The sequence below is a fragment of the Pezoporus occidentalis genome, unplaced genomic scaffold (assembly GCF_034315485.1).
Source record: "Pezoporus occidentalis ecotype Australia unplaced genomic scaffold, CSIRO_AGI_Poc_V1 ctg229, whole genome shotgun sequence".
Lineage (NCBI taxonomy): Eukaryota > Metazoa > Chordata > Aves > Psittaciformes > Psittacidae > Pezoporus > Pezoporus occidentalis.
Window position 1 is genome coordinate 1,200,930 of NW_026914169.1, and position 58,276 is coordinate 1,259,205.

Here is a 58,276-nt window from a genome sequence, read left to right on the forward strand (position 1 = left end):
GACAGCGGGGCTCGGAGGAAGTGTCCTCACCCAGAGCGGGGAGCACAAAGCATCTGCTAGGGAGAAGAGGGTGGCTGGCATCTCATCTTGTTTGGGGCTCAAGTGTGCCCCTGCAGTGCTGCAAGATCTCACCCTTCCTTCTCTGTCAGTCCTTGCTGGCTGAATGGTTCACAGGACATGCTGCTGCAAGTCTTCTTTATGAAATGAGCCTACCCTGTTTTATTCTGCAGCTTGTTCTGGGATGGGCCCCTGCAAGACAACAGGGTGCCAGGGGACTGTGGGTGAGTGAGGAGTGCACGTAAACCTGGTTTCTAATGTCTCCCAAGTAGCAGCAGAGAGGCTAGGTGCATGAAGGGCTCCAGCTTAGTGGGTTCTTCCCCATCCTGAATGTGCCAAACCAAAGATGGCCCAAAAATCCAGCCAAGAGGCTGAGAGCTCCCAAGTCCTGTGGTCCTGGGGCTCTCTAGAGATGTTGGATATGTGCATTCACCCAGCAGTAGTAGCAGGAGGAGACCCCTTCCCAGGAGCACACCTCAATTTCCTCACAGTGGAAGGGGAAGCAGTGGATAACAGAGGTACCATTCAAACAGGGCTTTGCTGGGAAAAACAAAATCTTCCCTGTGAGGGCACAGGTTGCCCAGAGAAGCTGTGGCTGCCCCATCCCTGACAGCGTTCAAGGCCAGGCTGGACAGGGCTTGGAGCAACCCGCTCCAGTGGAAGGTGTCCTTGCCTGTGGCAGGCGTTGGAACTGGATGAGCTTTAATGTCCCTTCCAACCCAAACCAGTCTTGGATTCTATGAAGTTACTGCAGGAATGCAAACTACAGAATATTTCTGTATGAAGAGCAAATGATGAACTGGCTGGAGGCAGAGCATGAGGCTCCCTTCATCCCCTTTTAATCTCCATCCCCCTGCAGCTTTCTCTGCTTGCTTTGATGCGTGCATGTCCTGAGCTAAAACAGTCTTGGCAGGAGCCAAGTCCTGCAGCCCAAGTGCCTGCTGTGGGAGGAAGGCAGCGTGTGACTTGAAGAGTGTTAAGGAAACTATAGGAACATTAGGAAATGTGTGATGAGTTTTGATAACTGGAGGAAGCAGGTCATGTCCTGCTTTGAATGAGCACTGCTCGGAGGTATGAAAGCAGCCTTTGCCACGGTCAAGAAGCAGTCGATCTCGTCTGTGCTCTCTGCTCTGGCTGGAGCTCTGGGCTGGCAGGATGAGGCTGGGGACCTTCAGGATCTTACTAGTGCTCGTCCACGTGTCAGCAGCCTGTGAGTTCGGGCCCTTCCCTTACAGTGTCACAGGGATCGTCTGCAGGATGACCAAGCCCGCTGCGTTGCTGCGTAAGTACCTGCTGTACAGGCTGCACTTCCCCACTCCCAACTGCAAGTTAGTGATGGAGCAGTCAAGGAAGTGTGTTTCTTGCTTACCTGGCTCTTGTGGAAACCGTTTATCCCACAAGATGTATTAATACCTGCCTGGGAGCACTGGTTAAAGCATGGGCACCTGAACTCAATAGGCACAACTTCTCAAAGGAGCTAGAAAATAATCCCCAAGCCCTCTCCACAGCCCAAACTTTTACCAATGTTAGTCACTGGGAGATGGTGTGATGGAAGACCTAGAGCAAATGTGTGTTTGATTTCTCACTTCACTTGGGGTGGGAGCACAGAAGGGGAGAAACAAGGGTTCTCTGCTACTGGGGTTTCTGTGCAAGGCTCTGGGGGTTCTGCAGGTGGAAGAAGAATAATCAGAGCTCGTGCAAAGAGTGGGAGCAGCTCTGTCCTATCCCCTCCAACAGTGGGATATATAGGGAAGGATGCTTGGCTGAACTCAGAGAGGGTATTTCTGCAAGGAAAAAGTCCAGTACAGGCTTGTGCCTGATGCCAAGCTGGAATTGGATGGATAACATTACAAAAATGGGTACAGAAACTTGAATCTCAGAAGTTTTCCTCTGGAGACCCAACAGCTGGCTGCAATACAAGCAAACAGCAACAGAGCAGAGCACCAGAGTGAAAAAGTCAACAGTCTGTGCAGTGTAAGTCTGCCCTAAGGTGCAAGTGAGGTGTGTGAAAGCTGGGCTTGATTCCCTGAGAACAGCCTGGCTGGTCACTGTCCAGCCCACATGCGGCTATCGCCAGCTGCCACCAGCTCTTAAAGTCAGGTTTGTTGTTGGTTTTGTGTTTATTATGCTCTGAAACTACTCCTCGTGCTTCCTTAATCTAATGGGAATGCCTTGATTGAAACTCTCCTGTAGAGCTTTAACCCAAGGTGCTGACTCGGCTTTGCAGCCAGGACAGGTTGCAGTTTGATATCTTTGCCCTTTTGTTCCAACAGTGAATCAGGAAACAGCACAGGTCATTCAAGCAGCATTCAGAAATGCCAAGTTCCCAAATATCACTGGGGAAAGGTCCATGCGGCTCCTCGGCAAGGTGGCTTATGGGCTGACCAAGTGAGTGTCTCTGTATCACCATGCCAGCGTAGGTGCGGGCTGATGGAGGGGACCAGAACTGGCCTCGGGGGGATCTTTGATCCAGCAATTCCTGGTGAAAGCAATGGTCTGAACTGGGACAGATCCACTTTCTGATCTGCACCTTGCAGACAATTTGGATGTTGAGGTTTAGGCTGCTGATTTGGGTTAACAAATGCACTGATGCAAGCACAGGATGGATTTCCTGCTGTGTCTCCTGTGAACAGAGAGCAGTGCAATGAAACATGCTGCGAGAGCTGGGCTTGCACAGCCTGGACAGCATCTGCTCCAGGGTGACCTTAGAGCAGCTTCCAGTGCCTAAAGGGTCTACAAGAAACCTGGAGAGGAGCTTTGAACAAGGACCTGTAGGGACAGGACAAGGGGGAATGGCTTTAACCTGACAGAGGGGAGACTGAGATGAGATCTTAGGCAGAAGTTCTTCCCTGTGAGGGTGCTGAGGCCCTGGCACAGGTTGCCCAGAGAAGCTGTGGCTGCCCCATCCCTGGCAGTGTTCAAGGCCAGGTTGGACGGGGCTTGGAGCAACCTGACCTAGTGGAAGGTGTCCCTGTCCGTGATAGGGGGCTGGAACTGGATGAGCTTTATGGTCCCTTTCAACACAAACCAGGACGGGATTCTGTGAAAACAGGGCTGTTTCTGCAGCGCAGTGCTGTTTCCTGTTTAAAGCATTCACCTTGCTTCACCCCCGACTATCGACAGGGAGCAGCAGCGCACCCAGGCTGAGCAAAATCACTGTCGTACCTGTGCGTGGCGCTACCCCTGTTATTTGCAAAAGCTTCCGAGGGTTGCCAGAGGCCCCTTAGGGACCCCTATTCCTCATTAGCAAACCTGGTCACAGAAAGCAGCCTTGGGGATGGTGACAAACCAGGTTTTTGTTGTTTCTAGCATACAGGTAAATGACTTATCCATCGAGCAGAGTGAGGTGGAGCTCAAGGAGAACGATGCCATTCACATTGCCATTAAAAATGTGACAGCCTTCTTCAAAGGGACCCTGAACTACGGCTATGCTGGGGCCTGGTTGTAAGTACCAGGGGGCTGGTTGCTGCCGAGCGCCACACCCCCTCTCATGCTGCTGCCCACAGGCATGCGTCACCGTTGAGGGGCTGCACTCCTCTGGCTCTCTTGGATGGCAATGCTGCTTACTGCCTACATGAGAAAAGGTTTTATACACTAGCAGTGTTGCTCAGCCCTATCACTGCTCTTCTCATTCTGCTTTCTACCTTTCTGTCCTTATCATCACCCCCTGCTTGAGGAGACAAATGACCAAAGCATAAAAGTTCTTCCCTCCCCTTTGCTGCTCTATGTACTTTGAGTGGTGGAAAAAAGAGGCTTAATTCTCCTGGGCAGTGGTTTGCAACGATTTGAAACCAGAGTATCTGAATGTGCTGCTGCATGTTGGGGTTTTACACTAATGTGACTGATGTGAAAAGTGTTACAAACCCCACCCTGCAGCTGTCAGGGGATCAGGGAGAAGATGCATCCCATTTAGCATTCAGGTTGCTAAATGTTCTCTCTTCTGCCATTACAGTTTGCAGCTTTTTCATTCAGTTGATTTTGAAATCGAGTCTTCCATTGACCTCCAGATAAACATTAAGCTGAGTAAGTAACAGCTGGGGATTGCAGGCTGCAAGGGTCTTGGTGTGTGTGCTTCCTCCAGAGTAACAGGAAGGTCTGGGCGTCTGGCTCCGCTCACCTCTGTGGGGAACGGGTCACAGCTGGAGCCTCAAGTGGGTCTCTTGTCATCCTGTGTACACAGGACAGGAGACGACATGGCCCTCAGCTCGTAATTTTAATGGATCAAGCAGAAGCAGCTGGTATAAAAAATTTCTGCAAAGCCTATTTCTTGAGAAAGTCAGTAGACCTAGACTAGAAAGGGACAGAGGCAAACCTCCACAAAGGATGAGAGGAATGTGGGTTATCTCATGGGCCTCAAAATACATTTTCCTGCCTCAAAATACATTTTCCTGGTAAGGTCCAGGGGGAGAGCAGCATGAAGGTCTTGATGACAGTATACTGCAATTTTCAGATGTTTTGCACTACAATGCAAATTCCCTCCCTGCTCTAGTCTGTGGGTTGTACATACTTGCCATGTTCTCTTGGGTTATGTTAGGAAACAACAAAAGAGCTGGTATCCAAATGAAGTGCGAAGAAGGGTGCTTGGTAAACTAGCTCAGCAGTTTACCCTCCATCCAGGTCCAAGGTACCTCATTAGGCCCAGCTTTGCAGGGTCCTGTATCTTTTGGAAACATGGCCTGGGAGGTGTGGGGGACATTGGCTGCCCCTCTGCAGTGATGCCCTGCTCCATGTCTGCAGGGTCTGCAAAGTGCACTTGTCCTCCTTGTCTTGGTAGCAAATCAGCTATTTTTTCTTTTCTTTCGTCCCATGCAGTGTGCCAGAAGGACCAAGTGGCTGCCGATGCCTCGGACTGCTACCTGACTTTCCACAAACTCATGCTTCACCTGCAAGGAGACAAGGAGTGAGTCTGTTCCCCTTCAAAATCAGGCTTCACTTGCCCGGCTGCTGGTCCCCATGTGCTTCAGCCCAAGCAACACTCACCCTGGGGTGAGTGATCCCTGACCATGCTCATGTTATGTGCAGACCCGGCTGGCTGAAGCAGCTCTTCACGGATTTCATCTCTTTCACTTTGAAGTTTGTTCTCAAGAGTGAGGTAAGATCAGACACTGGCTGTGGATGGAGGAAAGGTCAGTTTGCCACACACTCCTCTGCTCACGTATGCACACAACATAATGGGAATAGCATTTTAGTGTTTGCAAAAAATAAGACAAATAAATAGAATCCACAAAACCTGCTGCCACCCCAGCTTGGATGGGGTCAGAGGTTGTAATGATGCTGGAATCTTGGATGTTGCTGGACTGAAAAACAGCCCTCAGGTCTCACCATGAGGCCCAGCTCTGCTCCACAACCTGAAGTCCTAACCCCCTTCTTTTCCTCTTGTAGGTGTGCAATGAAATCAATTTTCTTGCCCAGGTGCTGGCAAATTTTGTACATGATTTAGCAGGTAAACGTCCTTGGGTTTTCTGCTTTCTTTTTCATGAGCCCCCGCAGGGCAATAGCTACATCCATCAAAAAAATCCTTTGAAACTGTATGTGGGATCCCAAGCCCTCAGACAAAGGCAAAATAAACCTTAGCAAAGTTTTGAATTTTTCTGTATCAGGTTGATTTATAAGGGTGATTGCCCTGGTTGAAAGACATGAAATACCTCAGTTCATGAATGAGGTATTTCTCCTTCATCATGTAATGACCAGAGGTGTGGAACAACTGCAGAAGGACTGATGTTAGCTAGCACAGGAACATGCATTGGAGTATTGAGGCTGAGATATTACAGCATCTGTATACGCCTGCTGATGATTTTCCCATGGTTCCCAGTCCCAAATATCAGGGAAAAGGACATGGAATGTGGAAAAAAAAAAAAAAGGAATGTAAAACTGAGAGTAGTTTCCACCATTTCCAAGCGAGTCATTGGGCAGTAGCAGGACCCAGCGCTAACACCCAAATGAATGGGGTCCCTCAGTCCCATCATAGAATCCTAGAATGGAAAAGTTCCAACCCCCTGCCATGGACAGGGACATCTTCCACTAGAGCAGGTTGCTCCAAGCCCTGTCCGACCTGGCCTTACACACTGGCAGGGATGGAGCATTCATAACTTCCTGGGGCATCTTGTTCCAATGTCTCACCACTCCCATAGTAAAAAAATTCTTCAGTATACATAAATCTCCCCTGTTTAAGTTTAAACCCATTGCCCCTTGTCCTGTCACTACAGTCCCTGATGAAGAGACATCTCCATGTCCTTTTGTAACTCCCAATCACCTTCTGCAGCAAGTCCTAGAAGATGACTGCCACATGCTGTGCCCACAGTCACATTGTGGTGTGAGGTTTTGTTGTTTTCTTCCTGCAGAAAATTTTGTCCGGGATGAAGGTATCAGCGTCGATATCTCCCTTGCATCAGTTCCTTTAATAAAAGCAAATTACCTAGAATCCCACCACAAGGTAAAGTAACCCATGCTGCTCAGAGACCAAAGGTTTTCTGGGGATGATGTTTGCAGGAGGGCTGCGAGTGGCTGGTCCCTTGCTGTCATGCAGAGCATGGGCTGTATCTGCATTTGCAGCGTGGCCTGATGCCAGTCTTTTACCCGGGCACACAGCTTGTGCTCTGCTCCAGGTCCAGCCTTCACCTTGCAATGGAAATGCAGGTATTGACACCTTGCCCTGTCTGCCAGCTGCTTGAGGTGACTAACATGCTTGCTCCCCTTTAAAGGGCCTTGTCCTGTACAAGAACTACTCTGATGTCTTCACTGACTCTGTTTTCTCCCCGTCGTTGCTGACTGAGTCCCGGATGCTTTATTTCTGGCTGTCTGAACACATCCTCAACTCTCTGGCTTCGGCAGCTTTCTTAGACAAGCGCTTGGAATTGACCATCAGAGGAGAGGAGTTGCAGGTGATTTCAGGGGTGGTTCCCTCCTTACATCGCATTGTGGTGAGACAGTAAAAAATTCCCTAAATACTGGTTTTTTTTTGGTGAGGGTTAGTTTCTGTAGAAGACAGAAATCTATAGTCAGTCACTACATGTGATCCTGGTCAGAAATTTGTGCCTTCTTAGCAAGAATATGCTACCACACGGTGTTATACCTTAGAGCAGTAACACCATCTGGTAGAAAACATGCCTTCTGAACTGCAAAGTGATGTGGTTCTCTGTGGGAGTATTGAGGTAGCCAAGGAGTGAGCTCAGGGGGAACTTAGCCATGCCTCTGACCTGGCCACAAGTCATTCTGGCCATCCAGCCTGCATTAGGGCTGACCATAACCTCTCTTGTGCCTTTCTGCAACCTGTTTCTGGTTTGTTTCTGAAGGCGCTGTTTGAAATGGAAGATACGGAAGCACGGCAGAATGTGGTGCAGATGGTAATTTTGGTCTTATTCAAAGTGGTTTATGTCAAATGAAGAACTTTTCAAATAGATTCTGTTGCACTGTAACAACAGTGTCCTTCCCTTGACAACTTGAATCTTGGGTGGGCCTCATGGGGAAAACCAGGGACTGATGGAGAAACTGTGCCTTGCAAGGATTTCCTCACCCTCCAAGCTGGCACAGCTTCCCTCCAACCCAGCTGAATTACTGTGAGCTGGAGGAAAAACTGGGGACTACAGAAGGGATGCACTTCTGTGGCAAATTGGCATGAAACCGGGAAAAAGCCTGACTCTTCTGTTGCTCCTCACTTGACCAGATTTTTCAAGGCACCTCCTATAATGACTCTGTGGCCAGGGTATGGAGTCTTGCCCATCCCCAAATCTCTGTTCAGCCTGAAGGAACAGTCGTGAAGTCCTTGGTAGCAGTGGAGGTCAGCACCCTTCTCATGGGAGAAGAGTCCCTGATGGTTCTGTACATGGAGAAGGTCAGTTCTTGCTTCTCCTGACTGTGAAGACCTTGGGAGGGGTGGGTGGCTAAACTCTGGGAGGTGGAGAAAGCATATCGGTTCCTTTTAACGCTCCCATCTCTTCCCTCAACAACTAAAGGTGGGAACGCTGACAGCAATCGTGCTGGCTCAGTGCCTTCCCCTATTAGGCTAGCCCATCACTGGTGTGCAAGGTGGTAAAAGCAGCAGAAAGCTCTGATGAGCCCCCCTTAACCTGTACCAGACACAGTGAAACCCTTTAGCTGAGGTATTTTAGGAGAGAATGAAGGCACCATGGGAATGTATTTATTTTGAAACTTCAGACTTCCTCATTCCCAAATTCTAGCTCTGGCCCTTGCTGAGAGGATGGTTCTCTCTGACATGAAGGTACCACTCTGGAGAATGCGAATCTCAAAATATAACCTTTTCCACTATATATGCCTGTATGAAAGTTCCTGCTTACACTGTGTTTTACACCAAACTCCTTTATACTGAATCTAAGGAGGCAGAAAAAAGAAATGCGAACAGCCTTGCTGTCATGGGTAACATCACAAGAAAGCAGTATGTCTGTCCAGCCTTGTAATTATGGGCTGGTATGGACACTAAACACTGCATAAAACCAAATCCCTGCCTGAGGGTAGACTGGCCTCTTCAATTTAAAGGCTTAAACTGTAATTGAGTACAGTTCTCTCCTGCCTTCTGCAAGCATCCCACACTAGCAGAATATTCCAGGGAAACGTTCATGGCTGGTCTTTCTGCTTCAGGTGATCTCTTGAAACTAATTTCTGGTAGGAAACTACTGAACTAGAGGTGGTGCCCAAAACTGTGCCTCTCAGGATGTGATCTGCTCCTGGCCTGCCAGCCTCCTGGATCACAAAATGCTCCTTTTAAATGAATGTTTGCATACAGGCAGAAGCAAGAAAACGATCCTAAATGGCCAGAATTCAGAGATTGCCTTCTTTTTCAGTGTGGTTATAAATGCAAACACTATAGGAAGGCTACTTGTAGTATCCGTGGCTGTTCTCTGCACATTCTATCTGATGATCTTTGTGTTGAACTGGATGGTCATTGGGAAACATCACCCTATATAACCATTTCCTTCCGGCATAAGCAGAGGATTTGGTTCACAAAATGGCAAAAGCATCAGTCCTGTGAATAAGCCAATATAGAACACCGCAGGCTGAGGCTGTGGGCATCAGGGAGGAGTTCACTGCCAATAGAGAAGGAAAATGAGGACCTGCTCTAGTAATATCTGGAGGTAAAGCCAGAAGGGTGTTGAACTCTGGGTCACAAAAAGTAAACCAAAATGACCAAATGCAACTTGCTGCTGTAAGGCAAGATAAGCTACGTCTCAACCCTGCTGTTCATCTTTGTGCAGGAAATCACGGTCACCATCCAAGCTGCCTATGCAGAAAAGAAACTAATTTTGCACCCTTTGGACTCCAGGTTGGTACTGTGGTCTCTGGCGGGGGCGGGGGGCGTGGTGGGCAGTTCTCTGCCTCTTTTAGCCTGTATCTGAGAGCAGCATAACAGGATCTCTGCAGCCCGCAATGATTTTCCCCCCTCCTTTTTGTCCTTCCCTTCAGGATAGAGTTTAAAGTCTTTAACTGCACAGCTGATCCAAGTGAGGTAAGTCCAAAGAAAGTATTCTCCAGGCCACCTGTGGCAAAATGATGTATTTAAAACCTGTTGTTTATGAATTTTCTGGCTTTTAGAATGACCCATCCATAAGAAACTTCCTGCAGACAATGATCTCGGTTGTTGGGATCCCAGAAGTGATTTCAAGTGAGTTTTCCCTTTGGGGAAGTGCTGGCCTACTCCATTAAAGTGTCTCCTAAACCTAAGCATGAAAAAATACATCAATAACCCTGACAGCTTTGGGGGACCACATTACTAAAGTAAATTTCTGCTGGATTCACTTGGGGAATTGGGAACCTTTTGTAAATGGCTGGGACAAAGGAAAAGTAAGTCTTCTGTCAGGCTGAAGGTTGTGGGGCATTGAGGCACAATTAGTTTTTGGCAAGAGGCAGAAAAGGTAGCAAACCAGGATGGCTGTAGCTGTAACTGCATTGGTTTACTGATTCCATAGGGATCGAACCAGCTTTGACTTCACTGATGAACAGCAAAGGGCTTCATCTATTTGAGATCAGAAATCCTGAGATCATCACAAGAAAGGTAAGCAGAGTTTAGGAATACCTGGATCTCAAAGCCCTTCTTGGGAGTGTGACATAAACTAATATAATACTTTTCTCTTTTATCCTCCCTTTTTAGGGATACATAATTGTACAACTTGACTTTAGCTTCCCAAATCATTTGCTTCTTGATTTTCTTCAGAATACATTCTAAAGCTGATCTCTTCTTAAAGGAGCCCAGGAACTTGTGTACAAACAGGAAGATCATGTGTGAACCAGTTAAAAGATGAGCTGATTTAAATGAGTTTCAGTTTAATTTTCTTTCCTTTTCATAATAAATGCTCCAGTTTTTGTGCAATTGTACTTCCGTGGAACCTTTCCTCTACAACAATCTTGAATTCTGCACTTCTATGCACATTACTTTTCCGGAATCTTTAAGGACTTGAGTGCTTAGGAGTAAGGCTTGGACTGTTGAAGTGCATGGCCTCTGGATTAGCACTCAGGGGAGGCAGCAGAAATGGGCTTTGCTTACCTTCTGGCATCTTTGTTATTACATTTTGGAAATGTAGCATCTTTTGTGTTGATCCTGGGTTTCATTTCTACTATGAGCCAAGAGGCTCCTGATTTTGACAACTCCAGTGACATTACCAAACTCCAAGTAAACTCAGAACCAGTTATACTAAAAGACCTGGGTGTAGCTGAAAAAATATAAATGGATGTGAACTGACAGTGCAGTGCAGTACATTAACGGAGATCTCGCACCCTGGGTGCTTTTTTTACACAGCCTGTACTCTTTGTAGAGCTCCAGGTAAACTGTGATGCCCATGTTGTTGAGACGATGGGAACAAACTTGAGAAAAGCAAATAAAATTATAAGGAAGCCAAAAAGATCAGAAGAGCAGGAGTCCAGTTAGGCAGGAGGTTCCTCTTTCTTCCAACAATTTATTTGAAGTGCCTGTTATTTTCATTTACCAATTCATGCTTCCTTGTTTTATATTTGTCTCTTCACTTAGAAGAGATCTTAGACAGCACACCTAAGGCTGTAGCAGTGATCATGTTAACAAAGGCAGAGGATGATGTTCTCCTTCCACACTGTTGTGGTTTAAACCCAGCCAGACAACTCATTCACTCACCCCCCCCCCCCCTTCTTTGCCCTCCCCCTACTCCCAGAGGGACGGAGAGGAGAATTGAAAAGAATGCAACTCCCACGGGTTGAGATAAGAACAGTTTAGTAACTAAGGTATAACACAAATCACTACTGCTACCACCAATGATAATAATGATAAAGGAAATAACAAGGGAAGAGAATACAACACCTCACCACCAGCCAACCGATAACTCGCCCCACCCCACCAGACCAAGCACCCACGGATACCTCCTCCAACCCTGCAGTCTCTCAGCCCTTCCGGGTAACTCCCAGTTACATCCTGGGCATGACGTGCTGTGGTATGGAATACCTCTTTGGTCAGTTTGGGTCAGGTGTCCTGTCTCTGCTTCCTCCCGGCTTCCCCTCCTCCCTGGCAGAGCATGAGGCTCACAAAGTCCTTGGCCAAACCAAAACATCATTGTTATCAGCTCTGTTCCCAGGCCGAAAGCCAAAACACTGCACTGCACCAGCTACCAAGAAGGAGAAACATGACTGCTACTGCTGAACCCAGGACACACACAAACCTGTATTAAAACTGGGGCTTCTGGAAAGAGTCCTATGAAGCTGGCAACAGGACAGCCTTGGTTTCTTGAGCTCCCGGGGCATGGTGGTTGCTCTCCCCACACTGCCATGGGTGTCCTCCCTGGGGAATGAGCCTCTGACCTCCCCAGCACTTCCTGCTTCCTACAACAGCTGTGTTTAACATCTGTTCAGTGGACTTGGTGCCAAGGCTGGTGGAGGAGTAGACTGTGGCACACGGGGTGGGCTGAAGTTACAGGTTGCTCCATGGCAGCCAAGGAAGCTTTATCTTGCTGAGTCTCAACCAGCCGTGTCCATGACACTGCAGCTTTCACAGTGACACCATAGCAGAGCCAGTGGTAGCCTTGAAGAAGCCCGGGTATAGTGGGCACCTTCTCACCTCTCTTCCCACCCTGTCCCCATGCTGTCTCTGCCGGCTTTTTCAGTACCAGCTAAAGGTTTGTCTGTGCTCCCTCTTGCTCTAAAGCCACCGATACTGAGGTGACATGTCCCCTCTCTGCATGGCAATGCCTGCTTAATTCTATGGGAACTGGTTTCTGTCAAGCCTGTCAAGTCCTCCTGACATTCCAGTGGAGTGACGAGCATTAATAAAAAAGAAATGGCAGGGAAAAAAACACCACCTTTTTTTGCCCTTAGAGGTGCCTTGCCGTGCCAGCCAAAGACGCCTGCTGGGGCGCACTCGGTGACCCACTGGGGCTGCACCAGCCGGCTGCCCTCGCACAGAGGGCAGGGGCTCTGCTGAGGGGGGAAGGAGGGAAGCGTCCAGCAGACCCCAGACGCTACCACCGCGAAACGGCGGCGCAGCGCCGGGCCGGGCAGACACTGAGCCCAGCCGCGCCTCGCCTTCGCCTCCACTACCTTCACGTCCGCCCCTCGCCGCACCCCCCCCGACATGACGGCACAGCCCCATGCCAGGAGCAGAGCCGAGGAAAGCGGCGGTCGCCGAGCCTGGCACGGAGCCGGTGCCGTCAGGCGGCTTCTGTTTTGCAGCGGACCGCGCTGCCGCTGTGACCGATGGACAGCGCGCCGCTGAGTGCCGCGGCTGGAGCAGGAGCGCCCCGTGAGCGCTCAGAGTGCGGGGCGGGCTGGTGTGGCCGCGGTTTTTGCTTTTCCGCGTCCAGGGCTAAGGTTGGATGCGTTCATGGAGATGCCTTTTGCTCCCCGGTGCTGGGATCAAACCAGTGATTCAAAGAAATCAATTCACTGTAAAGCACAGACCTTTGTTGGTGCCGGGAGCATGTGAGGTTCAAACCTCCGTACATGTCTCCAAAGCACAGTACATTTCAGAGAGACTTTACGTTGTCATCCTGATACAATTTTATCTGAAGCATGCACACAGACAATTCAGTAAGTTATATAACTGTAGTTCTCTCATCCTCCTGCACACTTGGGTTAGGGCTACAACAGTCTATTGGTTACCTTTTAGCTTTAGTAGTATTGATCAATTGCTAATACCTGCGAGCTACGTGTTTATTTCTTTGTTCAAATCGTTAACATTAGGGATGTTAACATTAGGCTTTCCCTGCTTAGAAGCAATTTACAGAAGCAGATTCAAGCCGTTTACAGGTCAAATTCTGATGCATTGTTTATCATGCCCACTCAGGGGCAGGTTCCAGCCCTCAGAGGGGTCCCGTGTTGAGTGAGCAGTCACATTTAGGTGCTAAGTCATACTCATACAAAAGAGTAAAGTTATTTCAGCTAAGGCCTAATGAGTTGGTCTCAACAGTATCACAGCTTTTCCTAACTGAAGTGATGTATGGGAGCCTGTCAAGGATGATGTTAGGGATTTTTAGGCACAAAATTGCTAGTTTGGCCATAAAGGGGTAGCATTGGTAGTGCAGTGACAGCTTCTGGTCTGGTGAAAACACCATCCACCCACCGTCCCCTCCTTCCACCCCTGGCCCCCTTCATCCACCCCTCTGGTCCCTTTCATCCATGTCTGGTCCCCTTCCATTCACCCCTGTTCTCCTCCATCCACTCATTGGTCTGCTCCACTCCTTGGTCCCCTCCAACCACCCCAGTTCTGTCCACCCATCGCCCAGTTCTCTCAGAGCTCCCCCATCCTCTGCACCCTACTTAAGGCCCGATAAGCCGAGCAGGTGTTTCTGTCTGGAGTTGTGGGCATTGCTGGACATTGCTTTTTTTTTTGTGGTTGGGAATGGTGGGAATGCTGAGTTGGGGAGGCGAGGAGTGGTTTTCTAGTGTGTTTTAAGGGTGTTTCTACATCTGAAGGATGAGGCCAAGAGTCAAGGCTCAAAAGTTTCCTGGCTCTTCTTGGGAGGTGTTTATGCTTCATTTTGAGCTCAGAGGTGTTTTATTGTAGGTCACTGCCCATCATTTCTGATGGTCTTATTTAGCAGAGCAGTAGTAGCACAAGAGCTGTGAGCAATGCCTGAGCTTTTATCTAACTTCTCAGTGTAGACTTCTTGAATAAGGGTCTTTCATCAGTTCACATGAAATTAATTCATAGTCTTTGTCTGAATGGCTTCCAGTGTTCATTGGCATGATTCAATATTTGTATTCAATATTAAGTAGTAGTGCTTCATCACCAGGGAAATAAAGTCGGGTGTTGCTGTCTACAGGTTTCTGGGTTTTTTTCTTGGCTGGGGAAATGTAAAATGAAAGTCCTTAAAGTTTGACTCATCAGGCTACTGGGAAATGAGGTGGTTTTTTTTTGTTTTTTTTTCTTTTTTTTTTTGCCAGAAGCCATGCTATTTTGCAGTTTGTTAAAATTTGACATGTTTAAATGTTTTCTTTTTAAGTCTTCCATTGCTTCCTTTGTTTTTAATGTATGTGTTACTGTTAGCCTTCTTTATTTGTATAACTGGTAATATAAAATGCATTTCATAATAAAAATTTTGAATGAAAACTTGCAGGGTCCTTTGGAGGACATTCAGAATTGAATTTTTGGATTTATGGGAATAGCCTGAGGAGAAGACTGATCCTGGTTAAGCCCAACTTTTTTAGCATTTCACCAGGAACTTTGATGTTGTTTTTGTTAGAATAGCGAGTGATGGGCATTAGAGGCTTTTTACAAACTGTGGGGGTTTGCCCACATTTTGGTGGATCCCAGAGATGCCTCCCTTTTTACACAACACATCCTGAAAGCTTCATCTGGAATGGGAACCTGGAACAAGCCTTTCTTGCAGTGATACCCTGTTATAGCAGTATGTGGCAATGCTGTGTGGTAACCAGCTTTGACATGGTTCTGACCTGAAGGATCAGAGATTAGTAAAAGAGCATCCAGTGTCACCAGCTTTGCTTTTGTGGGATGTCTGCTTGTCTTTTGGAGTGCAGGAACAGAAAAGACTGATGAGGTCCTTTCCACCCCGTCCTCTGCTGCAGCACTCAGTCAGCTCACATCCTTTTACTGCATTTATCTGGCTTAGTCTCATAAACATACAAGGCTGTTCAAAGAGGCAGTAGAGAGAGGGCAGAGAGTGGTGGGTTATGGTGAAGGAGTATCCTCTTAAACATAAGCAGGACAAACATCTTGAGCAATTTCAGCAAAACCTGGAGTGGGACTTTTTGCAAGGGTTTGTAGTAACCAGATGTCCGTATTTCAGTTGTAAAAGTTATCTTTCTCCTTCCTAGTAGCTGGTGCACTGCTGTGTTTTTTAGTCTGAGAACAGTGTTGGTAACACACCCATGTTTTGGTTGTTGCTCAGCAGCACTTGCCCTGACCAAGGACTTAGCCTCATGCTCTGCCAGTGAAGAGGGGCACAAAAAGCCAGGAGGAAGCAGAGACAGGACACCTGACCCAAACTAGCCAAAGGGGTATTCCATACCACAGCACATCATGACCAGTATATAAACTGGGGGAGTTACCTGGAAGGGCTAGATCACTGCTTGGGTCAGGCTGGGTGTTGCTCAGTGGGTGGTGAGCAATTGTACTGGGCATCACTTGGGTTTCTCGGGTTTTTCCCTTTCCCCTTTTAGTTTTATATTCTCTCCCCTTGTTATTTCCCTTATAATTATTATTATTATTAGTAATATTATTATTATATTATACTTTAGTTATTGGACTGTTCTTATCTCAACCCTTGGGGTATGCATTCTTTCGTTTCTCCTCCCCATCTCGCTCAGAAAGGGGAGGAGAAAAGGGGGGGGGGCGGGCATGAGCGAGCAGCTGCGTGGTTCTGAGTTATCAGCTGGGCTTAAACCAGGACACAAGACAAGGGGGGATGGCTTTAGACTGACATAGGGGAGATTGAGATGAGCTCTTAGGTAGAATTTTTTCCCTGTGAGGGTGCTGAGGCCCTGGCACAGGTTGCCCAGCGAAGCTGTGGTTGCCCCATCCCTGGCAGTGTTCAGGCCAGGTTGGATGGACGGTGACACCAGGAAAGCTGTGATTCCTTTAAACTGCTCCTGTAAAGCATGTCTTCACTTGCGTCTTAGGGCACAAGGCTCAGTCCTGCATTTTTATCACACCAGTAGTGGATGCTCAAATGTCCAGACTGTGGTCACTGCTGGTTTGAGTGAAAGTTGCTACCTAGAGATGAAAAGCTCCAGAGCTGACCCTGGGATCAAAGGCAAAGCTCTAGATCTGTGGTTTGTGTAATTGTCTATGTCCTTTTCTATCTGCATCCTGCTGTGTTACTATCCTTAGGCATCTACATGGAGTGAGACAACCTCATGTGGGCATGCACCATGGGTTGGGGTGTGCTGAAGTGCTGCTGCTAGCAGTTCAGTTCTTCATCAGGGAATGGAGCAGAAGCTATCTTTGCACTTGGCAACTGACAGGAGGCTGACCACACAACAATGCAGGTAGGACACTAATTGCACAGGTTTGCTGTGGGAAGGAAGTGAAAGTGAAGAGAGGCTTTGACACCAAAGCAGAAACGAGTTGTTCATCCCCACAAAAGGAGCAGCAAGAACAGTTGTCTGAGCCCTTTGATGAGGGAAATATCTTGCTCTTAAAGTCTCTCCGCATGCCTCCTGCTGCATGTGAAGCTTGTCATATGTGGCATGTGGCCACTGTAGTGATACAGATGTCAACAGAGCTTCTCTTTGGCTGATTCCAGAGAGACTGACTCCTGTTGCTTGCTCCTGCCCTTCACAGTACTGCTGTGTTAGGCAGTGGGCAGGTAAGGACTGTGGTCCTTGCACTGTATCATGGCTGGGCTGGGACTGTCCACATTACACTGTGAGAGTACGGCAACTAGGATATTCTGAGTTAGACCAGGGCTAGAAAAGCAGATCAAGTCATCAAGGGCTGTGCTGGCTGCTTCACCGCAGGGCTGCGTGTGTGAACATCTCTCACTTCTATGCCCATTGCTACCCTCTAACCACCATTTCAGAGTGATGATCTAGACCTGGATGTAGTCAGTGCCCACTCCCAGCTAGTGGAGTTCCTCAGCCACCATCCTGTATGGCTGCTGATGACCTCCCAGCACTTCCTCCCAGGACTGGCCCTGAATGGCCTGGATGGGATCACCAACCACAAAGAAAAAGTCTCAGTGCTCCTTGGCCTGCTGGAGGAGACTGGTCCTGCCACCTGGGAACAGTTTGTACAGGGCCTCTGCATGGAATGTGACTTCCCCCTGCACCTGGAGACACAGCTCATGAGTTTGGCAGGGGAAGGTAATGGCCAGCTTTCTCTAACTATCTCCAAAAACAGCCAATGCCTTGGCCCCCAGAGCTAACAGACCAGGCTAGGCAGAGAGAACATCCGTGCCTCATTCACATGGTCAGTGCCTCATCAGTGAGAACTGGCAGCCCTCTCTGTGGTGTCCAACAGTTACAAGCCTTTTTAACCAAGCCACTTGGTTTAGTCTTGCCTTTCACCATAATGTGTAGAGTAAGATCAGGACCTCCAAAAATAGTTATTGGAGCAAATAGCAATAGTTCATGTTTTCAGATGTGCTTTTTCACCACTGCTAGGCCTGGCTGCTGTTGGTGGGCACTTTCTTCACCCTTTCAGTAGGAATTGGCCTGACTTGAAGATGGAAGATTCTGTGGACCTTGTGGGACCCTGCATGGTCATATCATCAGGATTCCCAAGTTGGAAGTGTCTACCAGGTCAAAGTCACTTTGCCCGGAGAGAATATAGTGTTCTTGAGAGATTAATTTAGTCTATTTGGGAAAAAGGGGTGCTGTGCTGTAGGGATTCCCTACTGCTTGTTGTGAGAGTGGAGTGCATCGTGATAGCTGTGAGAAGGGAAAACATGGATGCAGTAATAGCTCAGGAATTTCTCAATGATGAGATGAAATGTTTTGATACCTTCATTTGAAGACAAAAAACAAAATACTACATTTTTTTCTCTCTAGATGTTAAATTGCATTTTTTTTTTTTTAATTTTCCTGACCCACAAATGCAGGAATTACAGAAGTTTTAAAATATACCAGAAGAAAACCACTTCCCCATATCGGTCATTAGCAGTTGGAGGCAGTGGCTGTAATGAAAATGTTGTTATCCATAAGAAGTGTGGTGAGTCCACTAGGACATGGAGCCGTTGGAGCAAGTCCAGAGGAGGGCCATGAGGATGATCAGGGGACTGGAGCACCTCCCGTATGAAGACAGGCTGAGGAAGTTGGGGCTGTTCAGCCTGGAGAAGAGAAGGCTGTGCGGAGACCTCATAGCAGCCTTCCAGTATCTGAAGGGGGCCTATAGGGATGCTGGGGAGGGACTCTTTCTTCATAGAGGACTGTGGCGACAGGACGAGGTGTGATGGATTTAAACTTAAACAGGGGAAGTTCATACAGGAGGTGCTCCAGTCCCCTGATCATCCTCGTGGCCTCCTCTGGACTTGTTCCAACAGTTCCATGTCCTTATGTTGAGGACACCAGAACTGCACACAGTATCCAAATGGAGTTTCACGAGAGTACAGTAGAGGGGGAGAGCCATCTCCTTTGACCTGCTGGTCACACTGCTGGTGATGCAGTCCAGGACACAGGCTATTTGAGTGTTGAACGGATTTTGTGTGAGGCTGTGGTGCAGCATGTATGCCCATTTGGAGCCTTGTTCTTTGTTGTTTCATGCTAATACTAGAGCTCGGAATAGCAGGGTACCTGCCTGCACTCCCAGCAGGGAAATGCTGGAAATGGCAGTGAGAGGATTTAACATATGAAGGCTTCCCTTCGCCCTTTGCCCTTTGTGGTGGCATCCATCATCTGAATGTCAGTGAGAAGCCTTTGGTGCAGTGAAGGTATGTGCCACCGCTGTGGGGTGTTTGAGGGCCCTCATGTAACAGCTGCTGGAATAGTTGGAAGCTGCTAAATTCTGAGTTACCTCCTCAGCCGCCAGCCACTCAGTTTCCAGAAAATGAAACACCAGCTCAGGTCCTCACAGCAGAAAGAGAGAGAAGGGCTCTGATACTTGTATCCAGCGTGGGGAGAGGATAGGTGGTGGAGGTAGTGGCCAAAGGAACCCAAAGTGATACAGGAACCTGCCAGGAGATTGCTGTATCCTCCTGAAATGTATGCTGGGGTAAAATGAAGCAGCAAGAAATGAAGCTCAGCAGGTTAGAGAAGACACAGCCAGGGCCCTGGCAGTGCAGAGAGCGAAGTGCATGCCTCATGACCTGGATAGGTGCTTAGTGTTGCTGTCAGGAAGTGGGCTAGTCCTGCTTTCACTGTTGGTGAAAAAAGATGATTTGAAGGAAAAGCTGCTCTTAATTTTTTTCCTTCTGTGTGAATTTGGGGACTGGCTAAAGCTCACACAGCAACAGGAGCTCCTTGCTTCTTGCTGAGGCTTGCCAGTTCCTTCAGTACCTTATAAGTTGTGTGTTTGCATCTGCTGTTTGCATTCTCTGTTCCTGTCTAGACAGAGGCAGGATTCAAGCATTGCACTCCCTGAGCAGTGAGCACTTCCTGCCTTGCCCAGTTCTATTGATGTTACCCATTTTAAGTCATAGATCCCAACTTGCCCTTTGCAGTTCTATCTGTTCCTATGGACAGAGAGACCCTTTAACTGTGCTTTTCACTCCAAGACTGCTTCTCAGTTACAGCACTGCAAATATTGTATCTGGTGTGCCATATGCAGTTTTCAGATGTTGAGAACAAAAGTGCCCTTTCTGTTCTGCAGGCAGACTGCTGCTGGTAGCTGCTGTGCTGCCATACTTTGAAGGTGGTTCATCTCATCAGTTGCTGGTGGAATAGGCATTTGAAAATAGTGCTGAAATTTAATTTACTTGGGCCAGCTAGGAAAGGAAAGACTCGTGCCTCCCTCAGCCCTGCCCATTCTCTCTGTCCCAGCGTGCACCATAAGAAACAGGGAGTTAATTGCCATGAACAGCCCTGGAGAACAGTGAGCTGTGTGTTCCCCAGACATGTCTATTCCCTGCCCTGTTCCCCAGGGTAGTGGAGCAGTTCCTGTGTTAAGAGAATCACAGAATGGTTTGGGTTGGAAAGGACCTTAGGATCATCCAGTTCCAAGCCCTCTCCACAGGCAGGGACACTTTCCACTAGACCAGATTTCTCCAACCCCTGTCCAACCTGGCCTTGAACACTGCCAAGGATGGGGCAGCCACAGCTTCTCTGGGCAACCTGTGCCAGCACCTCAGCACCCTCATAGGGAAGAACTTCTTCCTGATACCCAACCTAATCAACCCTGTTTATGCTTTAACCCATTGCCCCTTGTCCTATCACTACGGTCCCTGATGAAGAGTCCCTTTCTGGCATCCCAGTAGGCCCCCATTCGACACTGGGAGGTGCTGTAAGGTCTCCTGGCCTTCTCTTCTCCAGGCTGAACCAGCCCAGCTCTCAGCCTGTCTCCAGAGCAGAGCTGCTCCAGCCCCCACAGCATCTCTGTGGCCTCCTCTGAATTCACTCCAACAGCTCCACGTTCCTCTTGTGTTGTTGCCCCAGAGCTGGATGCAGGACTGCAGGGGGGTTCTCCCCAGAGTGCAGCAGAGGGGCAGAATCCCCTCCCTTGACCTGCTGCTCATGCTCTGGAGACACTGCTCAGCACACGGTGGGGGTTCTGGGCTCAGGCGCACACTGAAGCTGGGTCATGGGGAGCTTCTCATCAACCGACACCTGCAAGTCCCTCTCCTCAGGTCTCCTTCATCCAGTCTCTGCCCAGCTTGGGGATTTGTGCTGGGGCAGGGGCAGGACCTTGCACTTGGCTTTGTTGGACTCCATGAGGTTCTCATGATCCCACCTCTCCAGCCTATCCAGGTCCCTCTGGATCCCATCACTTCCCTCCACTGTGTCAGCCACACCACACAGCTTCATGTCATTGGCAAACTTGCTGAGGGTGCTTGATCCCACTGTCCATGTCACTGACAAATATGTTGAACAGGATCAGTCCCAATAGTGACACCTGTGGGACACCACACATCACGGGTGTCCATTTGGACATTGAGCCATTGACCACAACTCTCTATGCAGCTGTCCAGCCAGTTCCTTACCAGCCAATTGGATGGTGGTCCATCCATCAAATCCATGTCTCTCCAGGTTAGAGACAAGGGTGTCATGTGTGACAGTGTCGAACTTTGCTCAAGTCTGGGTAGATGACATCAAATGCTCTGCCCCTGTATCTGAAGGCCACCATATTGATCAGGCAGGATTTCCCCTTAGTGAAGGCATGTTGACTGTCACCAACCACCTCATTGTTTTACACATGCCCAAGGCTGACAGCAAGGCAGAGGTATTGCCTAGCCTACAAGGAGTCTCACTGGTGAGATGGTTATGGTCATTCTCAGAAATTGCAGGGCAGCTTTTCACAGCAGTTTATGTACCTCCTTCCCCAGTGCGTGGCCAGCTGAGCCTGTGGAGGCTAACCTGGCAGCTGGCTTCCCTCACAAGGAAACTTCCTGTGGAAATATCTAGTCATTGATATTTTGTGTTCCTGCTTTCTTTCAGGTCCATCACTCCAGCTTACCCTGCTTTGGGTGGATTTGAATCCTGAGGAAGAGTGGAGAACAACTGAAAGAAACTGGGCTGTGGGCTTTTCTGCAGTGTTTGGGTGGGATATGTGGTACTGCTATTCAGTTTCTTTCTGTCTCAGATCTACTCAGAACCACATCCTCCATGATCTGGGTAGCTTTGCAGTGCTTGTGATTGTTGTGGTTTAATCCCAGCTGGAAACCAAGCACCACACACCTCTGTTTGCTCACACCTCCCCTTTCCTTGGTAGGATAGGGAGGAGACCTGAAAAAAGGTTAAACTGATGGGTTGAGGTAAGAACAGTTTAATAATTGAAACAAAGTAAAACAGTAATGAAAAGGAGAAAGAGAGAGTAATAAACCCCACAAAAAATCCCAAGTGATGCACAATACAATTGTTTACCATCCACTGACCAAAGCCTAGGGTCCACAAGCAGCCATTGCTGGCTCCCATTCAACTCTTCCCAGTTGTTATACTGAGCATGATATCCTGGGGTGTAGAATATCCTTAAGCTAGTTCAGGTCTGGTGTCCTGTCTCTTCTTCCTCCCTGCTTCTTGTGCCCCCTCCTCGCTGACAGAGCATGAGAGACTGATCAAGGCAGGCACTAATGAGCAGCAACTAAACCACTGGTGTGTTATCAGCATTATTCTCATCCTGAATTAAAAACACAGCACTGCACCAGCTACTAGGAAGAGAATTAACTCTATCCCAGCCAAAGCCAGAACAGTATCCAACCCTTTTTTTATACCATTTACATCAAGCTCAGCTCCCACATTTTCCAATACATCCCAGTTAACCACCATCAGCATCACAGTCTTCTGATTTGTATACACACAGATATAATTCCCTTAGTCTGTGGACCATCATAAAAGTCCATTGAGTTAGTTTAGTCCATGACTTTGGGTTCTGTCTGTTGTAACAGTCCTTCAGGGCAGGAAAAATGGTATGTGTGGTGTTGGATTTTTGCATGCTGAGGCCAGTTCTGGTTCCTTCACTGCTATGCTTGTCCAGATTCACCAGAGATGATTCTTCATTAATCTATAGAACCCTTGATATGGCATAGAGCCTCCATAGAAGTGATAGATAATATGCAGTGTCATATGACAGTTAACATCGTACAGTTTAATTTACTGGCTATTCTAACCTAAAACCAAATCTTCCTAAGATATATATTGGAATTCCCCATCTTCCCACACTGCCCAGCAAATGCACCCAGGTCATTGACCAAAAGAAATCCCACGAGTGGGTTTGCCTTGGCTTGAGTCAGGAATAACTCTGGCTGTTTTCACTAGCATGTTCCTAATGTGCACCATAGGAACTTTATCCCCCTCTGCAGAATGTAAAAGTTCTGATGGGGCTGGGCCAGCATTGTTGGCGGATTGCCTGTTGTTGACCAATCAGGTGGCTTTTGCTAAATGTGCATCCAAGTGTTTGAAACTCCACCACCCACTGCTATCTTTGGTTAGGTCATTAATGCTCTCTCTATTGCTGTATGCTCCTCTGAACATGTACCTCATTACTTTTGCCTTCCAGCAGCTGTGCTGCCAGCAGAGCTATTTCTGAGGGTACGTTTTGATGAGCTGTTGTGATAGGTCTTTTTTGTAATGTTCTGGCACTACTTGGCACTGTGCTTCTAAGCAAATGAGGGGATTGAGCAAAAGGATGAAAGCATCATTTGCTAAACCTAACACATTTCTTGGAAAATATGCCTTTTAAAATTCATGTTGTTTCCTGCAAAGATTTTCAAAGCCAGGATTCCACCAGAAGCTTGCACCTCCCTGTTTCTGATGTCTCTGCTGCCACTGGCTGAGAAGGGTAAGATTTGGCTATAAGCAGCACATCATGTTCCAGTATTAGATAAATGTTGAATCCTTGTAGCTGATCATGTGTCTCAGGGAAGACAAAGGACTTGCTTGATTTCTCTGCAGAAAGACTCAAGTGGAGAGAATGGGGAGGTAGCAGTTCACACTGAGGCAGGCAAGATTGTTGTTATCCACTAGGAAAAATCCATATAAACAAACTGAAGTGTTGGAATGAATTACCTGGAAAGGTTCAGGGAGCTCCATTACTGAAGGGCCTTTAAACCAACCCAGACCCCTTGGTCATTCCTGAGAGCTGTAGCATATTTGGGGTGAGATTAGAGGATGAATTAGCCTCATGAGGACCAGACCAAGCTGACTTTCTATAGCTAGATGCCCCTCTGCTTTTACTTCAGCATTTGCAAAAGCAGTTCTGTAGACTCAGCCTGAATTTGCAAATAGTTTTGTGTCTCTGATTTCGCCTCTCCAGCTGCCCAAATGCTTTAATAATACGCCATTCAAAATCCTCATTTGACATGTTTCTGACTTTTCAACTTTCAGGTTCTGCTCGATGTCACCATCACAGCAGCTCTATGCATGAGAAGGATGTGAAACAACAACAGCTCGGTAAGTAGAAGTTCTAGCTGCAGGGCAGTGGTGCACTTGTCTCTGAGGAAGGACCTATTTAAACACCCAAAACCTCAACCTCCCAGCTTGAGGGAAACTTTTATTTAGTATGTGCATAAACTCTTAATGCAGCAGGTTATAAAATACACAGACAGTGGAACCTGGTGAATCACAAGAAGCATCCATTTCCTTTGCAGAGGTGTATTAAATCTAGTGGAGAAGAGTGGCACAGGCTACGAACTCTGTTGAAGTGTGATACGCTGGTGAAGCATTCTGTTGTAGGTCATCCCTGTATTTGCTCTTTTTTAAGCCAAATCAGGAGCTATACCGGCAATTGAAAACCCACTAAAGGCTCCACAATTTCTCTAGCACATTTAAAACTTGTATGGTTTCAGCTCACTCTAAAACAGAAAACTGAATAGATGAGTGGTAACAGAGTTGAGCCAGAGTAATTCCAGGAAAGACTGAGTAGCCTGAGCAGACCTGCAGGCTGTCCTGCACCAGAGTCTATGTCCTTTCCTTCATCAGCTGTCCTTCCACCCTTTTCCACCTCTGCTTTTAGCTTTGTGATGCCCATGCTCCAATGTCGCATGTGGGAATGCAGGGAGCATGGCAAAGCTCCCAGCAGCTGCAGCTGGTTTTTGATGGACAGTTTGCATACAGAAAAGGCCTTGAGGTGCTCCCAGGATGCCAGATCTTGTCTGCTGACATGAGTGAGGATAGGTTTTTTCAGAAGGTGCTGGGCACCCTTAATGATTGCCACTGTTCTGTCTTCAGCAAAGAGATGCTGGTACCATCAGGGATCTCCAGTTCTCAAAGCAAAAGCAGTGTCCCAAGGTGCTGGTAAGCTGACAAGTGTGGCACAAGGCTGTGGGTGAACAGGGAGCTAATGAACAGGAGGTTATATGCATAACATACCAATAGCTTAAAGAGATACTAAGATTTAATTTTTACAAAACTGTTTCACCTTTTCCCTTAATTTTGCTTTCCTTCGGCCCCTATGCAAAAGTAGGAAAAATTACAAGTTATTTTCATGTGCCCAAAATTTGTCATCTTTACCCAGCTGTGTGGAGCAGCCTCTGACCAAGACGATGTTTTCTCTGTCTATAAGTGGTAGTATTTTGGATCTGTCACTGTTCAGAACTATTTCACCCTCATACTTGCTCTGTTGTCTTCTCAGATGCACCTAAAAAGTACCGGCATGGATTCTGTCTGCCAGAGATATGGATGCTGGAGAGCAGCAGGAGCAGCAGTGTGGGAACAAATGCAGCCACTGGCTGTCAACCAAGCCTTTGTCAGCCTTGTCATTCGGCAGAGCAAAACCTCCTGCTTAAAAGAGGGAACAGAGAAATCCCAAAGTAAGCCAGAAGAATATGTGGATACAGCTGTGAAAGTATCAGATCTGTTTTGTAGTGTGGTCCCATCAGAAACAATGAAGGTAATCTTTTTGTTTGGTAAACCAGGTGCAGGCAAGACCGTGCTAATGCACAGCATTTATCAGAAACGGGTTGAAGGTGACCTATCTCAGTTTCTCTTCACTTCCCTGTTTGAGTTTCAGCAGCTGAATTTATTAAAAAGAAAATTGACTCTGAAGGAGCTTTTGTTTGACCTGTTCCTTCAGACAGAAGACAGCCCTGATGCAGTGTTTCCTGCTGGAAAATACCTGCTGTACACTGATCATCTCTGATGGGCTGGATGAGTTTGCAGCTAACATGGCCATGTCAGGCTCTTCTGAGGGAAGGCCAACCCTTACTTCCTGTATGTCCATATCTGAGCTCTTTGCAGACCTCTGTCATGGGAAGCTCCTGCCTGGGTGCACAGTGGTGGTCACCAGCTGACCTATGAGACTACCTGACTTCTTAGTAACTACAGTAAATCTGCTAGCAGAAATTTGGGGATTTGACCATGAGAAGATTAAGGAATATGCCAGCCACTATTTTCATCAGCCTTCATTCAAAGAGCAAGCCTTTGCTCACCTGAAGAACAACATTAAGCTCCTGAGCATGTGCCACATCCCAGTTGTGTGCAACTCTTTGCTCCTTAAACACAAGACGAATGTGGAGCTTCCTTACACTGACACAGTTTTATATCAAAATGCTTCTCATCTTCATAAATAAACAGCAGAGAGAACATGAAGGTGGTGAGGGGGCTAAGCTGCACTGCAACAAAAAGGCCATTTTGGGTCTCTGTGATCTTGCAATGAAAGTCCTGGAAGAAAAAAATCTTGTATTTTATGCTGGAGAAATTCCAGAGCACGTGAAGGAATTTGCTTCCTTACATGGACTGCTGACTGCTTTGGAGGTGAAGATGAGTGGCATTTGCCCAGAGGGTGGCTATGCCTTTGTGCACTTGAGTTTGCAAGAGTTTTTTGCAGCATTGTCTCTCATGGTAAGTAAGAGGGTGGACAAGAACTACTTGAGGAAGAAGTTATTTTTGAAGTCAAAATGGACTTTAAAGAACAAGGCAAAGACCGGGATAATGGAGAGTTTTCACATCTTCCTCTCAGGCCTGTTGTCAAAAGAACGTAGGACATTTCTCATGCTGCTAGCTGAACAAGATGAAGCTTGGATGCAGGATAAGCAGGATGTAATCCTGCAGTTTCTCAGGAAACTGGCAGCCACTAATCTGACAGGGCCTAAGGTCACTGAACTCTGCCATTGCACTTTTGAAACACAGGACCTCAAAGTAGTCCAGCACATCAGGAGCCTGCTGAATTTCAAGTACGAGTTCAAAAACTTTAGACTGACATCCCTGGACATGTTGGCTTTGCTTTTTGTCATGAACTTGGGCCAGGGTTTGACTTGTTTGGATTTTAGAGGATGTTTCATGGACATTGACTGTTCGGAAATTCTGGCCAGCTGTAAAAATGTAGAGCACTTGAGGTAAACACACTGAGTGCGATGGGCTGGTGGTGGGGAGAAAGGGTAAGGGGTTGGAAGGGAGAGCCTGGATTTGTTTTAGAAGGGTGAGAAAGAAGATGTGAGAAATGCTGATCTGAACAGCATAACTGTGATACTGAAGCAATTTATGAAAAAAAAAAACCTGTGAGTGAGGGAAGGATGTTAAGGATATATATAAATACAAAGATATATTTTTATGCTTCTTTGTTTTGATTGAAACGATCAAACAATAGGGTAATTAGTGTAGTAGAGAAGAGAGAAAATGATGGGCATTTCTTGACCTTGCAGAGGCAGGGTGAATCCTGCAAGCAAATGAGAAAGTATGAAATCACCATAAACCAGATGAACAAAAGGTGACAATTGCAATCTCAGGTGCTCTCTATTGGTGCTTTTCTGTAATGCTGGAAGGCCTTTTCAAGGAGGATCTCTTTGGATCCTGTCATGGAAAAGGTCTCATTTTGTATTTCTGTGACTGACTTCAGAGGAGTATGTGTAGAGTTGCTAATGTGTAGAAGATGGGGAGCAGCCAGGGGGAGAATTACCTTGCCCTGAAGAGAATGTTGTCTGCTGTGAGGCAGAGGAGCAAAAACAGACATAAAAACTGCTATTCCTGGCTAGCAATACCATTGTAAAAAGGACAGCACTGATGGTTCTTTGCCTCCATTAGGAAGAACTGGAATACTGTGCAATTCGCTGTTAGAAAAGCTTTCTGATGGTACATCCTAACTGTAAATGGCTCATGCAGGCACAGGGCCATGCACGGGGCCCATGAGCAGCTTAGCAGACGACCAAAACAGTTGGGCTGTTCCCTTCCATTAGGAGAATGAAACACAGGATTTTGGGGGATTCTTTCTTGGCTCATGCACACTCTAGTCCATGACTGCTTTTGTTATGGTCTGCAAGATACCAGCACTCTGAGAACTAGGTCTCTTGGAAGGGTGGGCAAAGGGCAGTGGGCAAAGCACTCAGTTCAAGAAGGACAGGGAGCTGCTGGAGAGAGTCCAGCGAAGGGCAACAAAGATGATCAAGGGAGTGGAGCATCTCCCTTATGAGGAAAGACTGAGGGAGCTGTGCTGACCCTACATAGTATCATAGGAACTTTTAGGTTAGAAACGATCTTTCAGGTCAACAAGTCCAACTATTGATACTGTAACCAGGAACAGTATTAGATAAATCAGTCTGTGGACAAAACCACTGACAACATCCCATTTCCACGTGGATTTTAGCTACAGTTCAAAGGAAGAGACAGAAAAGACACTGTTCCCTTGGATTTTCAGCAATAAGAGGCATGCTCTAAGTCAAAGCCACAGTACTGCCTTCCTACCCCAGTTAAAAGGGAGTGCCTCTTTAAAGGTCTTCCACATACCCCCAGGTGCAAGCAGGTGAATCAAAAATACCTGCAATTACTGCTGGATCCCATGCAAGAGTTAATTAATGGCTTTGCAGTATGATTAGAAGTGTTTAAAAGCATCCCAGAAAGAGAAGCAAGACCTCACGGTTCATATTTAATGAGGTCCAACAAGTACTGAAACAGAATAAACATGCAATTAAAGAATATCTCCTCAGAGGTTGCTAGTGTTGTGTCTTCAGGGTGTTATAATGGGCTTTAGACCACACTACTGTAACGTGCCATACTTAAATGGGATTTATTTTACAGCAAGAGGTATGTTGGGTCCAGCAGGTGAGGTTGTCTTCTTCCTCATGTTCACAGTCTGAGCAACAACAACTTTTCCTTGGCTGCTGTTCTCACTTTGGCAAAGGAAGTCATCACTTGTCAGAATGCTACTGAGATGCTTGTCAGGTACATGCTGTATGTTGTCTCTTTAGGTGCTGCCTTTTAAATGGATACTGCTTTACAGCTTAATTGTTGGCTAATCAAGTCAACAAAAATTAATTTTAATCCTTTCTGTTTTCTGTTTGAAACAAAATTTGAACTCATCACATTATGTACTTACTCTTTGCATTTTTTTAACAGATTGCTTTATCCTTGGTCTAGAAATTGTTTAGCAGGCTGTAATACTTCATATATAATAGAATTTAAACTTGCTTTTAAGCTCTGGATACATCAACTTCTTTACCAGCTAGCATGAATTTGCTACAAATCAGCTAAGTTTACTGAAAAGGTGTGGATTTAAGTAGCTTTATGTCTGTATTCCTTTAAATTACAGGTTTTGGTGTTTTCATGGGTCCAGAATGACCAAGAAAAGATGGAATTTTTAAATCCTAGCTCTTATGTTTGTCATATGTTGTAAGTTTAACAGCCCAAATGAATCCTTGCTGTGACTTCATGGAAGCTGAATTGCATGCAGCTTTTTCATATTTTTCTTGCTGGAATGGAGCTTCTACTGATCCTCTTTCCAACAAACTGCTGGTCTTGCAAAAAATATTAAAACCCCCCAACTCAGTCTTCTTACCTGTGTTACTGTGGTGTGTGTACCACAGCCCCAGCATGAGGGGTGTCCTGCTGCCCTGTAGCCACATGCCTGTTTTGTGGCTCGCCTGTGGCAATGTGCTGGTGTGGAACGTGCCAAGGCCCTCTTTAGCCTCCAGGCAACAGCTTGGGTCCTTATTATAAGCACCTCTGTGAAAGAGATGGCATCTTTCCACCTCTGCCCTAACATTCGCTTGGATTTTTTTTCAGGAAGTACACTGTGATTATGTATTTTTCTGGCCCATCTGGGAAAGTTCCAAGGTGAGAAACTGTACTTGGTGTTGTGCTGTATACAGCGTTAGGCTGATTCAGACAATCAGCTTGGCATCACCATAAACCACTCCAGTCACAGAACTGGTTGTCTCTACCCTTGTATCTGGCAGAGCTCAATCCACCTGAGCAAGCATAAACGTAAGCAAAATAGCTGGTCTTTACGCAGACCTACCAGTCAGTTCCACAAAGGCTCACCTTAGTGCCTGAGTAAGGTTGATGTGCTGATTTTCTGCTGCAAAACTGCTGAAAAACAATTTAGTGTGAGGCTAAATGAAGGAAAAGACTGCTCCTTCTCTGGCTGGCTCCTGTGTTCTCCCTGCCTGTATGTACTTTAGAGGGGAGGCTGGATTTGATCTTAATTTAGAAACTACAAAACAATCACTTGTTCCTTGAAAGGGAGCTCAATTTACCCTGTCATGCAGTCCTTGAGAGACCTCCCAGTATTCTACAAGCATGAGTAAACTGGCTCAGCCTGCCCTGTAGAAACTACTATTCAGATGCCTGAACATCCTATTCAGATGCTGTGGGCAGCCTGGCACACATGGACTTGTTTATCCCTTTGTGTGATGGCACAGTCCCACATGGAGGCACAACATCCTGCATCTTGGTAGTGCCTTTGAACTGGGGCTCAGTTACCAAGTTGATTCAAATATACAGTGAAATCCCTGTGCCCTGATCTCCTGATGGGGCTCTTCTGGCTCTTGAAAATCACTTAAGTTTGCATGGAATGGTTGCACAGAACACAGACTTCGTGGTTTCTTCCAGAAAATACTAACCAGCATTCAAATCACGTGTTTTGTGAAGGCATATTAAAAGCCAGATATTTTGCTTGTTTTCAGATCTTTGGATTTGAGGTGGGAAGAGAATAAGGAACACGTAATTCCAACTAAACAAATGAAGTTATGGTAAGAGAAGACATTGAAATCCCTGCTGGTGAATGTCATTTGCAGATGACAGCTACTACAGAAGGACAAAGGTAGCTCCTGTGTTGTTCCTTAAGGACAGAATATGCTTCCACATACAAAAATATTTTAAATAAACCTGAATCAGTAAATAAAAATAACAATAGAAATTGCTATTTGGGCAGCCAGTAGCTTTATTTCTTGTGTGTTAGGCTCTAGAGAGCAACTCTAGAGAGGCAGAGTTCCCTTGGTAGTGTCCATCTTGCCATATGTTCAAAGGCATAATAGTTTTCCTTCTTGCTTGGGCTCTAGAAGAATCATAGAATCATAGAATAGAGAGTAATGGTTTTCTCAAAATAGACCTCAGGCATGTTATCTGAGCATGACAATGTTGGGAAATGGCCCTCCCCTCCCTCCTCTTTCTGTCACTACTCTGTACACAACAGGAACAATTCTATCCATCCCCTTCTCGTGGATGGTGGTGACAGGCAGCTCTCACAAGGCACAGCTCTCTGCAAGAGTGTCCCTCTGAACTCCTTTTGCAAAGAGGCTACAGAGGGACAGAATGATATGCCCAGGGCTGTGACAACAGAGTAAAAAATCTCTCTTGGTACTGTTTCTGTATGCCCTCACTTGGAGAGAGACACCAGAAGTGCATGAGTCCCGCTGTCCCCTCACTGCTCGCTCATTAAAACTTCCTGTTCACAGCTTGCAGTACTGCAGCCTGTCTTCCCAACATGCAAAGGAGATTGTTGCCATGCTCCAGAGCTGTTCCTGTCTCTCTGAAGTGCAGTAAGTGCCTCTTTTCCTTACTGTTGAGAGGCTGCAGGTGGGTGGCAGGAAGCAGGAGATGTTACATGTAGAGAACAGTGAGACGAGACATGGAGCCTGAACCTGAGGAAGGGTCTCAGCATTCTGTTATGTCTAGTGAGATCCTGGTTAGCGATTTTGGTGAGGTTCGGGGTGGGAAGGGGGTGTGTGTGGGGGGGTGTGGGTGAATGCTGAGCAACTTTTGATTCCTGTGACAACTACAGTCGGTTACAAAGCATAACCTGCTAAGGAAGACGTGCTGCTTGCTGGAGGCACCCTCTGAGCACCCTCAGAGCAAATCCTCTGAGCCAGTGAAGGGACACAGATGGCTTATATGTTGTCCCATTTCAAGAATCAAAATGGTTTGAGTTGGAAGGGACCTTAAAACTCATCCAGCTCCAACCCCCTGCCACAGGCAGGGACACCTTCCACTAGACCAGGTTGCTTCAAGCCCCATCCAAACTGGTTTGAAGACTGCCACAGATGGGGCAGCCACAGCTTCTCTGGGCAACCTGTGCCAGGGCCTCAGCACCATCACAGGCAAGAACTTCTGCCCAAGAGCTCATCTCAGTCTCCCTTCTGTCAGGTTAAAGCCATTCCCCCTTGTCCTGTCCCACAGGTCCTCGTCCAAAGCCCCTTTCCAGGTTTCTTGTATCCCCTTTAGGCACTGGAGCTGCTCTAAGGTCTCCCCTTAAGGAGCCTTCTCTTCTCCAGTCTGAACCAGCCCAGCTCTCTCAGCCTGTCTCCAGAGCAGAGCTGCTCCAGCCCTCACAGCATCTCCGCAGCCTCCTCTGGACTCACTCCAACAGCTCCACGTCCCTCGTGTGTTGTTGCCCCAGAGCTGGATGCACGACTGCAGGGGGGAGTCATGAACCTCCAAAAGCCATCCAGCCCTGCTGGGAGAATGCAAGAGATCCATTTCACAACCTGAACACTACGACAAGAGTTATCCCTACATTTCCGTAGTTGCCTCAGTATGAAGCCATCTGATTTCAGCTGTAAAGCTCTCCTTCTAGCCTGTCTGCCCTGGAAAATGCAGGAATAGCTGTTGCAAGGCAGTTCAGTCCAGCTTGTATCTTGAATTTAGCTACACCTCAAATTCAGGTTCTCTAGCTCACTGGTTTGAATTGGATCTGGAGATCTTTGTCACCCAGTGGTTTTTTTGCCTTCCTTTTTTTCCAGAAGGACAATAAACACTCATTTGGTTTCTTGTTTTCTACTCCCACTTAGATTTTCTAAAGTAAGATGGTTTTGGGGCTAAAGAATGAATCATGTTGTCCTTGTGTGAAGTTGCTTCATAGGCAGTCATAGGCAGGGAAGATTGACCTGGGACAGAAGAGCAGTCCAGGCAAAAAAAAAAAAAAAAAAAAAGCAAAAAACAGTCCAGGAAAGGGAAAGCAAGCAGATTTTGAGGGTTTTGTTGTTTTATACTGTTCAAAATAGCCCACACTAACTAGAAAATGCCTCAGTTTGTCAGGTAGCAAGCTTGGAGATGCAGGCTGTAGTTGCTGGAAAGCCTGCCTTGGATATCAATTTCAAAGCAGCTGAAGTAAGTATACCCTTGTACAAAACCAAATTGCCCTCTTTTCTTGTGCCTGGCAAGGACCAGGGATGCTGAGGAAGAATCCAGGAGGCAAAGGCCTCACCCAGACTACCACTGTAGCAGCTCTGAGCACTACGAAGGAAAGGTGAGACTCAGCCAGTAAGACTGTTTGGGGCTGTTTGTGAAGTTGATCACTTGCTCAGAGTATCATGCTCAGAAACTGATCTAAATGTGTCTGAAGTGTCCATTTGTAAAACTATTTCCTCAGGAATAGCAGTCGTGTATGTTTTCCACCATGCCACTTCTGATATGAAATGGGCTCAAGAATGCAGCACACCAATGATTACTTCCACTAGGACAGTCCTGTGTGTCCATAGAATTGTGGAATTCCAGACTGGTTGGAAGGGTTGGAAGAGACCATAAAGCTCATCCAGTTTCAACCCCTGCCATGGGCAGGGACACCTTCCACTAGACCAGGTTGCTCCAAGCCCCATCCAACCTGGCCTTGAACACTGCCAGGGATGGGGCAGCCACAGCTTCTCTGGGCAACCTGTGCCAGGGCCTCAGCACCCTCACAGGGAAGAACTTCTGCCTAAGATCTCATCTCAGTCTCCCCTCTGTCAGGTTAAAGCCATTCCCCCTTGTCCTGTCCCTACAGGCCCTTGTCCAAAGCCCCTCTCCAGGTTTCTTGTAGCCCCTTTAGGCACTGGAGCTGCTCTAAGGTCCCCCCTTAAGGAGCCTTCTCCAGTCTGAACAAGCCCAGCTCTCTCAGCCTGTCTCCAGAGAAGAGGTGCTACAGGCAGCCTAATTGTCTAGTTTGTCTTTCTTAGCCTCAGTCAAAACCGCCTCTCTGTTAATGGCATTTTCAGTCTATTGAAGTCAGTAAGTACCTGCCAGATGACGATGGATGCACAACTCAGGTATGTAAGTCTTGACTCATTTCTGGGGTTAATCCCAATATACAAGTCTGAGAGTTATGTTCTGAGGTCTTTGTTTAGTTACCCCAAAAGTGGGGTAGGTGAGAAACATATCCAGAGATGATTACTAACACAGGCACTTAGTAATATACTGCTGTGAGCTGATTTTATCTGAGCCATTAACCAGCATTTGAGAAGCTACAGAACTATGTGTCCTTTCACTCGTGGTGGGCAGTTACAGACTCTTCTTTTCTCCCCCCTGGGAAGTTCTGGAGAGAGGATCTCTGTAGGATATTGGAACCAGTGACATCTCCTGGAGTGGAGCTTTAAGTTCTCTTATGACTTTCCCTTTGAAATCTTCAGGAATTCAAGTGTAACCATTTTGTCTGCACTTTCTCTAATGGTTCAGAGAAAGTGGGGCATCTGATATTGCATAGTGTGATCCAACCAGCACTTAAAACTAAAGGAGATTTTTTGATTGCTTAAGGAGTATTTTAAGTTATTGCAGAGAAAAAAAAAAAACAACAAAAACCTAACAAACCAACAAGAATTCCAGTAAGTAACTAAAATGTGACATTGATTTATTCTCTTCTTCACAGCCTTTGTCATGAGACTGCAGTCCTGAGGTTTACAGGAGACAGAGAGTTTTCTCCCCTTCCTCCTAGGTAAGAGTGTGAGTGCACAAATGGTGTTTTCTCAGCATCTCAGTTCTTACATCCCATTTAGGTACCAAGGTTAACACTATCTCACAGCGGTTCTTTCTCTCCCTCCATCTGAATCTAAAAGTAGTACTTTCTCCTGGTTTCCTTAGCCACTTTGAAATTTGTCTCTGCCTTCTGTAGTGTTAATGTTTCATGTCTCTGGGGGACATTTCAACCCACAGCATCCTAAACTGTGCTCTCTGATAATAGTGAAGAGCAAAAACCCAAGTGAACGTCACACCTCCAGACCAAATTGCAAAAAGATTCACTGATCCCTGCGCTCTTGAAACCCTCTAGTTCACTACACTCTGCATTCTGGATCATGGTACTCCTAAATCAAAGTAAATTTGGAGTTTTATTTTCCCCCCTCAGAAAATTACTGTCAAAACAGCTCAACACAAATGTTTTGATTGACAAATGGTTTCCTGTTTCTCCTGGAGCCATAGGTTCACTTATTTATGTCCTTGTTCTCCATGTACTGAGCCCACTGTAAAATAACATTTCTCACAGTACACAGCTCACCTCTTAGCCAGAAAGGACCGGCAGGGCTATTGTGGGATGCAACCCAGTTGTTGTGGCTGTGCTTGAAAGAGAGTGACTGTCTGACACACATGATCTGTGCCTCCTTTAAGGTACCAGGTGACATTTCAAACTGAGATATTTCAGGATTTGGATGTTCCATTTATTTGTGAATAGTCAAGCTTTGGTTCAGGAATGGACTCTTTTCATAAAACATGCTTAGGCAAAAGTTGAATTCTCCTGAATTCTCCAAATTGTATCTTAGATGAGTAATATATTTTTTCACCTTCTCCCCAGTTGCCTGCATGCTCAGCTATTTGCCTAATCACTGAAAGAAAGAGGAACTTGCTATTGGCAAGATATGGATGTGGGCTGGAGCCAAGGGCAGCCCTAGGGATTGCCAAATTGCTGAAGTGTTTAAAGTTTTTACTCTTGTCTGGATTTGTGCTCACTTAGGGAAGAGACTGTGTGCTTTATTGGTGACCAACAACACGGAGAAGAAAACCAGACTCCTACAACCCCACGAAAAATAAGGTACCATGGCAGATTTTCCTTATACTTCATGCATGTCTTGTCTCTGGATCCTATAGCTGACACAGCCTGCATCTCCAGATTTGAATGGTGAAGCACAAGAGAGCTGGTAAAGGCCCATTCAGTCAGTCATTTGTCACTGTGTTCCTATTTCCACCTTCTAGCACTAGAAGCTCTGCGGCTAGCATCTGTGGTTGTCCACAGGCATTAAAATAGACTGTGGGATCTATGTCTTGCTTCAGAACTGGCATGGTGACTGTGCAGTTACCAGATCAGCTCCCATGGGAGCTGTCGGGAGCTGGTGGTCACAGAGCTGCTGATGTTGCCTTTTCAAGGGGATTCTTTATTTTGCTGTCTCCTCCTTTATTCTCTGGTTATCTGAAGGAGTGAAGTTTACAATCTTGTTTGCAATCCTGCAGATCTGGACTGTTGATTTCTTTCCTCCTAGACTGACAGACAGTCATTTTCAAGCCAGTGACCATGGAGAAGCTGTGCGCAGTCCTGAAGGAATGTAGCAGCATCTCTGAGCTGGAGTGAGTTCTTCTTAACTGTTATGATCCTTATCTGCAGTTCTTTGGGATACTGAGAAAATGCCACTTGTTTGTTCTGCAGTGCTGTACGGAGATGTGGTAGAGATGTAACCTCATGTTATCTGGGCTAATATCCTTTGCCAAGGAGACATACAGTTCTAATGCTCTTTTAGGGCAAAGGTTGCAGGACATAAATTTAGAAAGGGGCTGCCTGATCACTTAGCCTGACTTCAGGTATTGCAAAAGCTGGGAAACATTGTTGTGTCATTTTTGCCTTTGGGCCATTTGAGGGCAAAGCTGCAGAAACTGAGGAATCCCCCCCAAACCAAGGGTGGGAATCTGTGTTTTTGCTGGTGATCCCATGTATGGTGTGCAGGGATCTTCAGCACCAAAGTACTTTTTTCTGTTTGTGCTGTGCTAACACCAAGAGATGGGCAGATGCAGCCCTGATGGAAGGGCTAGCCAGCACACACCCTACATCTAGATTTTGAGGCCAGAAGAGGGACCATCCCAAGCGTGTAGTCTGTGCACCACCATCTGAGAGCTGGCTATTCCCTTAGGCCTGGCAGCCTGTGGAACAGATTTTTAGCCTTTGCTCTTTTTAAGCAATTGTGTCCCTTGATCTTACATGGGCTGTACCCTGTTGTAATCCTTAGGCTCTATTATCATAGCATAGTAGCCTTCTCCAGGAGTAACCCAGGGCTCCTCTGTCTACATCAGTCACTTCTCAGAGCTGGGGACTTCTGGTCCCTGGTAACTGCATTAAAAAGGACCCCTCAGTCCAGAGGGGTCACTTGGTGGACATGAAAAAAGAATGTGCCCTGAGCTGGATTTTTGGCTGTCCTGTGTTGCTTATTTCTGGTCTTTGCTTTTCCTGTAGGCTTTACTTGTAGTGGAAAAGGGCAGTGCATATGTTGGTTTGATTAGGGTGCCTGTGCTGTTTCCAGAGCTCCTGTTATTGAGAGCTGATTATTCCTGTTCTTGTTTTCTATGAAAATTAAATGTCTTTCTTTAAATCCTAGCCTATCAAATAATTATCTGCGGGACTGCTGCAGCTGTTTCAGTTCCTCCAGAATTTGAAAAGGTTAAGTTCTCTCAAGTGAGTAGCTCCTGTTTCTCCTTACTCATGGATGAGTTTTGTGGGGGTATTGGTTGTGGCAGCACATTTGGGAAGGGCCTGGGTGATGTGGTGTAAGTTCCTGATAGCTTTGCTTGCAGCAGCTGATTTCATCTGCTCTTCCTGAGACTTAATGGCAGCCACATCTCCCTGAACTCTGTTTTTCTTAGCTCAGTCTTTATCTACATTGGAAGACATTATAATAGTGGACCTCAGGTATGACCAGGAGTACTTTTCCTATTTTTTTCTATTTAAAGCCTCAAGCTGTGGCATTTGAGGAGTGATGGAGGAACATGTCTTCAAACTCTATCCTAATTATGTTCTTTTCTGATTACAGCTTATAATACAGCCAGGTGGTTCACGTAGCCTTCTGGGACAGAACCAGGTAAAATTATTCCCACTCTCCCTAATCCTTTTGAACTCCTAATGAAATCTTAAATAGATTATAATGTGAGTCCCCCAGGTGTGACAATTACAGAGTCATTTTTCTCCAAGCTCCAGTCAGGGTGCTGGAAGAAGGGTGAGCTGTTTCATGGCTGAACAGCTTGAGAGTATGGAGCAGACAGAGGTATCCAACTGCTAATCAGGGATGCTGCCATCTCCCTCCTGGGCCAGGGCAGAGCAAATGCCCAAGGAGCTGAGTGGATGCAGAGTGCTCTGGAGACTGGAAAAGGGATGATAAGGCCCTTGTGATGATGTGAGCTTAATTCTGGCAGGTGGTGGGAAAAGGCAGATGAGTGTGAGGCCACTGCCAACACCTCACCCTCTTCCCCAGCTGCAGTTTGGGGAGTCAGCTCCATGGGGGCAATAACATCAGCATAACTCAGGGAATAAACCATTCTTTCCCCAGGGTCACAAGTACCAGCAGATGGAGAAGTGATTTCCTCATACATCCAAGCATGAAGAAGAAGGACAGTGCTTTTGGAATGGCCAGCCCCCAGAACACTCTTTTTGTCACCAAGGAGTGTAGGGAGAGGTGGCTAGGGGAGCCTGTATCTGTAGTGTGTGAAGCAGACCCATTCCTCCAGCTGTCTCCTCAGAGAGCTGTCTTCTGCCCTGCCTGCCTTGGGGGGGGCTTTCTTGTGTTTTTATCCCATCATGACTGATGCCCCATGAGACACCACTGGAAAAAGTGCATCTTTAGTATATCTCTCTTCCATTGTCTTCCCTGCTGAAACTGCTCAGGGAGGCCAGTCCCCAGAGTAATACTTGTTTATAAGGGAAGGTGTCTTGGCTGGTGTAATTTGGCAAAGCTTTAAAGAGATTGGGCCAACTGACATCAACCCAGGCCAACAGATATTTGTGCTTTGGGGTCAGTGGAGGGACACAATGATATGCCAGAGGTGGCTGGGTGAAGAAGGACCAAGTCCCAAGTCTGACTCTCTTGGGACAGACTTGGGATCTCCACTGCTACATGCATAGATGAGAAAACAATAGGACATGTTTTGCTTGACTGGGTTTGAGGGGTTGGCCTTGCTTTCCTGCAGAGGAAACTTCTACCCATACAAAATGCGATACAGATCTGGCTGGCTACTACATTTGTCCCATGGAGACCTCCCAGTTTGTCACCCAGGAAAGTTTATGAGATTTCATTCTTGGAGAAGGACATAGGAGGCATGATTCCCAGCCTTTCTCTGAGGGAGCCAAGACAGTGCTGAGCAGTGAAAGAATTGTCCAGTTTCCTCAAACAACTTAAGCACCAATGATGTGGCTCTAGGGAGGCAACACCCAAAGTGACATGCTATTTTGGTGGACTGGATTTCTTGAATCAGCTCAGAGCTGGTGAAATCATCTGGTTGTCACGGGTTTTGACTTCTCAGTCCTAGACTGTGGGTAGCAAAACACAGGTAGTGGAAGCAGGAGAGTTGCTGTAAGTCTTGTCCTAGGATGTGAGGCTATGGGGCTGTTGCCGTACTGTGGTCATGGGGAATGTTTAGCTCCTGAGTGCTTTGTTTGCTTCAGTCTCAGGGACTGCAGATTGGGTCCAGAGGATGTGACCAGGCTGTGCCAGACACTGGCTCAATGTCCCCAGCTGACACAAATTGAGTAAGTGTTGTGCACTTGGCAATCCTGTTTGTCTATCGGTCTTCCCATCCTGCAGATACAGTCAGTGTTCAGGTTAGCAGCCAGTGTAAATTGGCTCTCCTAGCCACGGCCTTCTAGAAATCCCTGCAAAGCTTCACCCAGGTGCTTAAATAAACTCACACTTTCTACTGTCCTCTCTGTTTCAAACATGCGCTCTCCTAAGTCTATCATGTCAGTGTGTAAACATCTCAGAAGACATTCATTTCATAGCCTTCCTCAGTCATGTGGCTAGACACAAGTAGTGTCACCTCAAGACCCTGGCTTGTAGTATAGCTGCAGCAAGAGCACCTGGCCCACTAAACCATGAGATTAACTCCTGAAGGGCTGGGCACTCCAGGAGTAATAACAAATAAAACCATCATAATACCCATATTTCATGCACTAAATATGTCAGTAGCATCACTTTATAAATTTACAGTAATGAAAAGGTAAGAGTTTTAAAACTGGAGTGTTAATTGGCTGTAGGATGTAGAAAAACACAGAGATCAGCCTGGTGGGACTAAATCTTGTGCAACTTTTAGGGCATTTCTGGACATGTCCTTTTTCAGAATTTGCTTATGCACATGTGTGTGCACGTCCATTTATAGTTTATAAAAATACTTACAGATTGTCCCAGTTTCTCTTAGAATTTGTTTCCTTCCATGTTTTACAGTGTCTGGAAATTCATCATGTGACCAGAGCATTGAGAGATTACTGAGCTTCCTGCCATACCTCTGTCATCTGAAAATACTGAGGTAATGTTTGGGGTCCCTGTTCTGATTGCTGCCAGGAAACATTGGTTTGGAAGGTGCTAATACTACAGCATATTTTAGGAGCATTAATTTGTAATTTTAGATTAACAGGCTAGGCAAGGAAAACGCAGAAACTCCTTCACACCTGTTCGTGTCTTGTTTCTAGAACCGAAGCAGCACTGAACCTTTTTTCTTTAATGATACATAGAGGGGGATAAAGGACAGGAGGAGAAATACCCACCTTAAGCACAGCGTCCCAGATAATCCTCACTTAGCAGGTCCCATGCAACATGAATTCCAGCAGCCATAGCACATGTAGGACTTGTTGATTGAACATGGCGACACACACCTGTGCACACACATGTGTGGTCTGTATCTCACAGCTCTGTCCCTGCATGGATCTGGCATCCTGCCACACTTGGTACCAAAATGTTTCCTGGAAGCATATCAGCCATTTAGTTTGGGAATTTAGGCTAGAGAGGTGCTGCCAGGAGGGGCTAAGGCACTCCCACCACATTGAGAAAAAGCCCATAACAAGCTTCGTCATCTTTCACAAGGTATTGTAGCATGGGGGAACTGCAGGTGTTAACAGACTGAATTTGCTCACTCAGGAGGTTGCTTCCAGTCTGGAGTATCTCTATGTCAGTAGCTCTGAAGAGGAGCTCAGTGTAAACCTTTGGTCTGTACTCACTTTTTAGTGAAAGGAGACTAAATGAGACTCTCTTTTAGTTAACGGAACGCTGAGTGCCAGTACTCAAAACTTTAGATACTGATCTTGAGTTAAATGTGGTGAATCCAGCCTTTTGTTTCAAGTAAACAGTGGGAAAATTGGGCTGTGTATATTGAAACCTTTCTTCTTGGGAGATGATTTAATCCTTCTTTCTTGCCCCTCCTTTCTCAGTATTAGGAATAATTTTCACTGTGTTGCACTGTCCTGCTTATCAACTCCATCAACCTGTGTGAGAGGATCAGAATGATAGAAATCCAGTAAGATGAGCCCAGCAGCTCACCTTCAGAGCTTGACATCTTTGAGGAGCATAGCTGAAGGACTGTCTTCTGTGTTTGCTTCAGGTCAAGTGAAAATACTTTATTGCATCTAGAAGCAACCATGCGAAGCCAAAAGACATCCTGCAGGTACTGACATACAACAGTTAATTATAATTCCCTTGGTTTGAGTGGTGCAGGTAGACAAATCTCCTATTGTATGAAGAACTCATGGGCTGGTGATCAAGGAGCTTGGGCTAGTAGCTGAAGGTTTGTGGCTCAATTCAGCTGCCTACGTGCAACTGAGTACCATTTGGGTATATTGGGGTGGCAGAAGCCTGTGCTTTTCTTAAGTGGCTACAGGACTGCTCATGATATTAGGAAGTTACCTACTGTGAGGGTGGTGAGGCCCTGGCACAGGTTGCCCAGAGAAGCTGTGGCTGCCCCATCCCTGGAAGTGTTCAAGGCCAGGTTAGACAGGGCTTGGATCAACCTGCTCTAGTGGAAGGTGTCCCTGCCTGTGGCAGGGTGTGGAACTGAATGATCTTTAAGGCCCCTTCCAATGCAAACCAGTCTGGGATTCTATGATTACCTTGAGTTGCACCAGAATTTGCTTCACAAACAACTGAACTGAACCATAACCACCACATTTTCTAAATGTGTGCCTCAAATTCTGGGTGATAATCTTCATGTGAGCATCAGTGTGATGCGTATGTGATACATGTCTGTAGCGTCTCTGGCAGGAATGCTTGCTGTGTGCCTCCATAGAAGACTGAACATGTCTCCAGTTAGGTACCATGGAGATGGCAAAAACTGTGGAAAGATGTGTTCCCCACTTGTGGTTTTTCATTACCAACCTCAGGGAGGCATTGTGAGAAGTATCAAACACTGGCACACTTAAGGGCATTCATCTCAGTGGATGTTGCACAGAGTCTGGTGTAAAAATGCAGCTGCTGATGGGTAGCTCTCATGGCTCAGGCTGACTGTGGTTGCCAGCTGTGCTTTAACAATTTTGCTGTGTCATACGCAGGCTGATGGACTGTGCCATTGGTCAAGGGCAGACAGATGAGCTCTGCAGGGTCCTGGAGCAGCATGGCAGGCTGGCAGAAGTGGGGTAAGTGTGGCTTGGGTTGCTACCATTGCCTTGAACAGGAATCACTGAGGGAGAGCTGGGCTGGTACAGCTCAGCACTGTCTGGGGTTTCCCAGCCCATCTGTGCTATGCAGATAGACTCCTCAACTCGTTAAAGTTGTAAACTAGGTATGCTTTTATTCAGAGCTGAGCCGCATGGGGGATAGGTCCTACAAAAGCATGCGTGCCTCAGTGTTGTTTCCCTCTACGTTTATTCTCTAAAGTTATATATATGCATGAGGTTGCACAATACGCCTATACATATTCATGTCCTATCCCTACTTCGTATTATAATGAGCCAGAAGGTCCTTTGTGCCTGCGCAGTGCCCCTTCGGGTCATGGGCGAGGGTCTCAAGATGAAGTAAATGAGTCTTCCTCAAGTCTGAACTTTTCACCTGTAGCAGTCATGCAGGCTCTTTAGGAGTCTGGTCAAAGTCCAAACCATGAAGCTGATCTTCACTGGAACTAAGTGACTGTTCCTCCTCCTTATCAGTCTGTTTCTTCCCCTTATCAGACTGTTTCTCCCCCTTATCAATAGCCTATTGCCCTGGTACTGCATGGTAAGCTTGACAGGTATTTGCAAATAATGCTTTCTGTTAAACAGGCAAGATTCCTTTATCCCCCGTTGTACAACCCCCCTGTACATTGGTCAGCCCTCCGCATCAATTCCACAGGGGCAGGTCATCTCTGTGTAGAAGGGCACAGGTATTCAGCTGTACTAGTTGTTGGCACGTATCTGTAAATGAACATCCTCAGGGTTTGCTCTCTGAAACCGTCATCCCTAATTTTCTTCAATATGTGAGATTTCAGAAGTGAGTCTGTTGAAAGCAATGTCAAATGTTCTTTACTTGGATTTGTGTCTTTATCTCCTTTCCTCCCTGGCAAAAATACCCCCTGGGTTCTGGACTTTTTGCACTGGCAGGAACTGCTCTTTCTCATGGATTCAGTTCACAAGGCTGGGCTATGCTGCGGAACTGATCTTAGCAATGTTTATGTTCATGTAGATCAGTTGGATTGTTGCGAATGGAATTTAAACACTTCCATTCATCCCTGCAGGTAAATGTGGGTGCTAAATCTTCTGGCTGGGATGTTTTAAAGCAGATCATTCTCCTGGTTTAGCTCTTCCCAGCATGTGGTAGAGAGTGCAAGGACAGGAGGAGGCAGACAAAAGCAGGGCAGAACAGGATTGCTTCTCCAACCGCTAGTGCTGCCTTACACCAATTTAGCATTAGCAAAACCTCATTTTCCTGAGCTGGTTTATTGTACGGAGAGGTGAGTCAGTCCAGGTGCCCTGTCACTGTATTGCTTTGGGCAGTTTGATGTATTGTTAAATTCTGACCATTGGGAAAATAATCATTTTCCATCCTAATTTACCCTCACTTGTCTTCTCTGTGAAGTTTATGCTCCAAAGCAACTTTACCATCAAGTTGACAAGCAGAGATGACCCGAGAAGGATTTTGAGGTAATGGTACAGATTTTTTGGTGTGATTTCTTTAACAAAAGTGATATCCTTTTTCTAGGGACAAGGCAGACAAAACCTCTTGTAGCCCTTAGCTCCTGTTGCAGTGATGTTTTACATCACAGAGAATCCCACATCCTTTTCTCTTACTGCTTCCCTACTGACTCTTGCTTAGGAATCTGTAGGTGTGCCTACACATGACAGGATGCTACAAGAAGTTGCACCATTAGCTTACATATATGTTGTATTAGAACATCTTGATAAGATGCTTTTGAAATGCTGCCACAATCTTTTTTGGAAGTCCTGCAAGGTATTTTGTTCTCTGTGGGGAAATGTTGTAATGCCTGAGATTTCTGAGTCAGAAAGTCTGAACTGTTTTAAGGAACTCAGACTATTTACTTTCATACTGTTTCAGACTCACAGAGTACAAATTTCAACCAGAACACTTGGAAAAGTTGTGTTTGCTCCTGGAAAAACGCACTGGTCTGACAGAATACATGTGAGTTAATGACTGCCTGAACCCATTTGGGTGGGCTCCTTTGTAAGCTGCTCATTACAATGACCTTTGTTTCTAGATCCTTATATAACAATGTGACTGTCCAGGCTGCAGAAAGACTTCTGCATTCACTGAGAAAAAATCTGGGTCCTCTGTAAATCAGGTACTATGTTGCTGTGCTGTTTTAGACACTGATATGAGGCATCTGGTCATCTAAGATCTTCTTTCATCAAAACCAAAAGTGAAATGTGCTTCTTCCAAAGACAGGTAGGATTGGCCTGAGAAAACCCCAGGGGTGACTCTAAGTTATTGGTATTTTGGCTTTATTTTCTTCATTCCTACTAAGCATCATGTAAAGCTGTAGCCATAAACTGTGCTGTCTTTGTAGACCCCTACCTGCCTCACAAAGAAGCTTGCTAATTCTGGTGAGCCCATTCCTACTGTGTCCTCACCAGAGCGTCCCACAGTTCACCTGGGTAACAGATTCTTCACTTGTCCCAAAATGTGTTGCATTAGAACACAAGAGCCAGACTTCTCACTGCTGTCAGAGGTGTGCAGGCAGGAGGGAACTTGGTGTTTGTGTCCTCCTCTGCAGGGAAGCTCAGCTGCTTCTCTGTTCCCAGTTTGCATCCTGTTTCCTATGTACTGCCCCAGGTTACTCCATCATTACTCAGATGAACAAAGCTCAGGGTTCTGTTACTCTGTGTGTAACAGAGTACTGAGCACTCAGCTGACAGAGGCAGAGATTGATCCATGCATGTGACTAAAGCACAGCTGCCTGTATTCTGCTTTGCAGCATAGAAGAGCCTTGGGTACATAAATAAATTGTCATGAACCTTATTTACCTGGCTGTCCAGACCTGTGGAAACATTACTGAGATCAGGTAAGTAACAACTAAAGTTCTGGTATCTTCCAGATACTTTCTTTTAGCCTGATACTTTTCAGGAAATAGGATTGAAGTGCTTAGAAGATTTGTGGTTGCACGCATCAGGGGGTTTAGCGGGAAGGACACCATGTTCCTGGTAACCCTTTGGAGGAAAGGTGCCTAGGCTAGGCTGGCTCTAGTACTAGTTTAACCACAGCACATCTCTTCAGAGATGGGTGGTTAGCATTTGTGCACCTGCATAGTCCTGACCCATCCAGTCCTCATGATTTTTCTTATGGAGAAACAGCATTTACCTTCCCTCAAGATTTCAATCTCTGCCTTTCCAGGATATGTAAAGAGAAAAACCTCTTCCAATTAGGTGTTAGGTTCCCACACTACCTGGAGAAGGTGGAATCAGACGTTAGCAGGTGAGAAAGTGACTATTTATCAATATTTTCTGCTTGTTCTGAAACTGGCCATGGGATGAAAAATATCATCAGAGTGTCTGACACTCTGGTCTCTCTGGGCTCAGTCTCAGAGTGCCTCTGTGCCACACATGTGGAAGAAACCTTATTCATGTGCCTGTGTCTTTGGGGCCACCCTGCTTCAGGCCCTTCCTGGACCTATACAAGGGTAAACAAATCTGCCTATCTTTGCTACAGGAGCAGGAGCACTCAGGAGACATGAGCACTTTGAAGACTCCTAAGACAAGCTTGCTTCTGCATGAATGTGTAGACAAGAGAAAAGCATTAGTGTCTTTTTCCCTTTGTGTAGCTGAAGAAGGCAGCAGCTACCTTCTTGTGCAGTTGGGGAAGGGCTGTGTTTCTCTACACTGGACTGTGGTGTAGATGGGACATAGCAGGAGAGTGTGCATTTGCAAAGCTCTACACTCTTCCTAATCCTGGCCCTAAGGGGCACCAGATAATGCAGTGAGTGTCTGCTGCTCATCGACAGTTGTGTGTGTGTATCCTGCAGGTTGAATCTGTGCAAGCCAGAAATCCAGCATGCTGGCTTCCACCAAAGGGTTCGTGAAAACTGTGCTCAGCTTCAGGAATTGAGGTGAGCTGCCAGGCACTGGAAAGGATGTTTTGGGGAAGGGAGTAGCTTGTGCTTGTGTGTGAAGGAGAGCACACAGCAGGGCAGCGGACAGGCCAGTGCAAGGTCCCAGTCCCTGCCCTCTGGTTTCCCTATGTAGAGTGTTTGGATGGAAAATAAAATAAAAAAAACTAGTGGCTTCCTGTGGTATCCTTTAAAGGCATCCAAATCTTTTCCCTGTGGCCAGGTAACCTATACTCTCTTGTCATGGCTGGGAGCACCCATGGGACTTTGTGAAGTATCAATGTTGTGACAATTCTGCTGTGCCCCACATCAGTGTGCTTTATTTGTGCGGTTAGTACAGGCCTGTCATCCTCTGTGAACAGGCCAGATCTGTTGTTCTGTTCTTGCAGATGGTCCCATATTGAACTCCACAATGAGCTCACAGCCCAGAAAGCCAACCGTACCCTGGGCTGCATCAAAAGGAGCGTGACCAGCAGGTCGAAGGAGGTGATCCTGCCCCTCTACTCTGCTCTTGTGGGACCTCACTTGGAGCATTGTGTGCAGTTCTGGTGTCCTCAACATAAAAGGGACATGGAACTGTTGGAACAAGTCCAGAGAAGGGCCACAAGGATGATCAGGGGACTGGAGCACCTCCAGTATGAAGACAGGCTGAGGAAGTCGGGGCTGTTCAGCCTGGAGAAGAGAAGGCTGCGTGGAGACCTCATAGCAGCCTTCCAGTATCTGAAGGGGGCCTATAGGGATGCTGGAGAGGGACTTTTCATTAGAGACTGTAGGGATAGGACAAGGGGTAACGGGCTAAAACTTAAACAGGGGAAGTTTAGATTGGATATAAGAAGGAAATTCTTTCATGTTAGGGTGATGAGGCACCGGAATAGGTTGCCCAGGGGGGTTGTGAATGCTCCATCCCTGGTAGTGTTCAAGACCAGGTTGGACGAGGCCTTGGGTGATATGATTTAGCGTAAGGTGTCCCTGCCCATGGCAGGGGGGTTGGAACTACATGATCTTCAGGTCGTTTCCAACCCTAATTATTCTATGATTCTATGATGAAGAAGAAATGCTAGCTAAGATTTTTCTACCTCTTCCAGAGCTGAAGAAGTTGGGTATGTCCATGCTGGTTTCTCTTCCACATCTTTATCATTTGCTCAACCAACACTGATCCTCTCGGAAACACTTTTTGTCAGGAATATGGCCATCAGCTCTGTGATCTCTCCTGGGCCATGTCTAAGTTGCAAACTCAGCAGATCTCTGCAGTTCATACCAAAGGTGGTTATAGGGGCTCCGTATACATGTCTTGAGTTTTTTTTCTTCTCCCCTTTTTTGAAGTGAAAACAATTTGAGACTGAGACCGTAACTCTTTTTTGCATTGCAAACAAGTTTATATCACCCTACTGCGCGGAAGAGATTTTTCTGGTATGAATTACAGAATGGTTTGGATTGGAAGAGACCTTAAAGCTTATCCTGTTCCAAGCTCCTGCCATGGGCAGGGACGCTTTCCACTAGACCAGGTTGCTCCAAGCCCTGTCCAGCCTGGCCTTGAACGCTGCCAGGGATGGGGCAGCCACAGCTTCTCTGGGCAACCTGTGCCAGGGCCTCAGCACCCTCACAGGGAAGAACTTCTGCCATCTATCTAACCTGAACTTCCCCTGTTTCAGTTTGAACCCATTGCCCTTTGTCCTATCACTACAGTCCCTGATGAAGAGTTCCTGCCTGGCATCCTTGTAGGCCCCCTTCAGATACTGGAAGCTGCTCTGAGGTGTCCATGCAGCCACTCAGTCCATTTCACAGCCCTCTTCAACTGCCTGTAAGAAAGAGGCAGGCTTATAAAGGGCATCTCTGCCCAGTGAAATGGTGGGGTTGTTTGGCTGAGGCAGAGACTATGCTGTTTGGTACGTGTACATCATGTGAACATGTCTTAACTACTTAGTCCTTGTAGTCCTGTACAGAGGAGGTGTGGAAATCTCTCCAAACGTATGCTTCCTGATGTCTGTGCAGGCTGGAGTTTGTGTTAGGGCAGCTTGCCTGTCAGTGGAGTAAATTCTTTCTCAGTGTGCTGGGACCTGAGCTTCGTATTTGATCCTTGCTCTTTTGCAGGCTGACATCTAGCAGTGTTATGCCAGCTGGAATGGACTACTTGATCTTGGGCTTCCAGAACTGCCAGGCCATTAAAGAACTCAAGTGAATGTTGTTTCCAGGCTGTCCAGTGCCTGCCAGGTCTTTCTAGAAGCTTTAGTTAAACTGCACCCTCTCTTCTGCCTGCACCCTATACAGATGTCATTTTCCTAGTGGCTGGGGGACTTCAGATAGGGAAGAAGCAACAATTCCTTTTTATTTGCAAGAACGATGAGTGAGCAGGATAGAGATCAGAAGTCTGTGGCAGGGAATGTCTGGTGAAGAAATCATATAGTGATTGGTAGTGTTTTTTGCATGATCTTGTCCCAGCTGGGGACAAGATTGCTTTGTTTCCTCTATAGCAATCCCAGACACAGTATTTCATTCCTGGAGGATGATTTGGTAGCCTGCATACAAAGGAAGTTTTTCCAGGCACCTGCACGGAAAGCATCCTTCTGTTATAAAGTGTCACTGGACCGTGTGTGGTGGTGTCGCTAGAGTTTTGCCGTCTTGTGGTCACAGCAGCACCTTGCTCCATGAGGAGCTGCATTCTTGCTCCAGAAGTTTGGGATCCTCTTGGTGTTTCATCAGAATACAAACACGTCCAGAATAATTGCATTAGAGAGAAAAACTGAAAACTATTCACAGAAACTAGAATACATTCCCACTTCTCCTCAACTCTTGTCCTGCTCTCCTCTGCTCTGAGTGCTTGCATGACTGCCTGTTGGTAGTTAGTTGTTCCTGTGTTACTCCATCTTTTGGCTTGGGCTAAATGAAACTCAGCAGTGCTGCTGTTCCTAAGCTTGTGCTGGGGGTTTGTGAAACACCATCTCTGAAGAGGCTTGTGTAAGTATGTGACTGCAGCTTGCCTCTAGTCTGGCTTGTGGTACTGAATAGCAGCCCATTTTCCTGTGAATGTTCTTTCCAGCTTGAACCACAACAGTATTCGTAATGATGGCTGCTGCATACTCACGGAAGTCTTGACGAATATGCACTACATGAAGGAAATCAAGTAAGTTTCTCCATTCTTGCGGTCCTTCATCAGCAGAGAGATGACCACTAGCGGCAGCATTTGCAGAGACCCAGATGTGCTTATACACAGTGTTGTAACAAAAGCAGGGAGGTTGCAAAACACTCATGTATGAGGTACCTTGTGCCACAGGAAATCAGAGCTTGACATTCAGAAGAGGAGAATTTGGTCTAACCCCCCCCTCTGGTGCAGTCATGTAGAAAATAGTTTAAGCAGACTCTGGATTTAAATCTTCTCTGGATTTCCTGGGATGCAGAACATTACCAAGGACTCTCTCCTGAGAGAGCACCAAATCCAACATTCTCGTGCTCTGAAAAGATGTGAATCTAGAGCCAGCCCCAAGCTTGTTCTGCTGTTTCTCCTCCCGCCCTAGCCAGGTGCTGTCCATTCTCCACTGCAGTAGTTTGGAAAATAATAATTCTCTGTTCTCTGTCTTGGTATTCTGGCTGAAGTAATTTCGCACCCTGTAACAGATATGCTGATGTTGATTGTTCTTTGCAATTTTTTAATGCCTCATTAGCAGCTATTAGTCTTTGATGAAATAGTTGAGACAAGCAGCTCTTTTGATTCTGCTGCCAAGGTCAGACATGTCATCCAGCAGATGGGACATGTTAAATAAGATCTCATACTCTGCTTGGTTGTTAGCATTTCCCTTTAGAACACAACCTTTCTTCTCGTTAAAGTTTAAGCCACAGCAAGATTGGAGATCCAGACCTGATAACTCTAGCTCTGTCCTGCTGGAAATGCAAAACTTGGAGAATCAAGTGAGTCCCTTTGTTTTGTTTGCAGTGGTTTCGGTTATGGCCACAGATAGTGGGGAAGCCTGTGTGGGAAGCCTTGTGCTGGCTTCATTTATGCAATGTTCCATCTTCCAGTCTTTCAGCATAATTGAAGACCTTACACAAAATCACAGAATCCCAGACCGGTTTGGATTGGAAGGGACCATAAAGCTTGTTCAGTTCCAACCCTCTGCCACAGGCAGGGACACCTTCCACTAGACCAGGTTGCTCCAAGCCCTGTCCAACCTGGCCTTGAACACTGCCAGGGATGGGGCAGCCACAGCTTCTCTGGGCACCCTGTGCCAGGGCCTCAGCACCGTCACAGGGAAGAACTTCTGCCTAAGAGCTCATCTCAACCTCCCCTCTGTCAGGTTAAAGCCATTCCCCCTTGTCCTCTCTTTACAGGTCCTTGTACAAAGCCTCTCTCCAGGTTTCTTTTAGCCCCTTTAAGGACTGGAGCTGCTGCAAGGCCTCCTGGGCCCTTCTCTTCTCCAGGCTGAACAAGCCTAGCTCTCTCAGTGTGTCCCCAGAGAAGACCTGCTCCAGCCCTTGGAGCATCTTCAACAGAAAGTGTTCTTTCTCATGCCCTCCCCATGTACAGCTAGGATGGCCAATGACTTTGTCTGCCATGCAGAGACTCTCTGAGAGTGACGGTTATGACCACGTCCTGGAGCAGTCACCCACAGAGACGTGATGGGCATTTGCCAGCCTTCACTAGCTGTTTGCACAGAGATCTCTGGCTCTGTTGTGTCCTGGAAAGTAAATCTGCAAGCTTGTGGGGAACTGTACAAGTCTCATATTCACACAGCAGTTTCTTCAGGCTCTGTTGTGTTCCCAGTGTGGTGGCCCCCATGTTCCTACACTGCTTACTTTTACTAGTGGAAGTAGGGGTGAAATTGGGAGTTTATCCAAGTGAGAAGACAGTCTCTAAACAAGGTTCACTCTCAGAGACATGGATTCAAACTGTCAGTCCTCCATGGGAGTGGAAATTAGAACATCCAGGCTGCTTGTTAAGGCTCTGCTCTGGGCTATTCGTTATAATCTTTAGCAATTAAAAAAATGGCAATGACTTGAACAAGAAAAGGAAATTCACAGTTCTGTCTGGGAGAGGGAAAACTGCTCCTTCCCCCAGTACCTGCAGGGACAGGAGTGACTGAGCACTAGGCAAAGACACACTATAAATCCCCAGGCTCTTCCAGAAACCTAAGTCTCTGGACACACCACTACAGCCCTGTTTAGTCCATGATTGACCCAAGTCTCCTATCATGCCCAGCAAATAGTGAAATACTTTAAGTTGGTACATTCTGGTTCTTGTTCAGTCACTGAGAGTCTTTTATGCTTATTTTAGCCTTTCAGGGAACATTCCTAGTTCTGCTGGAGGGGTGAGGCTGATGGAAGCTCTTGTCTATTGCAAACATATGGAGGAGTTACTGTAAGTGTGTAATTTCCAGTATCCCCTCAGGAAGCTGGGCAAAAATCAGGACATAGAAACCAAATCAGATATGACTCCAGTAAAGCCCACATCAGTTTTACCTGTGGTTCTTAGGAAAGCAGGGTAAAAACTCATAGCAACATAGGATAAGTATGTGTGGCACTGGGTGTGGAAGGTTTGGGATTGGTTGTTCACTCTGAGGTTCCCAAGAACTGTACATGAGTGGGGAAGAGCTGAATCTGTGGCTTAATGGGCATATGGGCTGAACAGTGCTTATGTTGCCTGATAAATCAGCATTAATCCGTATAGCTGCAGAAATGGAGGGAAGGTGACAGAGGCTTTCCTCAGCCAGATGTTTTTTCAGTCATTCCATTATAGACCAGTCTATAAAACATATGTGCCCTCCCATATTAAATAAACCAAATTAAAAAGGAACAAATGAAGAAAAGTTACAGTTAAAATGGTGGAGCGCTTCATCACACCTTTCAATTACATTGTACTGTACTAAGGCACATATTAAAAACTGCAATTTCAGTTGAATTCTAGCTCAGGACAACTCAAAGGGAAGTCATTGTGCTCCTGAGGAGTGCAAGGCTGTTTTACTTCCCTGTTTAACTTCTGCTGCAGGATTACAAAACCTAGTTGCTCTTTCCCCCTGCCCTCATTGTCCTTTGAATCATGGACATTAGCTCCTTTCAGCATAATCCCATGCATATGTGGGTGAGGAACGGGGATCACAGGTCCCTGTGGGTGACACACATGTGAGGGATGAGGCACTGTAGTTCTCTGCCAGTGACGTTCAATTTCTGCTTCAGGCTATCTCAAAATTTTTTTGGAATCGGGCCAGCAGTGAAACTTGCCCGCTGTCTGCTTCACATGACCAGCCTGAAGGTCCTGCAGTAAGTGTTGACCTCTGCCCCAGGAATGTTGGCTATCCTGGGAATATGTGAGATGGTTGAAAGAAGGCATTGGAAAAGGCATAGGCTGCAGTGATGCACTGGTCTCTTGTTTAGACATTATTTTCGGTGTGTGAGGATTGTGAAACCCTCTACAATTACTCTGAAGCCTCAAGTCACATCAACTATTCTTGTGTAATTTCTTACAGCGTTACCTTTAGATATAAACCAGGTATTGTATATACAGTAAAATAACTCTTCTGATGGGTTATTTTAGCTTCTGATGCCTCGGGCTGTCCTTTTGTTCTGGTGTACTGTAAACATAAATAAGAGTACCTTTTGTGGTTCTCAGTGTTTTGTGCAGGCACCTCTGACTTATTTTTAACCCTGAATCCAGTACTACATTTTTAAAGCTTTTATGGAGTCTTTCCAAGGCTCTAACATGCAAGACTTTCTCATATTGTTTTACAATAGCAAAGCAAGAAATTTGGGAGCTAGAAGAGCTCAGCAGGCTTAGTTAGCCTAGTGGTGTGTCTTGCAGCATGTGTCTAAGGTATGATCAAAAGATAACTTAGAAAAGGAATCCCAGTGGTGAGAGACTTTAGTCTTCTGGGTAGGTTCTTGTCTTCACTGGAAAGATGTTAAAAAATCTTCAGACATGGGAATTCCCATCTGCTTTTTGTTCTTTGGGCTGTTCCCCACTCATCCCAATCTGATCCCACGTGCACAGAACTGAGGACAGACTCCTGGTGGTAATATGCAGCTATGGCTTTTGCAGTGACTGGCTGACTGTGCTCCTGCCTTGTGAGCATGGCCAAACTCATGAACTTCCATGTCCTTGGGGCTAAGGGTTATGGACAACAACTGGCTGGCCACATTGCTGGCCCCCACTGCTGCCTCCCTGTTTTCCAGGCCCCTTAAGATTAATCCACAGGGATTCCAGGTTATTACCAGCTGGTTCAAAAGAAGTAGCAATTATCTTCTTGGCAAATTAAGTATGAGCTTTTATTACAGCTTTATTCTAAAATAAGCCTCCAATGCTTGTGTTTCTTTTGTTAGCTTGCAGAACAATAACATTGGGCCAGCAGGAGGCATGGAGCTGGCCAGAGCCCTGGTGGCATGTGGGCTGCTGAAAGAGATCAGGTAGGACATGGTAGATACCTACCATCCCATCACTTGGGATGATGTCAAATGGATGGATCGTATCACTCTGTGAGTGAGAATTATTCCAGCTCACAGGCCTGAGACTGTCACACGGGCTTAATCCATGCTCAGGGTGACAGTCTTACCACCCCTCCTAGACATTTCACATAGGTTGAGAGGAGACACTCCGAAGGTCACTGCAATGCTCTACCTACAGGGCAGCTTGGATCGCTTCAGATGTTAAACCTTGTCTGCCTGTGCTGGCTTTCTGTGGCCACATGCCTTTGAACTACTGTATGCAGTGACCTAGGGAGAGATAAAACTTCTAAATACAAAATTTGGAGAATGGAGGTGATGTGAATTACCTCTTCCTGCTTCATCTGTGATGTCACTGTTCTTTGCTAACGTGTTTATTGTTAATTAAAAAGTTGAATTAGGATGTTGGTAATTTAGATGTGAAGTATGTTAGAATAGGGGAGGTATTGCCATGGTTTGTGTCTGCTGGTAGATGAGAACAGAGCAGCACATCCTGGTGAAGGGTGTGAGGCAGTTACTGCTGCCCCCTGTTTCTTTCGAGAGCCATGTCTTCTTTGCATTTTCACTTACTGTCATCTCCTCTCAAGTCACAACAGTTGCAACTCCAGTATAGAATCATAGAATAGAGTTGGAAAGGACCTTAAGATCATGTAGTTCCAACCCCCCTGCCATGGGCAGGGACATCTCACACTAAACCATGTCACCCAGGGCTCTGTCCAACCTGGCCTTTCTAATTCACATAGTTATATTTTGTGGTGGCTTTTCTCTCACTGTATCTGCTTTTTTTGTGGCCTCTCAAAGCTTTTCCATTAACCTTAACAGTTTATCAGAAAATGACCTTGGGGAAGGAAGTATCTATGCCCTATCCGAGGGGCTGCCATGCTTTGAACACCTCTGAAAGATTGAGTACCAGGGCAGAGAATGGCTGGCTTTGGTTGTATTCCCCACTGGTTCTGATGCCAGCACATTGTGCTATTTTTCTCTCCCCACTCCTTCAGCTTGAAATTCTGTGGAATCACTGATGATGCTTCAAAATCACTTTCTCACGGCTTCTGACAATGCTCTTCCCTGGAGGAGATAATGGGAGTGTAGGGATGGGTGGGGGGAGACCCTGCAACACACAGGTCACTCTTGTTTTAATGTCTGCATCTATTTTCAACTGCAGTACACTTCTGATCCTTCTAAATATTTATTGATACCTGCCTCTAAATAGTTTTTAGTGATAAATTTACTAGTCATTTACTAATTGACATAATTCACTGCTACAAATGTCCTGGTATAACTAGCAACTTACTGGAGTTGCCCTGGAGTAGAGGTCTGTGCTCAGCAGTCATTTCCATCTTTTTCACCTCATTCCCTGGGCCTGCAGGACTCTGGAGATAACCACAGTCCTCAGGCTCTGTGGTGACACACCCTGATGTCTTACTATACATGTGCTATACATGGAAATATGTGATGAAACTGAGGAAACTCCTCAAAATGAAGCTTGTAGAGCCAGGGAATGTTTACCTGCCATGATATGAGGGTGATAAGCTCTTGTAAACAGGCTAACCTGTGAGGGGTAGACTGCTGCTGTTCCCTTGAGTTTTACTACTGACTCACAGTTGGGATTTCTTGTGTCTTAGACTGTCGTGGAACGCCCTTGGAGATGGAGGAGCTGGAGAGCTGGCCAGTGCTCTCGCAGGGATGGAAAAGCTGAAGCTGTTAGAATGAGTGCAGCCTTGGAAGCAACACCAGGAAGACTTGTTTTTTTGTTGTTGAGCCTTCAGTCACAGGACTTACAAAAAGGCAGTGTACAAAACAGACAGACAGGCTTCTTGCCTGCTTCTTCTTGCTTAGCCTGCTCCATGCACTGAGGGCCAGCCTTGCTTGGGTGATACATAGGCATTGAAGTAGCCCTTATTTTCTTTAAGGTGTTTGCAGCATAGGTGTCTGAGCAGAAGCTAGTCTGTGAAGGCCTTCTGTTAGAGTTGGGGAAGACGAACTGGTATTTGTAGAACATGACTCATATCACCTAATAACCTCAGGTGAGCTGCCTCCTTCAAGCTTCTACTTCTCTTCAGTGTCTGGGATGTTCTAGATGGGTACTGTGCTCAGAGAGCCTTCCTTTATGAAAGCCTGCAGCAAGGCAAGCAATCCATCCCCAGGATGGAGCAGCCAGATTGTGGGTGTTGGACCATTGGAGTTCACAGGAAGCTGGGATGCAGCTCCTATGCTGGAACTGCAGTGCAGCCAGCAGTAGGGATCCATATTGTGTACTGGCCTGGTGACACCACAGCCCAGCCCTGTTAATGGGAGAGATTTTCATCTTCTGCTCAAGAACCGTTCATGGAACTTTCCTCCTTTGGAATACATGGTACATGTCTTACATCCCTCAGCCGTATGAAAACAGTAATCTGTGGGTCAGAAGTTGGGGAACTGAGTTTTGTTTGTCTTGGACAAGGAAACTGTATAGTAGAGCCTGGCTGTTTTACAGGTACAAGCAGGAAGGTTGTGGCTAAAGCAAGAGAAGTTGTTAGTAGCACTTTTTGGCACAAAGGTTGCAGTAAGATCTTTTAGAGTGCTTCAACAGCAAGACCTCTGCTTACAAGCCCTGTTGCTAGGCAGGGGAGACAGGGACTAGTGCAGACACACTTCTTGCACAAATAGGGCCATGGTATTACAGATGAGGCTGATGTAAGTTGTATGGCATTGCTGCGCTTATGCATAAGTGTAGCTCTTCTGGAACAGGAGAATCAGCCAGGGATTATTCAGCTGTTTTCCGCTCTTGATTTGGTTTTGGATTTTAAAACTGTCGTTTGTTTTTAAAACAGTCTGGAGAAAAATCACATTGGTGTCTGTGGGCCACAGAACTGGCAGAGGAACTTGTCAAATGCCCAGAAATTCAGTTCATAAGGCGAGCAGTTCTCATGGAGCTCTGTGGCTGGGTATTGGCTCAGCAAGGGGAAGTTGGGACAGTCTTGGGATAGTTGTGACCCATGCCAGCCTGCTGCCCTGAGTTAGCTGGCATGGAATAGGGTGTTGCAGGGGATGCAGACACAACCCAAGTAAGCTGAGTGTTTTCTAGACCAGCTCCACTTCTGCAGAAAGTTGGGGAAAAGAGATTGAAAAGCTTATTGGCTTGAAATGACCAAAAGTGAAATGACCAAAAGTGAAGACCCAGTTGTGTAACGTCCTTATCAGTAAGTTGTCGCGTTTTTTCCGTTTTCTTTCTCTCTACATCCGGTTTCACTTCTGAGATATGTTCCTGCTCTGTCACACTCTGTTCTGGGATGTGTATCTCACAAATACTTGGATGCCTGATTTTTCCCACTCTTTGTCATTGTGTCTCCAAGTATATCAAACTCCACTAGAAACCTCCTGTAGAAGAGACCCCACTCATCCTTCACTCATTTGAAAAGTCCTTTTTCTGAGAGTGCCTCTGAGAACTTTCTGGTTACACAGGTCCCATAGCCAAGTGTCTGCTCCTGCCTGAACTGTCTCTGCCCCAGAACTGGCTCTGTCTTCCCCAATAGTGAGAGCAATCCAAGAGCCAGAGGAATGTTTCTGGTTCCAGCTGGAACTTGGGGCCCTCTGTGCTTGCTCATCTTGATGGGCACAGCACAGCATGCAGTCCATTTGACTCCTCAGGGCACTCTGCTTCACAGGGTGGAGGCCCACTCTGGGCAGCTTTGGGGTAGACTACACCAGATGAGGTAGATGAAGAAGGATGGCTCATGTCAACCATGTTGCTTTTGTGTGACTCAGTTCTTCCTCCGCTTTCTGAGATTCTAGTGGCCTAAGGACTTTTCAAAACTTTAAGTCTCTCTCCCAAGCTAGATGAGTCCATCTCAGTGGGCAGGCAGCTGCTGAGTTGCTGCTGTGACAGGGGGATATGGCCATACCTCAATCCTGTGTCCTGCATTATGACCTTACCTCAATCCTGTCTCACTGTCAGGCCTGCTTTGATGAAATCCCAAAGCTGCCTCTTCCACTGTCTTCAGCATGCCACCTCCTTGCTCACCATGCTTAGTCCTGCAGTAACATGTTTGTTGTTGTAGGCTGTGGGACAATCCAGTGCCCAGAGGCCTGGCTGAGAATTCGACAAGCCAAGACCCAAGACTGTGTTTTTCCTTCTAGCAAAGAAGAGCCCTTGCCTGACTGGGAATTGATCTTTCCCCCACTGCCCTTAAAAATTGTACTAAAGAACCCAGGAGATCAAAGTTGCTACATTTACAAACCGTAACTATTAGGTCTTCCTTTGCTGCATAGAATCAAATGTGAACACTTTGGGGTGTTTTGATTTTTGTGAGCTTTTATTATACAGAAAAGTGAAAGACTGTAAAGAATTGTTGCTGAGCAGGCAGTGTTCTTGGAAAAATATTGAATCTCTCTTCAAGGGGATGAGATGTATCTGCTCAGGCATTCAGAAAGCCAAAATCATATTTCATTATCTTTAATCCCAATTAGAACACCTATAGGGTGCTCCAATGGAAGAATCCTCCAGGAGAGGATGTGAAATTATTTATGTAAAATTGTAAACTGTTGACCCTGTTAAAAATATACTCAACAGGCTGTTTGAAAATGGTGTATAACCATGCATGAAATACCTATGTGATTTTTAGATGAAAAATGGTGATAAGTGATTTTGTTTACTTCACAGCAGGCTCCATTTCATCCAGAATTGCCTCCGTTTCGTAATAGGAACTTTAGGACTTAAATTTCAAATCATTGTCCCCAGATGATCAGTGTTTATGCTATGATAAGATGGAAAGGCTGGTGTTGCCCTAAATTTCAGCAAGAAACTTTAAGCTACTATGGTTGTAAAACACTTTGTGAACCAGGGGGAATCACCACAGTCAAACAGATCTTTGTTCACCTCCCCTGTATTGTCTTCTGATGCCATCCCCTCCTCCATTTGAAT

The 58,276-nt window shown here is 46.3% G+C and overlaps 2 protein-coding genes across 3 annotated transcripts; both read left to right on the forward strand.

The window, feature by feature from the left end:
* The first annotated feature begins 1,119 nt into the window (after positions 1-1,119).
* Positions 1,120-10,348, forward strand: CETP (cholesteryl ester transfer protein). 2 transcript variants are annotated; one of them, XM_062621287.1, is made up of 16 exons: positions 1,121-1,339; positions 2,331-2,445; positions 3,367-3,501; positions 4,010-4,080; positions 4,870-4,957; positions 5,080-5,149; positions 5,440-5,500; positions 6,399-6,490; positions 6,759-6,938; positions 7,350-7,400; positions 7,721-7,888; positions 9,267-9,334; positions 9,475-9,517; positions 9,604-9,673; positions 9,978-10,063; positions 10,160-10,348. In XM_062621287.1, the coding sequence occupies exons 1-16, from the start codon at positions 1,213-1,215 to the stop codon at positions 10,232-10,234; spliced, it is 1,500 nt and encodes a 499-aa protein (XP_062477271.1). In that variant the 5' UTR covers positions 1,121-1,212; the 3' UTR covers positions 10,235-10,348. The 2 variants fall into 2 exon arrangements, with proteins under 2 accessions (XP_062477272.1, XP_062477271.1); XM_062621288.1 differs by lacking the exon at positions 6,759-6,938 and having other exon boundaries at positions 1,120-1,339.
* Positions 10,349-16,994: 6,646 nt separating this feature from the next.
* Positions 16,995-57,522, forward strand: NLRC5 (NLR family CARD domain containing 5; the record flags this gene model as incomplete). The annotated part of the gene is given in 49 exon segments (XM_062621320.1): positions 16,995-17,289; positions 19,903-19,954; positions 23,828-23,964; positions 25,145-25,163; positions 25,165-25,611; positions 25,613-26,032; positions 26,034-26,846; positions 28,576-28,665; positions 29,506-29,556; positions 30,408-30,473; positions 31,179-31,262; positions 32,750-32,787; positions 32,790-32,829; positions 33,654-33,743; positions 34,340-34,405; positions 35,417-35,494; positions 35,940-35,970; positions 35,972-36,024; positions 37,044-37,060; positions 37,063-37,120; positions 37,267-37,296; positions 37,298-37,354; positions 37,989-38,104; positions 38,986-39,184; positions 39,850-39,957; positions 40,856-40,863; positions 40,866-40,941; positions 41,026-41,088; positions 41,969-42,052; positions 43,467-43,486; positions 43,489-43,531; positions 43,944-44,027; positions 44,104-44,187; positions 44,821-44,907; positions 45,237-45,317; positions 45,865-45,948; positions 48,040-48,123; positions 48,829-48,903; positions 48,986-49,069; positions 49,771-49,818; positions 51,161-51,298; positions 52,114-52,197; positions 53,254-53,337; positions 54,196-54,279; positions 54,372-54,461; positions 54,999-55,082; positions 56,187-56,215; positions 56,218-56,269; positions 57,414-57,522. Coding segments are annotated over 49 exon segments (5,184 nt in total), but the record flags the coding sequence as incomplete, so codon positions are not given.
* Positions 57,523-58,276: the final 754 nt, after the last annotated feature.

What these genes read in the sequence shown, in the direction of transcription:
- CETP (XM_062621287.1), top strand. Translation starts at nt 1,213, where the DNA reads ATGAGGCTGGGGACCTTCAGGATCTTACTAGTGCTCGTCCACGTGTCA. An exon ending in CACCTGCAAGGAGACAAGGA is followed by an intron (nt 4,958 to 5,079) that starts GTGAGTCTGTTC and finishes TGTTATGTGCAG; the next exon opens with ACCCGGCTGGCTGAAGCAGC. An exon ending in GGCAGAATGTGGTGCAGATG is followed by an intron (nt 7,401 to 7,720) that starts GTAATTTTGGTC and finishes TCACTTGACCAG; the next exon opens with ATTTTTCAAGGCACCTCCTA.